The 72089-nt window shown below is 40.0% G+C and overlaps 1 protein-coding gene and 1 long non-coding RNA gene across 2 annotated transcripts; both read left to right on the top strand.

Moving 5' to 3' along the window:
- The first annotated feature begins 26769 nt into the window (after nt 1-26769).
- LOC131235448 (uncharacterized) lies at nt 26770-46337 on the top strand. Its single transcript, XR_009166138.1, has 5 exons — nt 26770-26796; nt 36514-36556; nt 37463-37572; nt 45942-46119; nt 46206-46337. It is a non-coding gene; the product is annotated as an uncharacterized LOC131235448 (long non-coding RNA).
- Nucleotides 46338-53125: 6788 nt separating this feature from the next.
- Nucleotides 53126-55989, top strand: LOC131235018 (pentatricopeptide repeat-containing protein At1g79540). Its single transcript, XM_058232092.1, has one exon. The coding sequence runs from the start codon at nt 53259-53261 to the stop codon at nt 55626-55628; it is 2370 nt and encodes a 789-aa protein (XP_058088075.1). The 5' UTR covers nt 53126-53258; the 3' UTR covers nt 55629-55989.
- The last annotated feature ends 16100 nt before the right edge of the window (nt 55990-72089 follow it).

Here is a 72089-nt window from a genome sequence, read left to right as displayed (position 1 = left end):
AGAAATTCATGAAAATTTTCTAAGTTCTACAGATCGACAATAGGTATTACCCAATGGCTTACTGGTAAGAACGTAATCTAAGCCCAACTGAAGAAGTAGCTCAGGTTGAAGGAACAACCTCCAAGACTTCTTTCCTCTGATAGCGCTCTAGCGCCTCTAATCTGAGCAAGCGACCCACTGTCGAGCAATGGAGCTTGCTTGGGGATAACTGCAACAGAAGACATGCACAAATGAGTTCAGTAAGATAAAAATTGACCTATGAAGGATGAACTACAAGATCACTATATCGGAAGAATACTTAATTGGGTCGGAAAACGCTGTGGGGACCCAATTTTGATTCGCAACCAAAGGTAGGTCATTTACCTCCCAACATCTGGACACCCATAACCATTTATCCCTCTAGTTCTTGTTGGACGACGAAGGGTCGGTTATAAGGCCCCCAATAGTCCCCCACAAAGTGGAGAGATAGTACCAGCCGGGCTGGAGTTTGTTCAGCTTCACTTGGTATAAGTGGAGGAATTCCTCAATAGTCAGCTCAGGATGTTTCAGCTTGGACCATAGCACCGTGCAGCCCATCAGAGCCCTCCATCCATTGGGGATCATCTGTCCCTAGGCCAAGTTCAGGTGGGAGAGCAAATGCCTCACCAGGCCTTATAGGGGAAGCCGCAAGCCGCACTAAAGCGTGACTTGGAAGATCGCGAAGGCTCCCTCTAGAGGTCGGTCCGGAAGCTTGTCTGGTGAAGGGAGCCGAAGAACTATAGACTTGGGGATTTGATACCCAAGCCTTATCCGGGCTAGATCCTCAAAATTGAGGGTAGAGGGCACCAAACCCCCCAGACCTTCATCACCTGACGCTTCTGGGTCACCTTTGCAGGAGGGTCGTGCTCTGCTTCTAGCGGTCTCTCTGTCGAGGACTGCTCTATTGCCCGAGATGCCGAAAAATTGACATCTGCCATCATCACCAATGGTGACGGTGGATTCAACATTACCCAAAGGCTACTAGACCCACCATCACCGCCAGAGGTCCCATCCCATGAACTGAAAGAATCCGACATTGCGATTCTTATAGATGCTGAGAGTCATCGATTAAAAGGAAAAATAGAAAAGGAGGAGGGGCCAAATTTTGAGGGTGACCGGAGAAGGAACGGACGCCTAAATGTTCACCACCCTAAGTATAGGGTTGCAATGTAGTAATAATCTCGGTAAGACCGAGGTCGAATCCACAGGGACTAAACCTTGTACGTATTCTAAAAGTAACCAAAACTAGAACTGGAAGAAGATGTAAACTAAATTAAGGAATTTTAAGAGAAATAATGGTGAAATATTATACTAAAACTTGTAAAATTCAAAGGTGGGAAACTAGGGTGCCAAGGATCCACTTGTAGAGATCAGGGAGATCTATGCTTGATTCATGAACACAATTGGATTTAGAGTCGCATCTTCATCCAGTTGAAAAATATATCATTAAAAACCAAATATGAACTTCCTTTAATCTAGTTTTCAATAGAAGATAGGTATGAGAATTAGAATTGATTCCATCACAAAACCATGCCCATAAGACAAAGCAAACAACTGAAGTTAACTAATTCACATCCAATCTAAGAGAGTTATGATTACTAGGAAAGTTTCCATCATCTAATCATGCCCATGAGACGATGGTGAACAACAGGGCTTCTTAAATTCATAATCACAATAATGAAAAGAATATACTCAAAGCTATCGCATATCCATTGTAATTTAAATCACAATAAACTATTAAAAACTAAAAGCATTCCTTATAATCAAACTACAATCAAAATCAGTTCAACTTAAACATGAATCAAAGGCATAAAGAAAAGTCTCCCATCACACTACAAGCTTCACCTCTTAGCCCTAGCTAAGAGGTTTAGCCCATCAACATGATTAAGCTAAAAACTCTTAGAAACATCAAAGGAAGAAAAATAAAGAAGAAGGAGAAGAAGAAAAGAACTCTTTGGCCGTCCATGTCTCTCTCTTCCTCTCTCTTGTTTCACGTCCACCCGTCTGATGGCCTTCTCATGTTAAATGATCTCTTTATATAAGCTGGGAGGTCAGTTCTAGAACGTGTAGTTGGTGGAGAATATAAGTTACGTAGCAAATCTTACGTGCGAACCAGACTGCACAACCGCGAAATGCAACAAGCTGCGTTTGAACGGGTTTTCGGGGAAAACCCCAACTATAATGTCTATTTCGACTTCATGGTGAAGGTTAGACACGTCTTGTGCTCCCTCTAGATGGTTTAGATGGTTGATCCGATCACGGACGGTGGCCCACAACTGCCCGTAAAAGCCAGACACGTCCGGACGTGTTTCTTGTGCACGTACTGCGCTGAGATGCTCAATGGGCCCCACAGTGATGTTTTCGGTGAAATCCACCCTATTCATTGGATTCTTAACAAAATTTCAATCAGAAGGAAGTGGTTTTGGTTTATTTTTGGTGTTGTCCACTGTATCAAATCACCTCACCATTCGTCCTCCGTTTTTCGGTGATTCACGTGTGTACGTGAGCTTGGGACCAAATGACCACCATGACTAGGGTCGTGGCCAACCCCGAGGCTAATGGACGATCCGGATCACTGAAATACTCCACAGTGGTGGCCCACTACCAATCACAGCATCCACAACTCGCGGACATTATGCGTGAAGAAGATACTGGTCGAGTCAGTGCTTGTTGACTAGGCCGGCTAGTCCGGTGCGATGCGGGAGTGCACCGGTTGTACACTCTCATGCCTCCATGTGGGGTCCACTATACTACTTATGAGAAATCCATTCTATTTATCCATTTTGCACTCCCATTTAAGGGGTTGAGACTAAAATTGAAGTATATCCAGATATCAAGTGGGCCCCAGATCAGTGTTTTATGAGATGATCTGTCCGTTGGGCTACTTTCACAAGGATCTAATAGCTGAAATTCGACATGTACGGTTAATTTAGGGTCCTCAGGCCAGATATAAAGTTTTGAGCTAAACGGATGGTGGGAACCCTGTGACCTTGCATTCAGGACGACTTTCAGGCCTCTTTATCGTTGATCACTTGATTTTCTCAGATCTTTGGCGTGTAAATTCTTCGATCTTGGTACTCTAAGATCCATCCCTTACCTTGGTGATTTCTGAGCATTAAATCTATGCTTTTAGGACCCTTTTTCAATCTCAGCTCTTAAATTCACCTTGCAATAAAAACATGATTAAAATATTATGTTAAACATTATCATGTATGTAAAATAATGTACTAACTGGGGTCTAATATGCATTATTTGACCCTCAACACTAAACACTGGTAGCTACATCGTCGAAAATTGCCTTACTGCAAAGGAAGACAACTGGGAGCAGAGCGTGAAATGCAGATGGGGACAAACGAGAGCTAGGGCTTCCCTTATATAAGGAAACCACGTGGTATTACTTGAGTACGGCCATCAATATTAGCCGTATAGTATCCCTTCCACTACCCCCTGCGGACACATGGCGCGACCCTACACGTTACTCGACCTTAATATCGAGTACTAAGCCACGTGTTGCATCCTTATTCGACTGTCTTTGAAACAGCGACCTGACGCCCCACGTGACCTCGAACAACGAAATGACACGTTGTGTACATTTATTGACACGCCTCGAGCACCATGCTGGCCACCATACCCAGCATTTATGCCTTCACAACCTGACTTAAATCCAACCCAAACTGAGTTGGGCTTACTCCTCAAGCCTCTTCATATCGGCTTGAAGAGTAAGGGGGGCTTACTATTGGGTGAAAAAATAATTAAGTCAGATAGGTCGACTTATTGAATGAACCAACTCTACTAAATAGCACGGGCCCTTTTTGGTATCCGAGCCCTAAGGGGCATCTACGTCTAGAAACAGGCCGACCTCTCAGAGGGATGATACAACTGTAAGGACACTCAAAGAGGAGGCAACAATAATCTACTCAAATGGCCAATTACCGACCTAATCCATAGCTCGGCCATAGCTCAGCCATAGTTTGGTTATAGGTCAGCTATAGGTCGGGAATTGGTCCGGTTGAAGTTCGACCAAAGCTCGATCATAACTCGACGAGAGCTCTATTATAGGTTAGGATATCCTCCGAGAGAAAGAGATTGCCTGTTCCATGGGAAAGGTCGGCAAACGACCAATCTTTGAGATTAATAGTCCGAAGATCTCTTTAACGGCCTGAAGATCTCTCCCAAGATCTTCGAAGGATCAGATCTAATCTTGAGAACTTTGGGATCTGATATGGATCCCGAATGGATTTCCAAACAAGATTCATCTCCAGCGAAGACTCCCTAACACATACATCTTCCCTCTCCTATAAATAGAGGTATCCCCAGCCAAAGTAAGGTACGCATGTTCATACCCTAGTACTCAACTAGTGACTCTTTTCCAAAGAGATCCTACCCTACTATAGACCCAAAAGCCCTAACTTTGGCATTAAAGGTTCCCCTATGCAAGCCAGGGTCTCCCTTGTCTCTTATTCTTTTTTCGTGCAGGACTAAACGGGTTCGCCAGGGAGGGTCTACCAGAAAACTACATCAACAGTCTTAATTAGTTATGGGGATGTTTCAATTTAGAAGAGTTGTGGCATGCTTCATCAAATTACTGAACCATGGGAAGTGCTTGTTATATTGCAAACCAACATACTAATGGTGTAATTTGGTTGGGCTCAATTCAAACCCAACTGGCCCAATTGGAATCATTAGGTTGGGCTTTGATTGAGGCTGAGGGCAAAGCAAACACAATAGATGATTCACATTTTGTATTGGGAGCTGCTATGTACACCCACAAAGATGATAAATACACACCATCTTTACTACTTTCGGTATTAAATTAGTACAAAACTGACCTAACTTGACTTACCTGACCATTCTGAGTTGTACTTGGTTCGAATATTCAATGCCTCAAGTTGGATAGGTCGAGTCGAACAAGATAGCTTGGGTCAAGTCTCAGGTTGGGTCTGGCCGAGGGTGACTAGCAACCTTTTTAGGTTGGGATTGGGTTGAGCCTCAACCTGAGCCATCCTGCCTGAGTTGCAAAAATAAAAATAAAATAAAATATATTTGCATATGGAATTCAACAATACATCTCAGACCATGTGATGCTTTTTTTAGAAGGCCGGGAAGGTCATTTGGATATGTTTTCTAAAACCAACCACGGGCATTAAGGAGGAAGCTCCCTAGCCGTCAAGCTCTTTTAAAGAGCTTGACATGCAAAAATCTAAAGCAAAACAAAAGAAATACAAGTTACACAACCAGGATAAACATCCGAATGACAAAACAGACTAGTGAAATGGAATAGAAAATGAAAGTGCCTCAAGAAAGCATGAAATAGGTGTTAGGGAACCGCGGAAGCACACAGAGATGAATCAAGCAAAGTATTTCAATCGCACGATCAAGTCTAAACATAAACACTCCGAATTTAATGTGGAAAAACCCTTGTGGGAAAAAACCACGTCACAAAGTGACATTAATGCATTATAAAAGCAAAAAATTATGAGAGATAGAGATTTCCTAATTTGAACAAGCCTCGAATCACCCCAAGTTATACCCTTGAATCCTTGGAACAAATTAAAAAGCTCTGAGATACCCCAAATCCCGATTACACCCATATATATAGATTATACAAGAATCATAATCGAAATCGAAAACAAATCCCGCACTTAGTCAATTCTGCGAGCGCGTTTGATGACACCTTCGATGGCACTTCGATGGCATCGACAGACTATCGATGGCATCGAACACCCTCGATGTCATCAAGTAAAAAGCCAAAACATTGCAGCGACTAAACATGGATTTTTTTTATGGCATCGAAGTCTGCTCGATGCCATCGACAGACATGTTAACTTTCATATTTAAGACATCAACAACAATAAGACTACATGTAACACCCCAAACTTTTCGATACCTGAGTATTAAAAGTTCTTGAGTGTTACCATGAGATTTTAACTTGGTATGTACATGTATACAATATCAATCTAACTATCCTAACCTTACATTTAATCCCTGACACATATCTAACCCTGGAGAACAATCCCCACCCATAAATCAAGTCATCTGACTGTTGATCACGTAGTCTAATACATGTACGTTCCATTAACTAAATCAATGAATAAGCCTTCATGCATGATGATATAGGCATAAGTTTTTTTATAAGAATTTCTTAGAAATGTGCCTAAACCATGTAGAACCATTAGATTTCACAAAACTCTCAGATCAACAATAATTATGAAAATGCCATCAACCTAGACAATTGAATTTAAGAACACATAATTCCCATGATCCGTTTTAGGTAAAATTTTACACCATGCCTATGTATTACAAATTAGTCGTACACGTTGAATTTTAACCCTTAGGTCATTGTAAAAGTGGTCCAATTGACAAATCAGCTCCTTAACCATTGATTTTGGGTGTTCATCAAGAGAAGGAAGGTCATGGGAGAATATTTCCCTTTCATCTATATATGTATGATCTTATGAACATGTTGGATGACAAACAAACCTCACTGTAGGGCCTAGAACGTTTCAACGGTGGAAATCACAACACCCACCATTTCATGGAGGATGGCCCACCATTTCATGGAGTATGACCCACCTGATCTTTGGATATGCTTCAAATTTGGGCTCAACCCCTTGAATTAAATGGGAAAAACAAATGGATGGTGTAGATTTCTTAGAAACAACACTGTGGACCCCACTTTGAGGATGAGGGTGCATGCACACCCACTATGCACCACATCAAAAAACTAGGTCAAACTAGGTTTGACCTGAGAATCCTTAAAAAAGAGGATTTCCCCCCATTCCCGCTACTCGTCTGTTTGAACGGACGACGTCTGTTGGAACATGATGTGGCCCACCACCTTTGATCGGACGGTCAATCCAAACCATCCATCTTGAAACTAGGGCAAGGAATACCATACCCTCGGTCGTTACGTACACCAAAAAGCTCCCATACGCACACGAATCTATCCATGATTGGACTGGTCCAGATTTCTCTATCGAAGAAACCATCTGTGCCTGTGATCAGTGAGCCACCGGTCATATCTATTCAAGAAATCCGAACCATCCATCTTGTTCGGAGGAGGAATCCGACCAGAACCTTGCCTTTTTCGCAACCTGTTTTAACAGATAGACGACTGTTACAAAGCTTGCGCAAGAACGCCGAGAGAGTCACTGATTAAGTCAATCCATGTTGAAAACCCAAGCCAGGCACCAGAACTTTAATCCGGACCGCTCATAACAAAGAGGAGGGGTATCCGATCCCCTCCACGTTGACCAAAGGCAAGGCTTCGGCGGAAGCCTGGACACTGATCCTCCGTTACGCAAAGAACTTTTACGTAAGGAGAAATTAGAGCGTTTACATTCGTCTTTCCCTCTTCGCACGGTGTTGCATAAAGAACTTCCATAAAAGATTCTAGAGGCTCTTAACATTATATAAAATCCCCTTATTAGACGGTGAAGGAAGAGAAACAAAAAAGGAGACGCAAAGAGAGGAGAAACTGAGAGAGAAAGAGAGAGAGGAACGTCCAGCTGGGTGCTGGACGTAGCAAAAAGAAAAGGAAGAAGAAGAAAAGAAAAGAAAGTAAAGGAAAGGAAAAGAAAAGAGAAGAATGGAAAAGAGAGAAAGAGAAAGAAGGAGGAGCATTCATCTGTCGCCTAGCCACCTGAGCACACAGTAGGTTTCTCTGACGTCCCAAGGTAAAGATCTTCTAATCTTTTCAATGTAAATCCCTGGTATTTCTTACAAACCTGTAAAGATTACCTTGATTGAGCCTAACCGAGTCAACTTGGTGAAAAGAATCGGTTGAAGGTTAGGATCTGATCTAGTTGATCCTTCTTTCCTTTTCTTTCAATCCAACCTCCTAAGACTTACTAAAACTAATCCTAAAATAATGTAAATAATCCAAACCAGGTGAATTAGAGTAAAATTCGGCCCTAAAGTATATCTTTGAGCAGCTAACTTAGTAAGAGATGATTTAATGTCCAAAGGTGAGGGTTTTATCCTTTAAGCTTATAATTTAAGTTGATATGTTATTATATTACCTTTTACATATTATGTTTCATGTTATTATGAATTCTCTCTACAATTATATGTTTTACCATCAATTATTTGCTGATGTAGAGCGGGTCGCAGACAGTTTCATGGCCAAGATGGATCAGAAAAGGCCCGGTCGACGACAGAAGTGATCCGGACCATCGGACCTTAGATCGGGCGTATCTCGCAATCCGGAATGAGTTATCTGACGTAAAATATATGATTTTGGGATAGAACGAGCCACTTTAGCCAACCAACCCCTCTATGCCGGGTTGCGCAGCCCAAAATTACGAAAAACCCCTGGATCGACGGTCGTTTCCCTGTTTTAATTCCATTTTTACTATAAATAGTAAGTTTTAGTTTGATTATAACTCTTCATCCGTCGGGCTTTAGGAGTTGCGCCCAACGTGAAAAGAGCTTAAAATAATTAGGGGAACGGTTTGGTGAAGCCAAATAGGACACTTACTATTTTTGGCCGAAAACCTTGCGCACTAGTAGACATCACGACCGTCTATAAATAGTAAGTTTACTATTTATAGTAAGTCGCGGATTCTAGGAGTTTGAGTTGTAGTTTGATTATGATTTCTTTCCCATTGCTTGATACCCTTATTTAAAGGGTTGTGAACTCGTTTTTAATTAATCATCAATCAATTTCGAATTTATTAGAATTTATTTCTATTTTCTGCTTTCTTTCCTCGTGGATTCGAGAAGTCTCTGTGAGGAGTCCAGAGAAGTTCCGTGGATTCGAAATAGTTATCTTCTTGAGGAAGACGGTACTCGACCTCACGTCCTCCCCTACATCAGTTTGGTATCAAAGCGAGGTTTCTCCTCGGATTGATGGCTTCTAACGACGGGTCGGGCAACAATCCCATGGGCGGTGCTCCAGGGAATTTACCTTCAATGGCGGTAGCTTTCGAAGTAGCGCAACGAGAGAATCAGCAAGCCATGCAAGGGCTGCAGGCTTCCATCGACTGCATAGCAGATCTCTTGGCGGAAAACCTAAGGCAACTCCGTGTTCCTGGTGGCAATCCTCCACGCCCAATTAATCGCCCTGATCGCAGGATAGTACCGACAGTGCATCCAAGGGTCATTCCTGAGGAAGGGGGCTCCAGTGAGGAGGAAATCGACGACATACTCTTCCAACACCCCAGACATGGCGGCGATCGAGTAGATCGAACGGATCAAGAATTCAAGATGAGGGTTGATATTCCTAGCTTCAATGGCCAACTACACATTGAGGATTTCCTCGATTGGCTTTCGAAAGTTGAGCGATTTTTTGACTATATAGACATCCCTAAAGCAAAGAAGGTCAAGCTTGTGGCCTACAAGTTGAAAGGAGGAGCTTCAGCTTGGTGGGAACAACTGCAACTCGCGCGAACCAGACAGACAAAAGCACCAATCCGCACCTGGCAGCGAATGAAGCAGCTACTACTGCCCGATTCCTCCCTAGCGATTACGATCAGGTATTATTCCAACAATACCAAAATTGTCGATAGGGTAGTCGGTCGGTGAGATAATACGCAGAAGAATTTTACCGCCTGGCGGCGCGTAACGATTTGGTCGAGACTGAATCGCAGCAAGTCGCCCGATTCAACGGTGGATTGCGTATGACTATCCAGGATCGAGTCCAGATGCAGTCCGTCTGGACGATGAATGATGCGATCAAGTTGGCTACTCGTGCAGAAGTGCAACTTGAACGTCCTAACACACGGACCTATCCTACTGCAAAGATTCCTATGGCAGGTCTGCCCCAGGGAACTGCACAGCCTAAGGGGAAGGATCCCGTAGGAGCACGCACTCAACATCCTACATTTGAGAATCGAGATCAGGGAAGTGGACAAGCTAGACCCCAAAGGGGTATATCGACTGCTGCTGGTCCAAGTAGAATCACGAACCCCTAAACTCGGCCAAGGCCCGATAACTGCTATCGTTGTGGCCAATCGGGCCACCTATCAAATACTTGTCCCCAGCGAAAAGTGGTAAACCTCGCCATCAATGATGGTAGTGCCGATAACGCTTATGAAGATCCAGATATTGAAGAATAGAAGCATACCACCGAGGACGAGGCAGATAATTCAGGTTAGGTTCAACAAGATCACGGTGAGTCGCTTGTCGTGAGGCGACTATTATATGCGCCAAGAAAAGAAGTGCATCCACAGCGGCATAACATCTTCCGCACTAGGTGTACGGTGAATCGAAAGGTTTGTGATGTGATCATTGATAGTGGAAGCAGCGAGAACATCGTCTCCAAGGTCATGGTGGAAAAATTATAATTGAAAACAGAACGTCATCCCTCTCCATATACAATCGGTTGGATCAAGAAGGTCAGTGAAACAAAGGTAACTGAACGGTGCACCATATCTTTTTTAATTGGCAAACATTATAAGAATGAAGTAGTATGCGATGTGGTCGACATGGAAGCATGTCACATACTACTCGGTCGGCCCTGACAATCTGACCATGATGCCACTCATAAAGGGCGAGATAATATATATCTTCATCAAGGACGGCCGGAAGACCATATTGGCCCCTATGGATCCAGAGGGACCACCTAAAACTTCTAAAGTGGAGGGTCATTTTCTCTTAACCATACGGGACTTCGTGGAAGAATCAAAGGAAACAGGACAGACTTATGCATTAATTGTAAAAGGGGAAGAACTCGAGCCTACCAACATCCCTGAAATACTAAGGCCCCTCCTACATGAATTCAAAGAAATTTGGCCCGATGACCTTCCCGATGGGTTACCCCCCATGCGGGATATCCAACACCATATCGACTTTGTCCCTGGGTCTAGTTTACCGAATCGTCCCCATTATCGAATGAGTCCGAATGAGTACGAGATTCTGCAGGGACAATTAGAGGAGTTGATCCGTAAGGGTCTTATTCGAGAGAGCATGAGTCCATGTGCTGTACCAGCTCTATTAACTCTAAAGAAAGATGGGAGTTGGCGCATGTGTGTCGACAGCCGAGCCATCAACAAAATCACCATAAAATACAGGTTTCCTATACCACGGTTGGACGATATGCTGGACATGCTAGAGGGTGCAAAAATATTCTCTAAATTGGACTTAAGGAGCGGTTACCATCAGATTCGAATACGGTCGGGTGATGAGTGGAAAACAGCCTTTAAGACCAAGGAAGGGTTATATGAATGGATGGTCATACCCTTCGGTCTTTCGAATGCGCCTAGCACATTTATGAGATTGATGAACCAAGTTCTGAAACCTTTCATTGGGCGGTTCATTGTGGTTTACTTCGATGATATTTTGATATACAGTTAAGACGAAACCACCCATATGGAACACCTCAAGAAGGTCCTTCAAGTGCTCACTAAAAATAAACTGTACCTCAATTTAAAAAAGTGCAGCTTCATGACTGATAGCCTATTGTTCCTGGGTTTTGTCGTCACATCCACGGGCATTCGGGTGGATGAGGAAAAGGTGAAGGCAATCAGAGAATGGCCGGTTCCTACAAATATTCACGAAGTGTGAAGTTTTCATGGACTGGCGACATTCTATCGTCGGTTCGTAAAAAATTTCAGTACCATTGTATCACCAATTACAGATTGCATGAAGAAAGGACAGTTTCAGTGGACTGACAAAGCCGACAGGAGCTTTGCCGAAATCAAGCGCAGATTATCCACGACCCCGGTTCTTGTACTTCCCAACTTCGACAAACTATTTGAAGTCGAATGTGATGCCTCGTATGTCGGAATTGGGGGAGTTTTGTCTCAAGAAGGTAGGCCGGTAGCCTTCTACAGCGAGAAACTTAGCGATACACGTAAGAAGTGGTCTACATATGAGATCGAGTTATACGCGGTGGTCCAGGTACTGCGGCACTGGCGATATTATTTGATTCAAAGGGAATTCATACTTTACACGGACCATCAAGCTCTCAAATTCATTAATAGTCAAGCTAACATTAACCGTGTGCATGCTAGATGGATCTCGTTTTTGCAGGAATTTACATTCGTACTAAAACATAAGTCAGGGCAACAGAACAAAGTAGCCGATGCATTGAGTCGCCGTGCAACTTTATTAGTCACTATGAGCAATGAGGTTGTCGGGTTCGAGCGCCTCAAAGACATATATGCCTATGACGACGACTTCAAGGACGCATGGGTTAGATGCCAAGAAGGTCACCCCGGCGACTTACATATGCAAGACGGATTCCTTTTCAAGGGAAATCGACTGTGCATCCCATACAGTTCGTTAAGGGAACAGATAATCCAAGAGCTACATGGAGGTGGCCTCAGTGGACACCTTGGGCGAGACAAGACGCGAGCTCTTGTGGAAGAACGGTATTACTGGCCGCAATTGGTACGTGATGTAGGAAAGACAGTCCAACGTTGTTATATTTGTCAGACCTCTAAGGGGCAATCTCATAATACAGGCCTTTACACTCCGTTACCCGTGCCTGACGGCCCTTGGGAGGATTTATCTATGGACTTCATGCTTGGTCTCCCACGAACACAACGTGGCATGGATTCGGTGTTCGTGGTAGTAGATCGTTTCTCCAAGATGGAGCACTTTATTCCATGCAAGAAGACTCTCGATGCAACACACGTGGCGAATCTATTCTTCAGAGAAGTTGTGCGGCTACACGGGGTTCCCAAGACTATTACTTCTGACCATGACACGAAGTTCATAAGCCACTTTTGGCGGACTTTATGGACTCGATTCGATACACGACTTCAGTTCAGTAGCGCCTACCACCCACAGACTGACGGTCAAACTGAGGTTGTGAATCGCACGTTGGGAAACCTCCTTCGATGTATTTCAGGAGAAAAACTGAAGCAGTGGGATTTGGCTTTGTCTCAAGCGGAGTTTGCATTCAACAACATGGTGAACTACTCGACAGGGAAATCCCCGTTCCAGGTTATTTATGGACGAGTCTCTCGCCACACACTAGACTTGGTCCCTCTGCCCAAGCTCCCAGGCATGAGCATTGCAGCGAAACATATGGCTGACAAGATCATGGGCATTCATGCGGAAGTATAAACCAAGCTACATGCCTCGAACGAAAAATACAAGGAGCAAGCCGACAAGCATCGGCGACAAAAAGTGTTCGAGGTGGGTGACCAAGTAATGGTCCATCTGCGCAAAGAACGATTTCCGACTGGAACGTACAACAAGTTAAAGAATAAAAAGATTGGACCGGTACCAATCATTCGAAAGATCAATGACAACGCTTATGTTGTTGATCTTCCAGATGACATGGCAATCTCACGGACTTTCAACGTCGCGGACCTGACCGAGTATCATGAACCAGCGCAAGATGAGAACTCGAGGACAAGTTCTTTTGAAGTGGAGGGGACTGATGTAGAGCGGGTCGCAGACAGTTTCATGGCCAAGATAGATCAGAAAAGGCCCGGTCGACGACAGAAGTGATCCAGACCATCGGACCTTAGATCGGGCGTATCTCGCAATCCGGAATGAGTTATCTGACGTAAAATATATGATTTTGGGGTAGAATGAGCTACTTTAGCCAACCAACCCAGCTACGTCGGGTTGCGCAGCCTAGAATTGCTAAAAACCCCTTGATCGATGGTCATTTCCCTGTTTTAATTCTGTTTTTACTATAAATAGTAAGTTTTAGTTTGATTATAACTCTTCATCCATCGGGCTTTAGGAGTTGCGCCCAACGTGAAAAGAGCTTAGAATAATTAGGGGAACGGTTTGGTGAAGCCAAATAGGACACTTACTATTTTTAGCCGAAAACCTTACGCACTAGTAGACATCACGACCGTCTATAAATAGTAAGTTTACTATTTATAGTAAGTCGCGGATTCTAGGAGTTTGAGTTGTAGTTTGATTATGATTTCTTTCCCATTGCTTGATACCCTTATTTAAAGGGTTGTGAACTCATTTTTAATTAATCATCAATCAATTTTGAATTTATTAGAATTTATTTTTATTTTCTGCTTTCTTTCCTCGTGGATTCGAGAAGTCTCTGTGAGGAGTCCAGAGAAGTTCCGTGGATTCGGAATAGTTATCCTCTTGAGGAAGACGGTGCTCGACCTCACGTCCTCCCCTGCGTCATTTGCCCTTTATGATTATAGTATAATGTTGATTTCATGAGATCTTTATGAATTTATGTGGGCGATGGATACAATCCTTGCCTTGCCTTTATCAATTTATTGAGTTGGCCCTTGCCACTCTCCTTTTTATTGAGTTGGTTATTACCACTCTCCTTATTATTGAGTTGGCCATTGCCAGTCGTCTATTTGTTGAGTTAGTCATTGCTATGCTCCTTTTATTGAGTTAACCATTGTCACTCTCCTCTTTATTATGTTAGCCATTACCACTTTTATCTTTGCCGAGTTGGCCATTACCACTATTCTCATTACATTATTGGCCTTATGTTGTCTATCTTTAAAGAGCTTGGGCATATGTCTTATTATTCCTTAAACCCCATGATTCACTTTATATTCTTTATAAGTACAAGTGATGTGTTAAGATGTATCACAACTAGTGATTCAAATAATCTATCATGAACGTAATGCGCTCTAGGTAGAGACCATCTTGGTCATAACGTAAATCCATTGGTTTTGGGTAGTGGTGCATAAATCGATGCATATAATTCATTAATGCAATGTCACATCACTTCTGGGATTAGATGCTGCAAATAGTCGCTCCATGAACAAATCATGTCACATAATTCATCTGATTCATGTGTTGTGCACCTTAAGGTGTTCACATAAATCCACGGTAGCATCGGACATGCCGATGAATCTTTATAGTGTAAGAATGCGGGGCGATCCGGATTTTTTATAAATCGTATTCCACATTATAATGATCACTATGTATGATGAGCCATACATGCTTTGATAGGCATGCATCTCATGTAGGTTATTTGCGCATGTTGATACCCTTGGATTAGTGGAGTACGGGATGTATCAGAACCCTTACATTACTTTTATAAATCTCTTGAATTATTATTAATCTTGAAGGATAACCATCACTATGAGTAGGGTATTAATCATCTCTCAACCGTACAGATGATGCAGGTGATGCACAAATCGAAGACTTAAAGGACCATCTCCCTATGAAAGATTATACTGAAAGAATAAGAAGACAACCGTAAGATTTAGCTTTATACTTCCGCTGCGAACTTTGACATTGTAAGACACTCCCATTAAGAGGACACTTGATGTTTTATTGAATTCTTTTAATAATAATGATGGTTGATTTTATTCTCATGAATGGTTCCCTTCATGAATGTATTTGGATGTGATCTAAATAATTAAAAAAAAAATGTGATTTTAAGGCATCCAATTTTATACATTATTAACACCTGATTTTCTCAGGCACGAGTACAACTTTGGCCGTGAAAATTTAGGGCATTACAGTTGGTATCAACTGGGCCTGAGGGAGTGGACCACCATATACTTTACATGATGAGGACATATGATGAATTAAATATATACACTCAATTGGATTCCCCAAACAAACTAGGGAGTTGTGAAATTATAAACCCATACTTAGGTTCACCATTAGAAATACTAAGTTAGACATGGAATCTAGAAACTATGAATATAGGTACCCCGGAATAAATCCCCAAAATTTTAAACGGACTTGTTCTAAACTAAAAGTCATCCTTAACCAATGTCACAATTAAGAATAAATGAGTTTCCCTTATGGGAATAGAGAATTCCTAATTTTTCCAGAATTTTTCTCTATTTCAGTAAAATTCTGACATATTGTGAAATATCCACCGATTACGGTAAGAAGACACATTGAAAAAATTTGAAAATTTTCCAATAGATCACTTAGGTCTCCATCAACCATCATCTAAAATTTCATCTCAATTGGATCTGCATAAATTCCATAAAAATCTGACAGTAGAAAAAATCAGTGGAAATTGTTGCTGGACAGCAAGATTTTATATACCTCACAAGGGTGAAACACCCCCCATTGAATCTTCCCTTGTGCAATTTTTTGGAGTCTTAGGAACAAGTCAAGGGCTTAGACTCCAAATTTCGAATAAATTGGATGTATGGATCGGAAGATAAAATTCTTGGAGTGATAGACAGTCAATATAAAATGATTTTGGGTATTCACAAGGATGACACTAAAGCTTAGGTTTAAATGAGGAATGGAAGATTTAGCCTATCCTTATGAAACCTAGCCTATCCATTGTTGTCTAGTCCGACTAGAATCTCTAGCTTTCAGGGTGAAACGAAGAATTTTTTTTTCAAGAATGTAGAGTGAACAAGACCATGAATATGAACCATATTCAAGCAAGACACAAGTTGTTAATCCAAATATCAAATCTCGGGGTTAAGATCTTTTCTTTAAAGGGGGGTAGGAAGTAGTGTCCCAATTTCATGTAACCAATTATACGCACACTTAGACATATATATATACACCTGTGTAATACATTGAAAATCTAAGCAAATTGAATTAGCGGGGATGATAGAAGAAATCTTAGGTAATGTATCAGATAATCAAAGTACGCAATGAGAGCGTAATGGGCCATGTTAGATTTCTCCTTTATATGAATATAAGAGTACGTGAGACTTCCCATGAGTTTAAAGCAATTGGGATTATGAACTGATGGAACTATGTTTAAGCGAAAGTTATGCGGCTTAACTCGAATTCTAAAGTCCTCGCAAATCTTAAAGACCCAATGCCCTGATCAAGCAAAGGATCGAGATTTAAGAGTATTACGAATTGATGCCTATAAATCCTCTGTACTACGCAGGCAAAGGATCTAGGTATCGAGCACAAACCCACTACAACCATCTGTTCATATTTCTCAAACACAGGAAGTAAGGAATCCTTAGAGGCATGGAGAATGGCTTGGATAATAGAAGTACTAAATTTCGGGGGTGAAATTATGTTTAAGGGGGTTAGATTGTAACACCCAGAACTTTTCGATACCCGAGTATTAAAAGTTCTCGAGTATTACCATGAGATTTTAACTTGGTATGTACATGTATACAATATGAATCTAACTATCTTAACCTTACATTTAATCCTTGACATGTATCTAACCCTTGAGAACAATCCCCACCCATAAATCAAGTCATCTGACTATTGATCACGTAGTCTAATACATGTACGTTTTACTAACTAAATCAACGAATAACCCTTCATCCATAATGATTTAGGCATAAGTTCTTTTATAAGAATTTCTTAGAAATGTGCCTAGAACCATGTAGAACCATTAGATTTCACAAAACTCTTATATCAACAATAATTATGAAAATGCCATCAACTTAGACCCTTGAATTCAAGAACACATAATTCCCATGATCTGTTTCAGGTAAACTTTTACACCATGCCTATGTATAATAAATTAGCTGTACACATCAAATTTCAACCCTTAGATTATTGTAAAAGCAACCCAATTGACAAATCAACTCCTTAACCATTGATTTTGGGTGTCCATCAAGTGAAGGAAGGTCATGGGAGAATATTACCCTTTCATCTATGTCTGTATGATCTTATGAACAGGTTGGATGACAAACGCACCTCACGGTAGGGCCTATAAAGGTTTCAATGGTGGAAATCACAACACCCACCATTTCATGGAGTATAACCCACCCGATCTTTGGATATGCTTCAAATTTGGGCTCAACCACTTAAATTAAATGGAAAAAAATGAATGGACGGTGTAGATTTCTCAGAAACAACACTGTAAACCCGACTTTGAGGACAAGGGTGCACGCAGTGCATGCACACCCATCGTGCACCACATCAAAAAATCGGGTCACACTAGGTTTTACCCGAGAATCCTGGAAAAAGAGGATTTCTCCTCGTTCTTGTTACTCATCCATTTGAATGAACAGCGTTCGCTAGGACGTGCTATGGCCCACCACCTTTGATTAGACGGTCAATCCAAACTGTCCATCTTGAAGCTAGGGTAATGAATACCATACCCTAGGTCGTTACGCACACCAAAAAGCTCCCATACGCACACAAATCTATCCATGATTGGACTGCTCCCGATTTCTCAGCTAAAGAAACCGTCTGTGCTTATGATCAGTGGGCCACTGGTCATATCTATTTGAGAAATCCGAATTGTCCATCTTGTCTGGAGGAGGAATTTGACCAGAACCTTGCCTTTTTCGCAACCTATTTTAACAGATAGACGACTGTTATAAAGCTTGTGTAAGAATGCTGAGAGAGTCACTGATCAAGTTGTTCCACATTGGAAACCCATGCGAGGCACCAAAACTTTAATCTGGACCACCCATAACAGAGAGGAGGGGTTTCCGATCCCCTCTATGTCGACTAAAGGCAAGGCTTGGGCGGAAGCCCGAACACTGATCCTCTGTTATGCAAAGAACTTTGCGTAAGGAGAAACTGGAGCGATCGCATCTGTCTTTCCCTCTTTGCATGTTGTTGCGTAAAGAACTTTCACAAAAGATTCTAGAGGCTCTTAACATTATATAAAATCCTCTCATACGATGGAGAAGGAAGAGGAAAAAAAGGAGACACAGAGAGGAGAAACGTGAGAGAGAGAGAGAGAGCAACGTCCATCTCCCTGCTGGACGTAGCAGAAAGAAAAGGAAGAAGAAGAAAAGAAAAAAAGGAAAGGAAAGGAAAAGAAAAGAGAAGAAAGGAAAAGAGAAAGAAAGAGAGAGAAAGAAAAAGGAGTGTTCATTTGTCAACTAGCCACTTGAGCACACAGCAGGTTTCTCTGACGTCCCATGGTAAAGATCTTCTAATCTTTTCAATGTAAATCCCTGGTATTTCTTACAAACTTTTAAAGATCATCTCGATTAAGCCTAATCGTGTCAACTCGATGAGAAGAATTGGCTGAAGGTTAGGATCTGATCTAATTGATCCTTCTTTCCTTTTCTTTCAATCCAACCTCCTAAGACTTACCAAACCTAAACCTAAACTAATGTAAATAATCCAAACTAGGTGAATTAGAGTAAAATTTGGCCCTAAAGTACATCTTTGAGTAGCTAACTTAGTAAGAGACGATCTAATGTCCAAAGTTAAGGGTTTTATCCTTTAAGCTTATAATTTAAGTTGATATGTTATTATCTTGCTTTTTACATACTATGTTTCATGTTATTATGAATTCTCTCTGCAATTATATCTTTTACCATTAATTATTTGCCCTTTGAGATTATAGTATAATGTTGATTTCATGAGATCTTTATAAATTTATGTGGGGCGATAGATACAAGCTTTGCCCTTACCTTTATCAACTTATTGAGCCAGCCCTTGCCACTCTCTTCTTTATTGAGTTGGTCATTATCACTCTCCTTATTATTGAGTTGACCATTACCACTTATCTATTTTTTGAGTTAGCCATTACTACTCTCCTTTTTTTGAGTTGACCAATGTCACTCTTCTCTTTATTATGTTGGCCATTGCCACTCTTCTCTTTACATTATTAGCCTTGTGTTGTCTATCTTTAAAGGGCTTAGGCATGTGTCTTGTTATTCCTTAACCCCCATGATTCACTTTATATTCTCTTATATCACTTTATTGAATTCTTTTAATAATAATGACGATTGATTTTATTCTCGTGAATGGTTACCTTCATGAATGTATTTGGATGTGACCTATATATATATATATATATATATATATATATATATATTTTAAAGAGTGTGATTTTTAAAGCATTCAAGTTTATACATTATTAACACCCGATTTTCTCAGGCATGAGTACAAACTCTGGCCATGAAAATTCGGGGCGTTACACTACAACCACCCTATTAAAGCTCTCGAAAGCCGCAGCAGGCATTTCCATTGCTTACTAGACATGGCGAAAAACACTAAATCAGTGTCATTCCACAAATTGACATGCTTGGCATGAAATGACAGGCCAAGTACATATATGCATGAATTGTACCATTATCATGAATGGATTTTACACCAGTTAAGCAAACGTATAAGTAGAGGAATGCACTATGTAATGAGGTACTAGATGAGAATATAGAACATCGTTAGAAGGGATATAATGGAAATTCCTTCATTTGTCTCTTCCAAGAGAAACAGTTTATTATATAATAATGAATTAAAAAAGAGTGTTCTTATTTGAACCTATATGCTATTATCTTTTTTAGTTGTAATAAATTCAATTACTTTTCATGAAAAAAGTAGATAATTGCCCATTAAAGTTTCTAGATTGTGTTATCCATTTCAATTGATGTTTGATAACGTTCAAGTCCAATACTTGTAAGAACTCTATAAGGTGGGCCTTATTGATCAACGGTCTAGATTGTCCTGATAGTTGGATTGTGTAATTGGGTAAACTAGTAGACCCCACTTCAGCATAATTCACACAGAGTATTTGCGTATGGATGCGTAAAGGGTTGGAGAGCTATAGCTTGATACGTAGAGCTATTTGAGTTTAACTAGGATAAGACAATGTGGAGCCGTAGGAGAGAGTTGTGATGGGTTTCAAACTCTCATCCCCACATAATCTATATAAGGTGGCTAGGTCCTCGATCCTACACCATCACAGAAAATGCAAGTCCCATCTACTGTTCTACAAACGGGTGTGAAGGAGAGGAAGATCCTAGCATTATTTTTTCTAGTATTTTTCTTCTTCATCTATGGCATCTCAGTTAGGTAAGCCATCTAAACCCTAGACCTCTATGTCCTATACGGCAAGATCTTTGGGAGTTCCACATTAAGCTAAATTAACAGTTGGTCTCAGAGCCACTGTGCATAGGTATGGATGATCAAATTCATCTATTACAGATTCAGATTTATATTAGGGTTTTCCAATTTGAAACCCATATCAGTAATTAGGTTTTTTTGAATTCAAAACCCATATTGGAAATTAGGGTTTGTTAATTTGAAGCTTATATTGTCAATTAGGGATTTTCAAATCCCTGAATCTAGCTATAATAAATTAGGGATTTTAGATTTTGAATCCCAAATCTAGATTTGGAGATTTCAAATCTGTAACCTCATATCTAACATAAATTAGGGATTTCGAATCCCAAATCCAGATTTGGAGATTTTAGATCTGTAACCTCATATCCAACATAAATTAAGGATTTTGAATCCCAAATCCAAATTTGGGGATTTTAGATCTGTAACCTCATATCCAGCATAAATTAGGGATTTCTAACCCCAAATCTAGATGATAGTTAGGGTTTTCGATATCCTAAATTAGAAATTGGGGATTTTTTGAATCCCTAAATAAATCATATCAAATATTTAGGGGATTCCAGTTCGAAATCCCTGCATCAGTCATTAGGGATTTTTAATTTCGAATCCCAAATCTAGGATAGGAGATTTCGGATCTCAGTTTGGGATTGAGATTTTATGCCCTTACCTTGTCTTCCATGGGGACATACTTGGATTGCTAGTCCATTGCCGAAATCCTTCCGCTACCAAAAAAATGATCAAAGGCTACGGACTATGCTTGTTTTTAGATACGGACATAGACCGTAACTACATTACTACGGCTTAAAACTGTAGCTAAAAAATATCTAAACCGTAGCTAAAAACTAACACCTCCACACATTCATACAACCTGGGATAGCCCCATAAGGGACTCTATGAGGCCCATTAAAATTTGTGTGCTCCATCTAATACGTCTATCCATTTTGAAAGAGAATGTTAGGGCAAGAGTCCAAAAAGGGAAGTAGATTGAACGCTCAAGTGGACCACACGTTAGGAAATAGTGGAGATTAATACCTACCATTGATTGATGGTGTGGTTCAATTGGACCTTTGATTTGCCTAGATGTTGGGGTCATTCCCTATAAAAAAAATTATAAAATTAATGGACGGAGTGGATATATCAAATGTATCAAGATGGACCCCACAAAGCCCTTGAAAAAACCGTTCATCCAGAACCCGCCAGAAGTGTGAACGTAGAGGGGCTGTGACGGATGGTATAATGGCTACGGTTGAGAGGGCTTTTAGCTACGGTTTTAGAATGAAGAATGACCGTAGTAGGTACAAAATGCGGAAACTGTGCTCCGTTTTCTTTTCCCCCTCTCACGAAACATTTCATTCTTTCCCTCCACTCCTTAGGGAAAAACCCCATTCCCTCTCACGTCCGTCCCTCCCTCTCTCTCTCTCTCTCTCTCTCTCTCTCTCTCTCTCTAGATCTCCCACACCATTGTTCCCGTCCCTCTCTCTCTCTCTCTCAATCTCCCGCGCCCCTTCTCTCTCTCTCTCTCTCTCTCTCTCTCTCTCTCTCTCTCTCCCACACCATTGTTCCAAACATAAAAATCATCATCAGCGCATTCGTTAGATTGCATTGTCGGAGAGGATTTTGGTATGCTGCAACCTGTTTAATTTCTTCTATTTATTTGTTTTGCCCTCTTTTTTATTTATTTTTATTTTTTAATACCCGTTTGGCTGCACCAATATTGTATGTGTTTGGGAGTCTTGAAATCGAGAATGTGTTTGGGAGTCTTGAAATCGTAGTTTGGTGAAATTGATTTCATCCAGAAATTTCTATCGCATTCACGTCAACAAGTGGAATTGCAATTTTGATTCCCTTGGACGGAAAAGGAATAGTCTTCTTTATTGCCAAATCTACTTTCCTTGCATTTCCAAACATGATGCCTTTTTAATGCAAGGTATCCCCTTCCATCCAATTTCCCATGGATAAATTTTATGAAAAATTCCCAGAAGACAACCATTTCTATATCATTTTGTCCTATCTTGAGAGATCCAACCCCAACAGAGTAATGAGCTCCTTCTCATAACCCATCAGGTTTCTTTTGAAATAGGAGTCCAAACAATTTGGTTACTGACTGTCTCATAGCGGTCAATCTTTCTGAACTGATATTTTGTAAAGGCTGCTGAACAATCTACCTACCCTCCCAAAACTTGTTCAAATGCAACCTTAATGTAGACTTCAAGTTGGCTTACATGTGCTTTTTTAATTTCTACTAAATGATTTTCTGGTAATGAGAAGATGAAACTGTTGGGAGGTTGTCTGTGGTAAATAACACACCTAATGCAATTTAATAGAATGGAAAGCATAGGAGTCCCTGATGTTATGAACATTTTATTCACAATGAGCATGGCTACATCCATGTTGGTGAGTTTAAAATGATTTTTTTCTTAGAGATGGGTTTGGTGGTAATTTTAAATTTTGTAGCATTTGATATGTTGTTTTCACATTTTTATTCATTTTCTAGATGGGATAATTTTGGTTTTATATGCATTTGGTCTAAAAATGTTGGATTTTTAGTTTTTTGTTTAGGTCACCATATTAATTCAATGCAAATGTGTTGCCTTATATATATATATATTGGTTTAAATAAACAAATAACATAAAGTGGTGCTTCTTAACTTTTCTCATCATTTTCTTCTTTATTCAACTTTGTTTATTACTCTCTTATTTGAATTTGATGTGGATATTTTTTTAGTAACTTTTTCTATTCTTTATTGTTGGTTGATTAGAGTAGTTTGTAATTGTACTTATTAGATCTTGGGGCCACCAAAGTTTTGGATCAAGCTGATATTTGTGTTTTCCCTTCATCCTGGTTTGTGTGACCTTATGAACAGATTGGATGGTTAAAAAAACATCATGGTGGTAGTCATTGTCCCCACAACTTTCTGTGGTGTGGTCCATTTGAGCTTTGGGTTTGCCTATTTTTTGGCTTAGGCCCTAAAATAATGAGGCAAAATGGATGGATGTAGTAGATATGATACATACATCTTGATGGATATAACTTTTATATGTGTCGGGAATATTTACGTATATTACAAAATCTCAAAAATAGGGTTTCCCAATATGAACTATTTATTGGGTTGCCATAATTTCTAACTTCTTGGGATGAAAAGAATATATGAATTGATTTTTATCTGTGGTTTTTTTGTTAACAGAAGGTTTCAATCCAACCGCTTGGACCATATTTATGGTAAACCCAGCAAATAACTTCCAACCTTTCATGTATGTGCAAGATCCAACCCGTTGAATAGGTTGGCCCAATCAATGGAATTACCTTGCGGAAAATCAGCCACATCCACCAAGTGGACCACAATTATATTTTGTTATTTATCAACTGCTAAGCATTGTTTTCTATGGTGTGGCCCACCTAATGAGTGGATGGGGCTGAATTTTGCCTAAAAGGTGGGATGTCGCACGAACATGATTGGTTGGAAGTTATTCGCTGGGTGGACCATAAACTATGGTCCAACTGGTTGGACTTGAAACCTTCTCTTTTGTTAATTAATAAATTACAAAACTATGCATCATCTCACGGAAGACATTGCCTACCTATCATGGTATTAAAAATTGGTTACTTAACAGTAACGGTGTGACCTGTTAAGCCATATGGGGTTGTAATGCGCGTTCTAAAAAATGGCCCGTAACAGCTGCCTGTTATGGCCCATAATGGGTTGCTACGAGGCAGTAACAGGCCAATACAGGCCTGTAAGAGTGGGGTCAACACATTTTCTTCCTATAAATTAATGTTGACTGTTACATGGCCATAATGGACGTTATGGGGGCCATAACGGCTGTTACAGTCTGTATCGTAATAGCCATAAGGCTGGCTGTTGCGGCAACTATTACTGCTTGAATACCTTAATATCTATCTTCCCACAACATGTCATAATTGTTTTATCTATTTTTGCAAGTTTTCTTGTTTTATTGTTCACATAAGTACTTATGGCTGTTACAGTCTGTATCGTAATAGCCATAAGGCTGGCTGTTGCGGCAACTATTACTGCTTGAATACCTTAATATCTATCTTCCCACAACATGTCATAATTGTTTTATCTATTTTTGCAAGTTTTCTTGTTTTATTGTTCACATAAGTACTTGGAAAGAACAAAGAATATTTTCATATGAAACATGAATTGATTTTATCTAATTAAATAATGGGGAAACTACTTTCTGATACCAGTATCTTGTTTAATTACTGACTCGCTTAAAGGTGGCCTCTTTTCAGGAAGGTTACCACACATTTGGTGGGGGATTCTGGAACTACTTTAGCCTGGGTATGAACTTTCCTTTGCACAATTATTTATAGTACCTCTTATCCTTTTGAGAGTTTATAGGACCACTGGTCAAGGGGGGCCCCATTCAAGATGCTTTTGGCATGCTCAGATCTGTTTGTCACTGTCAGTTCTGTAGTGGCTCTGTCACTTCTTTTTTTCATTTTATTTATTTATTTATTCCATTGGTCTGTAATAGCCTTTAAAGCACGAAGCATCTTTCTTATGTAGCTTCAGATGTGTAGAAATTTCATTGTTATGTTTTCTTCATTTTATTTAGCATGAGAAAGATAAAGTTTTCTAGTCCTAGAATAAATGTATCTTTGAAAGTTGTTCTTATAAATGGGTATCAGATGTTATATCAAAATACTCTCATGACATAGAAAACAATTCTGTCTTGTTTCATACAAGAATGGACGCTCAAGTATCTTATGCATTTCACTCGGAGTGGAGGTTGCATCCTGAAAATTTCAAAAATCAATAGTTAATCAGGTAAATTTTGACTCCTAAATTTTATTTCTTGTTTAGTCGGAATGCATGGTTGCTATTTTGTAATGTTCTCAGTTATTGTGTTTCTTATTCTGATTCATTTACATCGCGAATTAGTTGAACTGGTAAGAATCAAACTGACACGCATGCAATCACTGAGATCATTTTGGAATTATTTGAGGTTTGAATCAGTGGTCTTGATTGTATTGTTAGCAGGGATAGTGTGCTTTGGCTGAAGTAAGGCAGTTCACTAGCCGACCTCATTGATTTATCAGTCTAAAGAGGCAGTTATGGGTGGAAGATAGATAATTATCATTTCTTTTTTCTTAATGGAAACTATGAAAGAATAATATCATGCGCGTTGTTTTTTTTTTTGTAATCTTATCATAGATGGAACTGGAAGACGGTTGTATTAAGTAATTCTTGGTAGTTATTTGCTTTGCTCTGTTTGTAAATCTTGTAACGTTTATTCCATCAAAAGATTCAAAACAAAAGGAGAGAATTTATGGCTTATCTTGTAGATTTGATGAAGCACGTCAGGACATGTGAAAACACCTACGCCAAACAGATGTAGGTGATCATGTTGCTGGTCATGAAACAAGGACACTCCATCTTTCGTTTCTTTTCCTAAAATTTTCCATGCAGACGGGTGTCTCTGTTTGTGTGTCATATGAAATACTTTTTTGTATATCATTATCTTTTGTTTTTGGATCATTTTCTAACATTTATTTCTAGGTTTATTGTTATTTTTTATTTATTTTTGGGTCTTTTACGTAGAAATAATTGCAATATACTACAAAATAACATATTTTAGTTATATAAAATAATTATACCAACTTTTCTCCAAAACTGATTTTTAAAAGACAAACATGTCTAATACCTCATTTGCATGTCACACTCGAAATGTGGGAACCATGTTAAATAAGATCACATGGTTGATTGATGAGACCAGTATACATGGAAAGTAAATCAATTAGAGCAGGGAAAAAAAAAGTAAATCAATTATCACAGCTATCAACTAGAGCAGGAAAGAAATTGTAGATCGCTGGAAAAGGGTCCCTTTGCATCCCTAGATCATCACAACCATTAAAACAGCTTATGCTCTTGGGTATATTTCCTAATTCTCATCTTCTTCTTTTTTCTATTTTTCTCCACAATCAGGAAAATTAGAATACCTCGTAAAATCATTTTCATTTGAAGGTATTCAACTCGGATCTATTCACAAGCGCAAATTGGGTTAACTTTGTACATGAGTATGTCCCTCATTCTGGGATCTTTTGTTGCAAACTTCTTTGGAAAGTTGAAATCAGCTATTATTTCAAGCTTTTGATGCATTGATGATGCACAAAATTAGGTTGCCAATGTTCTCACCCTTTTCCAGGTATAACTCGTTTGATTTTATCATTATTATTATTTGTTCAACTGCCTGTTCTTTGTCTTTGTCTGTCTTCAATGATTTAGCAGTTTCTATGTGCACTACAAGAAAGTGGGCCATTACCGACTCTTTTTTTCGCCGATGACCAATACGAACTGCGGGCAAAGGTAAGAATCGTTGGGCTTCGTGTGGCTGTTGACGATAGGAGGAAATGAGCGCCACCGAAAGCGTGGTGTTAGGGAACTCTTTGCGCTGATTAAAAGCAACCGCTAGAAAAACGCTAAAAGAAACTAGCGTTTTTCTTATGTCATCTCTCTTCCAGCGCCCTCCATCCCCATTCCCTCTCTCTCTCTCTCTCACTCCTAGCGCCCTCCGCCCCCATTCTCTCTCTCTCTCTCTCTCTCTCTCTCTCTCTCTCTCTCTCAGCACCCTCTTCCCCTAGTACCTCTCTCTCTCTCTCTCTCTACAACTTGGAGCAGATCTAGTTTGGATTTCCTTTAGCCTTTCCCCCTCACTCGTTTTTAGGGTTTTGAATATGGCTTGGAGCAAATCTAGTTGAGGTCGAAGCATTTGGTGGAGGGTTTCTTGTAGAAATTGCATTTTGTGAGAAGTCCCATTTTTATTTTTATTTTTTAGGCATTTGGAGTTATAGATCTGATTGGCATTAAAGTGCAAATTCCAGACATGCTGAAGAAAGCGGAAGAGGAGTCCGATTTCCAGACGTGCAGGGGCCTAATTTTATCATGTGAGGTGGGTTTTTTCAAAGGGGTTTTGAAGATTCTCGAGAAGGACGAGCAAAATTCTATGGGGTGGGACTGGAAGAGATTTTTAAGATATTTTTTGAAGTGAGTTTTGATCCTTGCAAGGAAGCTACTTCGTTCTTCTGATGATGTGTAATCCTCATAATAACTCTGTGATAGGCACTCGATTCTCATTTTCAGTTTTTAATTTTTAATTATTTTTTTTCCATTTCCTTATCCTAGAACTAAAATGCAGATGAACTGTTTGATCCTTGGCCCCAAGATATACAGCATACTGATTTTCAGTTTGTGTAATGTTCTGTTATCTAGACCGTTTGTCAGCTGGGCCCCACTTTGGAAGGACCATTGCTTGAAAAATTCTCTTGGATAGGACCATCCTAAGTTCAATAATTTGGCCTGCAAAGTGACAGTTTAGAAGTGAAATGCGGCAATGGTCCACATTTGGCTTTCAATCTGGGAGGGTTGGGAAGTGTGGTCCATCCACAGCAGGTCACATACCCAAGAATATATAAAGCATGCTTGAGTCTTCAAGTTAAGCTTCCTTTATTTCAGGTATCGTCAGATTTCAAGGAGTGGGGCCTAGGACTTGATATGAGCTCAAGTCTTTTGCTGATTTATTTGGGCTTATCAGGCCAAAATCTCTTTGAAATTCGTGTGTGTGTGTGTGTGTGTGTGTCACCATCAATGTAGAGATTTAATTTAAGTGTGTGGTCTCTTTACCTTTATTTCCTGAAACCTTGGCTGAGGAGAAGTCCTGTGCTCAACTATGGCAATTATGATTGGATCTGCTCATTTCTGGTTTTTCCTATGCAACAGGGGACTTCACTTCTTTATATTTTACTGCGTCGATGCTTGTCCATTTCTATGCACCCAACAATCCTGTATGCGGCTCATATAAAGATGATTTTTTTTTCTTTCTAATTGTTTAGCACATTTCATTTTGGTTAACTTGTCATTTGAAGCTTACAGTTCAAGTTCTGTGATATTCTTACATTTGCAACTTCTTTTACTTTGACTTCTTTATTACTTACATATGCAATTTCTTGTTTTCATTTTTTTGATAAGTATTATTGTTTAACACATTTTTTTGAATCATCTTCTCCACTAAACTTTCCTTTAATTGAGTACTAATCCCCACCAAACTTTCCTTTATGTTCCTATCTCAGGCTAAAAGAAAAGAATGGCCAATTGAGAAGCTGAGGAAGTTTGAGGTCCCCAAAGCTCCAAAATATATTTTCCTATCATTTGTCTACTGGGACATGCACCAATACACTGCCAACACTCTTATGTAACCTGTCTTACTGCAGCAGAAAAAAAATGTAATTTCTATCGCAAAATCCTTAAGCAAATTTCATTTATTTTTTGTGTTAGTTTCATTTGATAGCATACGAAAGACACGTCTCTTCAATTTATACATTTTCTTGTGGAAGGTCTTTTCTTGTTTGACAGGGAACTTTATTAACACAAAGATCTCTAAAAACATGTTTTCCCAATCTGAGCTACAATCAAATTGTAAGACACTTTTTTTTGCCCTTATGTTTGTCATCCCCTGCTCAATTAAGTGTTTTTTTTGGATTAGAAGACTCACCAAATTCTAGTTGTAAATGCAGTTGGAAAGAGACTATGAGTGTGTGTATTCACCTTTAAATAATTTTAAAAAAAAATTCTGAGATGGTTTTCATTCATTTTCTCACAAATCCTCTCAAGAGTAGGCAAAATAGAGAAAAGACCCATTTCAGATTTATTTATTTTTTTTCTTTCTTTTTGAAACGAATGGTCTTTTTTTTTTGGGTGAGAAGGAAACTTGTTGGTCTTTTCTGTTATGCATCAGCTCAAACAAAATTGCATTTACTTGATACATTAGTCTGGGTATCAACCTTGCCTCTGCAGATGTTATCATTTTATATGAAAGTGATTGGTGTACATTTTCCATTCTGCTTTGCTAGTAGCATTTTAAATTGGTATTTTTTACTGTCTGGCTTCATTTCTCTTATGTATATGCCAGTTTTTCCAGGTTGAGAGAAAAATCAATTTGGTTTATGATGGTGGAAGGAAGTGTAGGCGAATGGGTCTAATTTCTCATACTATTTTTAATGGTGGATGCCATGCTCTTGGGTATATATGGCTTTCATTGATCTAATTTTTTGTAGAAAAATAATGCTGCCTAGATGCCTAGCGGTGTTGATAGCAATCAGGTTGTAGACCTTTATCCTATATATGCATTGACAGATGCAGGTGAAAAGTTTGGAGCTCTATTATGAGCATCATTTCTTTGATTTCTATTTTCTTTCTAGACTTTTCATGGTGCTTGTGTTATTATTGTCAGGGCTCAAAGGAGAATATATATTCCTTACAACAACAAAACAAGGAAACTTGCAAAAGCTATGCCAAGAAAATATGGTAACATCCATAGATTTGTTGTAGAAAAACTCAACTTCGCCCAATCAAGTCGACCTGATCATATACCATCAGCCATAGCTAACCGATGGGGCTAACCTTTGCCCGTAGCCAGTTTTAAGGGCTGCTAGAAAAGGCCATTTTACAAGGTTGGGCATGAGGCCCACCATTTGTGTGGCATCTAATTAACCTATCCAATAGGATTGCTCTATCATGAAATTAAACATTTGTGTAACATCTATGTAGTCTCTGCTTTCTATATAAACTGTAACAGAATCTGAACCAAAGCAAGAAAACAACCTTCTCTCTCTCTCACATCTTTTACATACTTTACATACTTGTACAATGAGAGTATCAAACAGTTTACATGTTTGAGGGAGGTCGTTTAAATCCTTAGGAGTTTTTTGGCTATGGTCCCTTCCTATGAACACTGCTAATATTCAAATAAAGCTAAAGAGATTGGAGCAGTTCTATAGTGGCAACAAAATGAGGTGTGTTTGCTGGCATAGTTAAAATTGGCTCTCAAAATCCGCATTGTGTGTTTTAAGGGCCTGTTTGGTTTATCCATGGCTTTATACATTTTCTTAGACTTTGTATTCCAATTTCTGAGGGCCTGTTTGGTTGCCACTTAAAGATGTGTTTATCTCATTTTATTCAATCGTGATTATGTATTAGAGATCTTATTCAATTGTAATTATGTATTAGAGATCAATTCTTTTGGTAGGGATTAAAAATAAAACCAACAACTTATAACTGTGGTCTCTAATACATAATTAAAAATAAAACCACAATCATGTAAATGGTCTTCGGACTTGCTCCAATGGCTAATGTTGTAGCTTCTTTCGGTTGTTTCCAATTTGTGTTCTTCTATGAAAAATTGGCAATTCTATGCCCTATAGCCTATGGACCTTCAAATCCTTTGGTTAAGGAATTCCACTCCCACCATGGAATATTACACGGAACTTTGTTGATAATTTTTACATCTGGTATCAGTTTTAGGTGTCAACCTTGTTAACCTTAAATCAGAGGCCTAGATCTTCCATTCGTTTAGTCATGGGCCTGGCAGAGATCCTGCCTACTTTGATCTCATTGGAAGTAAGTCATAGTTCAAGGCCTTCGTCAAGATCCTAAACATTGGTTCGACCTTTGATGATCTAGGACTGACCCACATCCTTAGATAGCCTGGTGCAGTTGCTCCATGGAAAAGATAGACGGCAAAGGACTTGTTCCTGGGCAGAACTATGGTCCCCTGCCTTGGCTTGGCAATGGGTCTGGTTCATGTTCATGCTAACTGGCAATGGCTCGGCTTGGCTTTGGTGTAGAAAGTTCCGTGAGCTAACAAGGAAGCCTATGTCTTGGTTGCAGTCTGTCCTCTATTTATTTTTATCTTTATTATTTATGAAATGTTTATTTTCTGACCTGATTGCAATTTAAAAATATATATTTTTTTGAATGGTGAAAATTTCAAATATACTGCCTAATCCACAAAACAACTAGTTGTTTTCCAAGTCCAACATCCATATGAATTTTCTTTAGCATTTCCTTGACTAATATGACTCCAAAAATATTCCTTACTGCAATATGTACCAGATTGTTATTTGGACTCCTGGCTGAGCACTGAATGTTTAATTCATGCAGTGTCTTGTCGAGTACAATGCAGCATTAGCATCAATCTACTTCATAAAGAATGGAAATGCTTCCTTAACTCTTGTTAATATGAAAATGTCATGTTTTCCTTTGTTTCTAATGTTATGGGATGAAATAGTCTAGTATGTTTCACCAATAAATTCAATTTATATTGTTTTCAATTGGCATCTGTCTACCTAGTATCATTGGTAGTCAGGTGGTCTGGGATCTGGCATTTAAAAGAGATCTTGCAGATGATGAATTTGATGAAATGCACTAACAGTCTACAAAATGCTCCTCTGATTAAGGTAGCCACTTTCACCCACCATACACATTTCTAGGTGGTATTACCTAATCTCTTTTTGAAATAACTTGTGTCTTTTGGTCACTTTGCTTCAATTGTTGGTGTGAAGTAGCTCAGATCCTTCTTTCCAAATGGTGAATTACTTTTTTGCTGGGCCTTCAGACTATAGTTATTCTAAATGCCTTTTGCATATTTGCATCTGCGGCAACTTTTCTGTTCCTTTTGTTTCAATGAATTTTACTTGGTTTGTTCTTTGCCTTCAGGTATTGTGGACGGAGTCAGCCACACAGTCCCAATCTATAAAGGTTATGCTCATAGCTCTCAGAGAAACATAATGAATCACCATCATCAACATCATCTAAAGCTATCTATCTATCTATCTATCTATCTTATTCTAAAAAATATCCCTGCTAATGCGGATTGTAAACTGAATATTTGTGATTTTGGGCTTGCATGTGTATCATTCAATGATGCTCCATCAGCCATTTTCTGGATTGTATGTTGCTCTTCCGTGTTGTGTTTGATGCCTGTTATTTGCAGCTTCTGACCATGATTAATATCTGGCCTTTTGGATTTTATTGTGATCAGCGTTTATTTCTCTTATTATGTTATGTACTTGATTGTCTGTTTGATTATGATGCCATGTTTGTTATGCACTTGTGCTCATGATCCCATGTCTTATACATGTATTTATTTGCAGGATTATGTAGCAACCAGATGGTATCATGCTCTTTACAGGAGCATTGCAAGTGTTTGATGGTGGTTTTCCTTTCCTTGACATTGTCTGATATATGATTTTGTCACTGGTTTCCTCTTCAATCTAAATGCAGTGATTTAAACATGTCCATCTAATAAATGTAGGATATCAACTGAACTTGTTGCCTTGTCTAGTCAGCAACATGGTGCCTCGTTTCAAAACCAAAGCAGCAACAATAATTTGTTCCAGCAAAATCTAGGCATATCCAATGATCTCTCAAGTGATCCCAACCAACATTCACACAGGTGGTTACTACTTGGTTTAAGTAAATAAATCTTCAAGTATAGGACTAGCCCACCTTTTGATGGCTATCTATTAGTTCTTTCGAGTAGTATATCATGATACACGTAGATGCTAAGATTCTTTCATTCCTTCAGTTTTATCCATGTTTTAATCAAATCTATAATGTGATGGTTCTTCTATTGGTACGTGTGGCCCATCTGTCATTTCTTTATAAATTTTAGCATATTATCCTTCATGGGAAGTGAGAAATTGGAGGATAGTCCCAATGCATTAGAATTTAAAATGGTAGTTAGTATCTTGATGTACCCATTTCGTACATGGGGGGCTCATTATCGTTGATCCACAATATTGATCTTGTGGGAACCATTGCAGATTGAGGATGAGCCATGCTCTTCTAGATTGAGAGACTGTAACCATTTTTGGGCATGGTCCATTGACAGTGAGTAATAGTGTATTACATTGTGTTTTTGGATTTTCGGTAATAGGCATTTTTTTATACGAGGTTTGCCATCTCATGCACAATATGAAAGGTGGATGTTGATGCAGCAGCAGTTAAAATAGTCATGGCTGGAGCTGGGTATGAAAATGGTAGTAAAGTGGAACAGGTAAGAAATGGCCTTCATATTGTTATATTTAACATTGTTGCTTTGTGGAATAAAACTACAAATCCCATATAAAAGAGAGGATATGTGGCTATTAGAGTCTTTTTTCTTCACTTTGAAACTGGACTTTATGGACGATGCGTTTTCTTAGGTTTGAGACATGTCCTACCATTTCTTTACTTTGTTATTATTGAAATTAATGCCCCTAAAATTGATTTATAAGATTTTATTATGCCTTTCTTTTAATAAAAGATGTTTGAGATCCTATCTTGATCTCTGTAAGTTTATTTGTTGATTTGTTGTTTATTGAGATTCTATCTTCCTTTCTTTCTTTCTTTCTTCTTCTTACTTGGTTTCTTTCTTCTTCTTTTTATTTATTTATTTATTTTTATTAGCTGAGTGCAGATGATGTCCATTGTTAATGGTCAATCTATGCATTAGTGGCTAGCTGAATCCACAACTCTCATAACTGGTCTTTTTGTTGGTACGCAAGTAATCACAAAGTGTGAAGGTAAGCAGGAACTGATTTGAGCATGGGAATGGAGAAGCTTCAGCTTCAAAATGTTAGCAAGTATGAACAGCTAGGAGGCAGGAGCAGGAGCACAAATCAAAAACACAATTCAAAGTGACAGTAGCACCTAGGTAAAAAATTTTGCAGCCGAGGTTGTGCAGTTCTTATGATGTTGTGTTTTTTTTTTTTTGTCCAACATGAGCATGCATATCTGACATCTTTTATTATTGTTTTTTTTTCTTTTAACCTTCATCATCATCATCATCTAAGCCTTTATAGTAGGCAGTCGTCTAAGTCCAGAATGGTTCTTGTAAATTCTATTCCTAAACCACTCGAAGCTCGGCTCACATTCAGCTGGTTCCAAGGATTCCAATCTATGTGCGGGCACTGTAAAGGAATAACAATTCTTCCACTGTCTCTCTCTGTCTTTGTTACCATTGCCAATTTAATACCCGACTCAGGCAAGTCACGACTCAACTCAAGACCGAAGGAATTGATCCAAGTTGCTGAGTCTAAAAAACATGGATGGGGCTGATTTTTGCACAAGGTGATCCTCATGGTGGCAGGGCATGGGCAAGCCAGGCCCACTCTCACCCCATCTTTAACCAGTCAGTATCTGCAAATAGCTCGTGTGGGTGTAACAAATTCCTCTAGAATACCGTTTACTGGAATTGATATTTCCAAAGAAGGGGATTTTTCGGAGTTATTGTTGTACATGCTTATGTCAAAGGCTCGATTTTGAGCCACAAAACCATTTACTGGAATTGATATTTCCAAAGGAGGGGATTTCTCCTGCCCCTTCTGCTATGTCCATTTACAACTTAGGTACAGATGATTCATTCTTTTTGCAATATAGCATTTCTTGCAAACTTGATTCACTTTACATTCCCTTTATGAAACTACTGATTCACTTCACATTCCGTTCTTGTATTCGAAAGTAGAAAATGCATGACAGAACTTTTTCTCTGCATATCATTGTAAAAATCTGTAATAATTTAAAATTGTTCTCATTTAGCACTTATTATGTGGATATATTGTAGAGAGACATCTAACAGATGTTTAACTTCATGGAGTGATGAAGTCTCATGGTTATGTTTTCCTTCTGTGTCCACTTACATAGACATACACAACTGATTGTTTGTCAAAATAACTCGAAGTATACTCCAGGTTTGTATGTGGTCTCTTACATTTATAGTTTGCTGAATTCCTAGTTAAACACATAATTTCAGTGGAATGCAGGGTTTTATCTTGTAGGGAGAGCAGGTTTTTAGATCTGATCCCTTATCCTAGACGGAATACTCAGCTGAGCCAACATGCGCATGAAGGGATCCATTGATACACTTTCTACTTTCCATCTTCCAAATTTGAAGTCTCTAGATATAATAGTAAATTTCTGACAGTGAGTAAGATTGTCTTGTGATCTTTATTTTGTGGCCTATGAAATATATGTTGAACCTAGTAGATCTTCAACAACATAGGGAAGACAAAAACCTTTAAACTAATGGAGTTTCAATGGTCCCATATTCTCTCTAAATCAACAGTCTTATATGTAGAGATAAAGGCAGGCAGTTAGTTTTAAAATTATGATTTAAATATCTGGATACTACAATCAAGAATTAAATGAGTTTGTGACAAAGAATTTAAGCATGGATGGCGTTGACTTGAATATATTGGATTTATTTTTTGTGCAGTTAGGAAAATCTTTTTCCTTGGGGGACCCAAATGCCAAGATTAGTGTCCTCCATGCAACCCTGTCTTTTGAAGAACCCAAATTATTTAAATCTTGTTATGTGCAAAACAACATAAACACATTGTAATCTCCCTTTGTGCAGGTTCTGGACTGTGGTGAGAAGATTGAGCTTCTGGTAGACAAAACAGAGAACCTCCGCTCACAGGTGGTGAACCTCAATATCATTGAGGGCTTGAACCTATTGAAGGACTCCGAAATACTGGTGCTGATGCCTTTTACTGTTACACAGCTCACCAAAGATCGACAGAAGAAACGAGTCCCTTGGAAACAATGGCAATCATTAGCAACAAGGAGATCATTGACACTAACCAAGGTATGTTAGCTGCTTAGAATGGTGTTTAAAAAAAAAAAAAAAAAAACTAGGATGCATGTGGGTCACCTTTTCTTCTTTTTTTTTTTGACAGGAAAGATTTTCTCAATTGCTACGGATTGTTGGTGGCCATGATCACAATAGCTACGGGTTTAATCCGCAGCAAGGTTTTAACAAGATACGATACCAATGGCTACGGTCGCACTGTGGGCTAGTCACATTTAGCTACGGATTTTATTCATAGCTTTTGACCCAATTTCTGGTAGTGTAGCAAAAAACTGGCGATTTAGCGGCGTCCAGCACAATTGTCAGTAAAGGTGCTGACCGCCGGTAAAGCCTTTACCGACTGAGGCTTTACCGGCTGTTTGCTGACTGCGGGCAAAGGATTTAGCGGCGGTTTTTTAGGCCTTTGCCGACGGTTTTGACCGGCGGTAAAGGCCAGTTTTCTTGTACTGGTGGTAGAGTATTGCAGCTAATGGTGAAACCAGGCAAAAATTCGTCAACTGTAAGATCTCATGCTCCCTTTTCTTTCTTGAAGTAAATCACATCATTCAGTTTTTTTTTTTTTTTTTTTTGTTGAGAAACAAAGTGTAAGTTAGGAAGGAGTTCATAGAAGAGCCAAAATCAAGATTAACTAGGAAAATAAGTCAAATTAGAGGTATCATAACTCCAATTTGGACCCTCAACATGAATGCTAAGGAAGGTAACTACACTTTGGTTATTTCCACTTCATGGGACTTTGTAATTGTAGTTCAATTTGATAGTGCATCCAAACATACACGAAAAAGTTAATATTGTCATGGTATAGGGGTTTTTTTAAAAAATATATATATATATTTCTGATAGTTACTTATATCTCTTAATTTATATGACTTGTGCAAAGAAATCTGGCTTTTATAACTTTATTGGCTGGGAATTTTGGATAGTATGTGTTCACTCATTTTTTTCTGGAGGAATTCCTTGGATAACTATAATCCGAGCTGCATTATAGCTGTCCAAGTGGCATTGATTTGGTGCTTTGTGCAAGGGGTGCTTTCTTTGGCTAAACCATATGCAGCCTCTTCGGGTAGGTCATGAGGTTTTGCAACACGATTCGTGGAGTAGTTCCATTGTTCAACTCCTGAGTTGCTTTCCAGCTGCTCCTCTAAAACTCTCCAAAATTGTATTTCTTCCCAAAACACTCCCATTATTCGGACTTTCATATCCCCCCAAAACCATGTTTTTGATGGACACTTAAAAGTTTTAGCTAGGGCTGCCAATTTTTATATCAATATGAGTAAAATAGAATAATTTTTACATCCATATGAATAAAATCATTTTACTGCAATGTATTTTGTCAAAACCTGCATTCCAAATTCTCAAATGCAGCTTTTGTGGCAACCTAATTTTGTGCTTTTTCCCCGTATTTCAGCTTGTGTTCCAAACTTCTTAATACAAATGATACTGTTCCAAAGCCTAGAAGAGATATATGAGAATGTCCGAGCAATATCCCTCTCAGTCATTGGAATCTTATGCCAGGTAGTTCATCCTTTTCAAGCATTTGATCACTCATAGAATATAGTTGTCTCTTAAAACCAAAGCTAATAATCTGCCATTAAAGGCTAGCCCAAATCCAGACAAGTAAACAAAACCATTAAAGATTCAGAGAGAGAGAGAGAGAGAGAGAGAGAGAGCACTAGGAAGCACATTGGAAGCACCATCCGTAAAGCACTACACCAGAACAACTGCATGATATATTAAGCAGCTGCAAAATGCATGTTCTGTTTGCCCCTCCCAACATATGCAAATTACCAAAATCATCCGCAAAGAAAGCTTCAAGGTCTTTAGAAGAGCTCCTCTGAATTTAACTTGTTCCAAGCTTCCTATTATCATGTTTCAAGGATTAAATAATAATATACATGCCCATTAATTGAACTAATGATATTTATCCAACAATAACAAAAAGCACAACCACTATGAATCTTGCATTTCTTAATGTTTATAACGCTGAAACATGTAGAATACTTCATGGACATCTTGTTTGAAGAAAGCTTTGTTTAACAAGATTTTATTGTTTTGTTGCTTTCATGGGTTAAAATACAAAAGAGGATAAAGTACAATAAAGATGACGAAGAATCATTAGATTACTACAAAGAAGAATTATCCCCAACTACTCTGGAAGGCCTCAACATGATAGCCAGCAATGGCATGTGAGGCCCTGGCCCACACTACTACCAACCACTTCACATTTAGAATGATATGCTCCAGAGCATATAATCTATCACTAAAAATGTAAGACCCGTGTCCTAGCTCGTACTGTTCCATAGGCTTTCGCGGTCCTCTCGGTCGAATTTCGACGACCCACGACGCATAAATAGCAGTGGGGTGCGATCCTAAGTTGTACCCTGTATTTTAGAGTCGATTCGACCCGAGACTTGTACCCTAGCGACCGCGCCGTCGTCGCGGTTCCGATGTCGCGTCTCGCACATTGAGGTGATACCCAGGCCAGAAGATGTGGGCCCGCGTTCAGTTCGAGGAAAACATCGCGCTGTTGCAAAACCCAAGAGAACATCACATCAAATCCCATCAATCTCATCAATCAATCACACATCACCTCACATGTCAAAGTACAACCCCATCCCCAAGCAACCCCCAAAGTCAAACTCTCTCTTACACAAAGTACACCCACCACATCACTCACCCATCTCTCTCTTCCAACCTCTCTCTCTCTCCCTCATTCTCTCCAAGCAAACGTCCATGACTTCCATGGGAGAGAAACTAGCGTGGCCCATCTTCCTACCTTCCATCTCCACCATCCAAGTCCGATCTCAACCGTTGAAGTCCACCCATTTGAGCTCTAGCCTGCATTGGCGGAAGAATGAAGAAGAGATCTAACGGTGGGTGCTCTCTCTCTCTCTCTCTCTCTCTCTCTCTCTCTCTCTCTCTTTTTCCTTGATTGCATGGCCCACCTTGAGGTATTAATCCATGCTGTCCTGCTGTGAGAACCACCATGATGTATGCTTCAGATCCGAACCGTCCAGATTTTTGGACGGTGGGCTGATCACGAGGTGTGCGTTATATCCTAACCATCCATCCATTTTGGCCAGACTCTTGGGCCCACTTTGAGGATGGTCGTCCAACAGTCCAGCCTCAGGACGTCCAGCAGCAGCAGCAGCTGCTGGACCGTGTGAAGTGGAAAAACAAATATCTGCATGATACAAGCTGGTGGGCTGCACGTGTGGACCCACCAGATGTATGCATTCAATCCAACTATACATGGTGGAGCCCACCTCGTTTTGTAATGTAAACCGCACCGTCCATCCATTGTTGGACGGTGGGACCCAGGCCCATGTGTAGGGTGGCAGGTGGGACCCACCTGGTGATGCATTTCATACCCACGTCCTCAAAAGACGACCAGAGTCTGGACGATTTTAAGATTTATCAAATAAATCATATAATAATATAATAATATATATATATACATATATTAATATATGAGGTGGGCCCTGATGTATGTGGGACCCACTGTGATGTTTTTGTTTCATCCACACCGTCCAGGCCTCTGGACGGTGCTGGATTAACTGGGTGGTGTCAGGCTACCATGATGCGTGTGTTTGTGCACCACACCGTTCATATATTTTGCTGGTGGGACCCGCAGGTTTGTGTAGCATCTGCACGTGGGCCAACTTAGCTACTGCAATGTCAGCACGCTGTGGGTCCCTTGAATCCAAGCCATTCATCTACTGGGACCAGCAGCTGCAGCTGCTGTTGCAGCGAATCCGTAAGCCCCGTGAGTTCCACTGCTGGGGTATTGACGTCACCAGGATATGTGGGATCCACCTCCCTATACATCTAAACCACCCATCCATTGGTGTGCTCATTTTAAGTGGGCCACGCTCGTGGACCCCACCTTGATCTGCGTGTTTCAACTGCGGCGTTCGTTGGGACGGTGCTATGTACGGCCACCTTGCTGCATGTGGTCTCCATGCAGTTCAGATCATTTCAAGGCAGGGCCCACCTGGTCTTTCGGTGGACAGGGTTCACCTGGTTGTCGTTGAGTACAGGCCTGGATAAAGGAAAGTACAAATATCACTTTGATCCAAAATGGTGGGCCACGCTGACGTGGACCCCATCCATTGATGAATGAGTTGTATACCCTCACCGTCCAGCGGCATGGTACGGTGGGGCCCTGTGTTTTGGAAGGGTGGCCCACCACGTGGCACCACCCTGATGTATTTATTATATCCATACCATCTAGTCCACGTACACGTGGACCCCAGCATGATGTATATTTGTACATCCACACCGTAACGTTCTGGACAACGGAAATCTCTCACGTACGGACCACCTTGGTGATGTGTTCTATCCTCACCCTCTATCTGGATGGCGGGAACCCACCATGATATAGCTATTTGTATCCACACCGTCCCAGGTGAGGGACGTGGATACCCTCCATGATGTATTTGTTTCATCCATACTGTCCAGAAAGGGTTGGACGGTGCTGGACAATGTTTGGGTGGCGTTGTAGCTACACCGTGATGTATTTGTCTCATCCACACCGTCCAAATAGTGCTGAACAATGTTGGATGGTGCTGTCTAATGTTTGGACGGTACTGATCATTGTTAGTGGGTCATGTGCCCCATGGAATGATAGTGTACAGTGATACACATGTTACACCTACAACTATTGAAATGATTTTTAGTATGGTCCGAGCTCACTTGAGGCCCATTAGTGCAGCCCATTGATGCAGCCCACTTGATGTGTCTGAGGCCCATTGGTGTGGCCCATTGATGCAGCCCACTTGATGTGTTTGAGGCCCATTATTGTGGCCCACTTGGCGTACATGAGGTCTATATGATGAGGCCCGACTTGATGTACACGAGACTGATTATGATGTGTATTAGGCCCTTATCGTGCAGCCCATTGTGACGTGTATTAGGCCCATGACACGTGGCCCATTTGATGTATTCGAGACCCAGATACATGACCCATTTGATGCGTATGAGACCCATGTGTAGGGCCCACCTATTGTGTATTCGAGGCCCATGGGTTGTGGCCCATTGTGATGTATTTAAGGCCCATGGGCGAGGCCCAATATGATGTATGTGTGGCCGTTACGTCACGTATGAATCCCTTATGTGGGCCACTCCTTGCGAGCCATGTTGGTTAGATGTCCACATTGATGGCAATGATGGTTAGACGTCCTCATTGTGACCTTCCCTTAGGCCTTGTTAAGCTCATTCTTGTCGATTCTGATTATCGATCGATTCCGATTGTCATGACTGATTGTCGATTCCGATTGACGTAACCGATTTACCGATTCTGATTATCGATCGGTTCCGATTGTCATGACCGATTGCCGATTCTGATTGACTTGACTGATTTGCCGATTCTGATTACCGATTATCGATTCCAATTGTGATGATCGATTGCCGATTCCGATTGAGTTGACCGATTTGCCTATTCTGATTATCGATCGATTCCGATTGTCATGACCGATCACCAATTTTGATTGACGTGACCGATTTGCCGATTCTGATTATTGATTGGTTCCGATTGTCATGACCGATTGCCGATTCTGATTGACTTGACTGATTTGCTGATTCTGATTACCGATTGTCGATTCCAATTGTCATGACTGATTGCCGATTCCGATTGACGTGACCGATTTGCCTATTCTGATTATCGATCGATTCCGATTGTCATGACCGATCACCGATTTCAATTGACGTGACCGATTTGCCGATTCTGATTATTGATTGGTTCCGATTGTCATGACCGATTGCCGATTCTGATTGACTTGACTGATTTGCCGATTCTGATTACCGATTGTCGATTCCAATTGTCATAACTGATTGCTGATTCCGATTGACGTGACCGATTTGCCGATTCTGATTATCGATCGATTCCGATTGTCATGACCGATTGTCGATTCCGATTGACTTGACCGATTTATCGATTCTGATTATCGATCGATTCCAATTGTCATGATCGATTGCCGATTCCGATTGACTTGACCGATTTGCCTATTCTGATTATCGATCGATTCCGATTGTCATGACCGATCACTGATTTCGATTGACGTGACCGATTTGCCGATTTTGATTATCGATCGATTCCGATTGTCATGACCGATTGTCGATTCCGATTGACTTGACCGATTTACCGATTCTAATTATCGATCGATTCCAATTGTCATGATCGATTGCCGATTCCGATTGACTTGACCGATTTGCCTATTCTGATTATCGATTGATTCCGATTGTCATGACCGATCACTGATTTCGATTGACGTGACCGATTTGCCGATTCTGATTATTGATTGGTTCCGATTGTCATGACCGATTGCCGATTCAGATTGACTTGACCGATTTGTCGATTCTGATTTTCGATCGATTTCGATTGTCATGACCGATTGCCGATTCCGATTGTCGTGACCGATTTGCCGACTTTAATTATCGATCGATCCCGGTTATCGTGACCGATTTACAGATTCTGATTATCGATCTATCCGATTGTTGTGACCGATTTGCCGATTCTGAGTAGCGATCGAGGCTAATTATCGTGACCGATTTACCGATTCTGATTTTCGATCGATCCCGATTGTTGAGGCCGAGTATCAAAGCCGATTCCGATTGTCGAGGTCGATTGTATAGGCCGACCCCGATTGTTGAGGCCGATTCTGAGTGTCGATTCCGATTGTCAAGACCTTTATGATGTATATGCGAACCGTAGTTGAGGCCTAATGTGATGTATTCATGGTCATAGGCAAGGCCCATTGTGGTGTATTCGTGGCCTATGGGCAAGGCCATTGTGATATGTATTAGGCCCAGGATGTATGACGCATTTGATGTATTCGTGACCTATGTGTAGGGCTTACATGTCATGTATTTGAAGCCCATGAGCAGGGCCCACCTGTTGTGTATATGTGGCTCTTGAGTGAGGCCCATGGTGTTGTATATTTAACCCTTGTGAGAGGCCATGGGTCCACTATATGTTAGGCTCTATGTGGGCCATTCCTTGGGGGCAATGTCGGTTAAATGTCCACATTGAAGAGGTCGATTGTCGATGCCGGTTATTGATACTGATTAGGAGTATGTGACAGCATAGCATCATGATACATGCCCATACGCATCATCTGTATGTTTGTTATGAGATGTGGTTGACCATTGCATATGTCATTGTGTAGGTTGTTATGAGACTCCTTGATAGGCAGAGATTGTCTCACCTGAGTGCATGGTATGCGTAGGAGTGGTGCATGATTGGATTGTATGACTCATGCATCTTGCATTGTGATCACTGTACACCCTAGCGACATCAGGGTCGTAGCCTCCACAGGTATTTCGTGGATGGCCAGATGGGACACCGGAAATCTGTTCTACATGGGGTGCTATAGATATCCCTGGGTGAAAGTCCCTAAACCCTCTTGGTTCCAGAGGTTGCTCCAACGTCTAGACCGAGTGGATGCATGAGCGCATGAGGGCCGTATACCATTAGGCCGCGTCTCCCACTGTGTCGTGGTCGGTTGGAAGGGGGTGCGGCCTTACCTGCCCGAGAGGAGGGGGCAATGCTAGGCTGAGTCTGACCAGCTCGAGGAATGGGTCCGCCATCGACGAGCCGGGCCCGATATTGGCAGGCGGATAGTGAGGTCTCTTCCACTCACCTTATTGCGCACGATGGGGTGGCAATCTGGTTTGGAGTGTAATAGACCCCGGTGATGATCCCAGAGATGAACCGTACTGATATGTGGACTTAGTGAGTGGGAGTTGCATACTCATTCATTCATTCATCATTCACTATCCACTCGAGCTGGTGGTGTGCAACTATTTGTTACGTGTACCTTCGCAATGGCCAGGATTTCGGTTGGGGCGCGCGACTAACCTGAGATCAGGAGTTTACCACATTGGGTCTAACTATCCAAATTAGGTATGAGACTAGTTTGGATAGAAGTCCATTGTGATGGACCCCATAGCCTGTGATACTACGTACTACCATCCCGACTTCACACTCCAGCATGGTCATTCCATTTGCACTACATGTTACATTACATCCGCGGCATATGGTAGACTGTAGACTGACGCTGTTTATTTTACTCATCAGGATTTGTATATTGTATTGCATCAGCGACATCTGATATTTGGTTTGTTGTCTCCGCATTGCATAGTTGATATACATTGCTTCATCAGTATATGATATTGTTTTTATTATATTTCTGCGTCGCATAGCCTGGATAAGACTGATGGTATTTATGGGCCTATCAGTATGTTTTCGTATTACTCTGATTTCGTATGATTTATGATCTTGCTAGTGTTTCTGATATTGTATGATTATGGGTTTATCAGTATTTCCGCCTACTCTGATTACTCTGATATTGCTTACTTGACACTTACCTTATGCACACACTTTCACCACCCACTAAGCTTTCTATAAGCTTATGCACGATAGATGCGTGCAGGTGATGTTAGGTTGCAGCAGCATTGAGCCTGGAGCTTGCAGCGATCGTCTGGAGCTTTGATTTATTTTATATATGTATTTCCCTTTCAGTGTTGTAGTCAAACGATTATTAGTGGATATGTGATGATGATGTTGCCTTTGTGATTTGGGTAATCTTGTGGTTTTGCTCATTATGAGACAAATGTACGCTGAAAAAAAAAATCCTCCTTATAGGATCCCAGGATCGGAATTTGGCGTATATACGCTGGGAGCTGAGAATGGGGTACTACGGAGGCTGTCAGTACCGGATTCAGCGATCGGGAATTTTGTGAGCCCGGTTTCCGAATTTGGGGCGTGACAAAAAATCCATAAAGATTCGATCCATAAGAATATCAGCATACATGTTAAAAAATAGCAATGATATCAGGAAAATGTCCTGATATTTTCAAAATCTCTTTTTTTAGAGATTCTCAAAACATCTTTGATACTCCAATAAGTGGGGCGCATGGTTTGGTGATCCAGGCCATTGATCTTTCGACACCAATGTAGATGGGACATGCCTGAAAAATCTCTTGTATTAGAAGATACTAACTCTTTGATTAGTGGCAAATATGGCCATATACAAAAGAACGAAAAAAAAAAAAAAAAACACATCAACAGTCTAAGAAAAAAATGACAGAAATCAGATGCTTCAGATCCTCAGATCTTAAAGACGTTCAGGAATTCCTCATTCACATTGGGCCCCATCAGGTCTACAGTCCCAATCACCAGAACTGATAATTGCTACTGCGTTATATCCTCTTGTCACTTCCATTTGTTAGTTACTCAAAAGATGGCAGATTCAAGCCCCAGATCTTTATCAAACAGTCTTATCAATGCAATTTCTGATAATACGAGTAAGAAATAGCTGAAATTACCTTATGACTAGATGTGGTCGTAGATAATCTGCTAATTGTTCCAGAGAAAACCCCAGATCTATATCAAAAATCTATTGTAGCTTGAGAGAAAAATCCAAATCCGTTTTGGAAAGATTGAGAGAGAGAAACCTAAATCTGGTCTATAAAAGACACACACACACACACACAGAGAGAGAGAGAGAGAGAGAGAGAGAGAGAGAGAGAGAAACCCTAGAGGAGTAGATGTGGATTGAGAAAGGGGAAACAAAGAGAGATGGTCGATTAAGAGAGGGAAAAGGGAAAATAGAGAGGGAGGGTCGCTTGAGAAAGGGATGGTAGAGGTGCAGATGGCGATGGCTGTCGCTGCATCTAAAGGGAGAGGGAGAGAGAGAGAGAGAGAGAGAGAGAGAGAGAGAGAGAGAGAGCATCGGGGGCAGTGAGAGGGAGAGAGTCGGGAGAGGGGAAAAACAGGGTTAGGGCTTTAGGTACGGTATTTATACCCGATCCTTAATCGACGCCCATTTTAATTAGTGCCGATAAATTAGCCACATAAATCGTCGGCTAACCCGTTTTTATTGTAGTGGCTAGAGAACCCGAAGTCATTCAGTGGGCCATTGAGAGTGATATGGTGGAAGTCTGTTGAACTAGTATCGCGATAGGTCCCCGTGTTGGATTAACATTTCAAGAAAGTGTACGAATTGGACTACTACTATCATAAGGAGGCGAGTTTGGTTTTGTAGTATTTTCACTAGCAAACAGGTCAGTCACTATATATCTCCATGATAGTGCACCTAATTATTGATCATTTCCAAATATGATGTGTCACGATTCTCTTTTGTGAGTAGGCTTGGAGTACTGCCACTTGAGCTGAACAAGTTGCTTATAATCATTGTTGTGTTGCCAATGGTATTGACCCCATTCCTCAAAGAAGTTGGAAGGAAGGCTCCTAAGATCATTGATGAGAAGTTTGAGGGGAAGGATGTATGTATCTAAACTCTACAGCTATTTTTATTTTTGCAAATTTAGTTGGTATTGTTATACTTATATTAGTTGGTATTTTAAATAGCTAAATGTTTATTTTGTCTTTGGCTGTTGCAGATTTTACTTGTTCAGAAATGAGAAGATCAGTGTATGCTCTAGAGTGTCTTTCTTTTTTATGTCATCTCGTTGTTGTCTTTCTCTGTAATTTAGTTCTTCAGTTTCGGGCATAACTTTTTCATATGACTACATTGTTTGTATGATGAAATTTATTTTCAACCATGTGCAGTAAGCTTTCGGATCAAAGCGAAGCTGGGAATAGGGTGTTAGTTGATGGCAAATTGATAAGCAGTAGACGCACATCCATGAAGTTCTCGCTTGTAATTGTTGAGAAGCTATTTATCTGCGAGAAGGCATTGGATCTTGCTGTTAATGAGAACTTTAAATAGACATATAATTATTATATTGGCATTGTGCTTTTGTGAATGGATTAAAATGAATGATTGTGTTTGATTAAATGAATGAATGATTTAGCCGTGAAATTTGATTAAAATGAATGATTGTATTTGAATGAATGAATGATCTATCAGGGCATGTACTACAATGGTAAGAGATGCCATTATTATATTTTATTTAATTTTTTTAAAAAAATAGGCATTAGCTACAGTTATTAACCGTAGCCCTTTATATGCAAACCGTAGCTGTATCTAATTTAGCCTATTACTACAGTTCTTGCTCTACTTTTAGCTACAAATATAATCCGTAGCTATATATACTTTAGAGCTAAGGAAAGTATTGGTACGGATTTAATCCATACCTATTGTTTTTATGGCTATGGATTAAATCCGTGGCCATAGCTGTAAGACCTATGGCTATGGTATCAATGGCTACGGTCGTGCTACGAACTTTAACTGTAGCTATAAGCCTTTAGCCACTGCTTTTATCCGTAGCCTTTGCCTAGTTTTTTGATAGTGTTCGTTTACAGTCGAATGCGATCAGCTGCGAATCCTTCATCAGGGATGGCTACACCTTCTTAATCGGCATTGTGGAAGATGTTGGAAGCCCGTCCTTCAACTAACTGAGAGTGCCTCTACGGTGGCTGGGGATTTCATCTCCTTGTCTTCAGCCACTGCGAGAATGGTTGCCTTCTCTCTCTCTCTCTCTCTCTCTCTCTCTCTCTCTCTCGGGGTGTATTAGGTTGAATACTTAATCTTATATAGTCAGGTCTGTAGGACCCAATTCCTGTTCATTCGGGTCTGCACTCTGGACCCATGAACAAAATCCTCCTGTATCCCTGTTGTTGGGCCCAGTACTTGTACTGGGCCCATTAAGTGATCCTGATCCACTTGAATCCCATTAATGGGCCTGACGTTCGCACTGGGCCCATCACTAATTAGATCCAATTTCTCCTATCACTAATGGACCTCATAAGTAGATCATATGCATGGATGTTAGTTGTGTTCATCTTTTGGACCACGTATAGCTCGCATTCAATTCAGAACATATGTAGGCCCACATTTGATCCATATGTTTAGTTCACAATGAGCACTTCATCTGGTTCATATACTAGATAGACTATAAAGAGAATTAATCTTCAATCATGTGGATCATTTGCGTTGAGTCTAAACTTTCAATCTTAAAGACTCTAATGCAAGGATCTATCCAACCACCTGTATTATCCCATACTGACCGTCTATCTTAAGAGCAATAATTATAATGCTCATTAATGGTGAACATATCATACAGAGTCTTGTTTCGGTTTTATTGCAGGCTCATTACCCATCTTTGAGAAGTTGAAATAGACCTTTTAAAATGAGAGAAAGTGGAACATAACCGCCTGTTACCCCTTAAAGTTCCTTACTTTCAAAGGTCAATACCAACCAACTTATGGACCATATAAGACTAATCTAGATATAATCCATTGAAGGCAGGATTATAATTGCAATCCTAAGTCTATATTCATATGATTGGATTTGGTTGTGTTAGCCACCATAGTAACCTTAATCAATGAAAATTTTACTAGTACAGACTTGTGTTTTTTTTTTTTTTGGATTTAAAGGATTGCATATATTGCGTTCGAGTTCCATGCAGATGGTGACGAAAACACAAACGATCACCATTTGGTAGGGACATGAACGGGTGGAGTAAATGGTGCCAGTAATGTAAAGATGAAAGACTGATTTTACTCACAGGTATTGAGTATCTCAGATTTACATAATTGGTATTGCTTAGCTTCATTTTCAGGAGGATTGCTAGTATATTATTATTTCTTCCCACATGAAGAATGATAATGATGTAACGGATCCTCACTAGGATGGATGGTTGGGCCCATGGGCCGAGACCATCCTCAGGCCCAGCCCGTTGACTGCTCTACCAATGATATTTTATTAACTCCAATGAACATAAAGGAATGGTGTCATGAAGGAGCACCAAGGCATATACAGACAGTCTTATGAATGAGAATTCATATACATATAAAATCCCAAACACTCGTATGCAAATACATACGCAAGCACCCTACCCTCCTCCTACTTCAATAAATGGAGAACATGGATAATATTTTCATTAGTGTGGTGAAAGTTCCTTTGCATAATAATTTCCAAATGTGTGGTGCAAGTTCCTTTGCATGTTTCAAACAGTCAATTTTCAAGCCCCTACAACAACATTTGTTTGATATGGTCATGGGTTGGAATTTTTATTTATTTATTTATTATTATTATTATTATTATTATTATTTAACTGCATAATTGCAAGCATCAAAAGGTAGAATTCTCAAAAGTATACCTTTTCTCAATACATTTATTGAAACATGTCCCAGTTTGCCTGTATCAAGTAACAACTAACATATGAAATTTGTCAAACTTGCATGATTAAAAACTTAATATAAAAAAACAACATGTACATCTAGTAATTAGTTTAAACAGGAGAAATACGAGAAGAGAGCTTCCAAAGAGGGAGAGATGTCAACAGAAATCACTTCACCTTAAATAAAATTCGACATAGCATGAAATCACAAATTTTAAACACCATAATATAAACAACAGCCCAGCTTCCACATATAACCACCTATCATCATTGGATCACCATGATACCAAATTAGAGATACCATCACCAATAAAAATAAAAATAAATAACATAACATAACATAACAAGAGAACCATTTAAGGTGTGTTTGGATACAGAGACAAGTTACCTTTTTTCTTTTTTCTTTTTTCTTTTTTTTTTTCTGTTTTTTTTTTTTTTTTTTTTTTTAAACAGCAGTAGATAAGCTAATTGTCTCAAAAGTTAACTTGGTAAACTGTAAAAAATAAGTTGCTGAACAACCTTAAGATTGCTGATCATGGCCTTGAAAAAAAAAAGGGACCTTTTGGCTTTTGCTAAACACCTTCCCATTGTCATGGTTTCTCTATATTCTTTTTTCAGCTTAGGGTTTCGATTTGAGAGAGGGAGGGAGTTGGGATTTTCCAATGTAGGAATTTTTGGATAAGCCCCATCTACCAACAACTTAGATCATTAAATGTGGGTGTCAATTGCATGGACCATCACATCAAGCCCCGTAATTTCTCTGCCATGAAACCATTTCTGTGCCACATATACAGTAATAATAAACAAAACAAAATTAACCTTGAACATCTTTGAAACATTGCTAGGGTGAGAGAGGGCTAAGCCTTCTTACTTTATATCCTTCAGCATGCAAAACAGTCTATTTAATGTGAAAATGGTGTGGTAGTTGATGCGCGCAAACTCTATAAACTATATTCCAAAGTAACCCATGTCTCTAAGAGTGGGACATCTACTCATTTGAGTCGACTTGGACTCGGTCAGACCTAGTCTAGTTCAATAATGTTGGGAAAGCCTCATAAGCAAATCTTGAATTCAAATTAAATAGTCGAAAGATAATCGCAAAAAAGCAATTGCAAACACAAAGAACACACAAGAATTATACATGAAAAAATTATTGTGAAAAAAATGACGGCACAAAGCGACAACGAATTACTATGAATAACGAAATTACAAGATAATAGAAGAATTTACAATATTAAAAACCCTCATTTTCTCATCTTCAAACTCTAGAAACATTTAAGCCCCGATTCGAATCACTTCGAATTCCATAATCCCGCATTACACCCTTATATATATATATAGTGTTGCACACAGAATAAGAAACAAACAGTGCAATTCTACAAAATCGCACATGGTGTTGTTCAAAGTATCAATCGATCGACACCGATCGAGCTAGCATGTTCAAGCAATCAGACACACTCAAAAGTGTCTAAAGAGTTTAGAGGTATTTTTCGAAAACTGTCAATCAATTGAACCAAAAGTTTGATTAATCGAGACTATTCAAAAATTATCCAGAAACCAATCTGCATAATTCAGAGTTCACTCAATTGATTGACTGGGATGATCGATCGATCAAACCCCTATTGCGTGTACAAAATTTAAACATCTCATAACAAACAATACCAATCATCCCTAAGTTGGGTGAGTCAGGTCGGTTCACCCTACCTTAGGCCAGTTATGACTCGATTCAAGATCATATGAGTTAGAATCCCCAAGTCTTAAATGCTTGGGTCCTTACTCATGCCTCACTTGTAGACTCACTTGAGTTTTAACAAGAGGTCATAGGTTGAGTGCACATTGCGGTGAAAATCCACCATGGTGTGAGTGTGTGTGATTGTGCAAATAAAAAAAAAAAAATGAAAAAAAAAAATCTAAAAAAATCTTAAATCCCTGGTACAATTTTGCATGGTCTTATAGTTTGTACAAGTGAACCAAACCTTGATACGATTGCACCAAAAATCACTCGGATTGAATGATCCCAGCCATTGAATATTTGGTCATTTTTCAGTTGAACATAAGTTTTTTCTTTTGTAGCCATCTATTTGTTGGTCGCCAATTGAAGGGTTGTGATCTTCCCAACTGGGGTACTTTGGGTTACTTTGGATTGTCAATTAAGGATCATCTTGACCACATGACCTCAACAACAGATGGTCCGAATCGATTACAATGAAAAATGTCCATTCAATCTCAATGACTTCTTCTCTTGTGGACCCACCTCCTGATGAATCCACTTGATGAGATAATTCTAACCACCCAATCAATGGTGAACAAAATGGATGATCCAGATCAATTTAAATGAAAATGTCAAATCATCAAGCTAGGCCATTTATCAGACCTCCCCACCTTGGATCTATTAATCACCTTGAACAGAAGATCCTAACAATCTCATGTAGGGAGAACAATATTGAATGTCCAAATTGATTACAACGGGGAAGGTCCAATCGTTGGTTTGGACCATCAATCATGATGTACTTACCTGGGACTATCCAGGCCACAGAAAAATCTATTTGATCATACGGCTGCAACCATCTAATCAAAGGTAGGTAAAATGAACCAATCTAATTGAACAACAACAACAACAACCAAAAAAAAAAAAAAACCTCCAATGATGGAAGTAGTCATCAATCAATCCAGTGGCCCTGATTGCATATATCTATCAAGAATCACCTTTGCCCGCCCCAACAAGAAATTAGGTGGACCACCGTGATGTTTATGAGAAATCCACCCCAACCGTACGTTTTATCATATCATTAGCCCCAAAATGAGCTAGATTCAAATAAGCTACATGACATAAAACAGCTAGGAATGAAGCATGTGTGGGGCCACATAAGTTTTGAGTCAGGGTATCATTTTTTGTATTTTCATTCATCCCCCATGGAATGCCTTTATGAATAGTATGAATGACATATAAATATCATATGAGAGGAGGTTTCAATGGTGACCATTTTTCTACTCACTTTAATTATCCCATCGCGCGTGCAGCCCACTTGAGTTTTGTGTCCGGTCCGGTGACATGGATTTCACAGTGAAACTCTGTGTTCCTTGGACCCATCATCATGTCTGTATTTTATACATTTCTATCTATTTTGCCCGCTTATTTCTAAATCTCATGTGGATGACGACCCCAAAGGAAGCAGTAGTGATTAACTATTAAACATATCTTGTGGGCTATACGAGTTTTGGATTAAGCTGATATTTATGTGGTCCTTGTATCCACATCTTTGTGAACTTATCTACATGTTTGGTGGCAAATAAACATTCTCATGGCTCTAAAGAAGTTTTCAATGGTGGGCGTTCAATCACCACTATTTCCTATGATGTGGTCCACCTAATATTTTTGTGATTATGCATTAAAATGAGCTCAAGAAATAAATAAATGTGGCACCATGGTAGTCAGGGATACAGGGAGCAGGAACTGCATTAGCTGGTGACGGGCGGGAGGTCACTGTGAACCCAACACGATGTCATAATGTATGTGTTATATAAACACCTTTCATCCATTTGGAGAGATCATTTTAGAGTATCATTCAAAGAGTGAGGCAGATCTACAGCTCAAGTGGACCCCACCATAGAAAACAGAGGGGATTGAACGCCCACCTTTAAAAACTTACCGCGGACATAGAAGTTTTCAATCAAGCTGATATTTGTGTTTCCCTTTGTCCATGTCCGTGTGAACTTATGACGAGGTTGGATCTCAAATAAACATCATGGTGGGCCATAGAAAGGTTTCAACGGTGGCCGTTGCTGTCCCACTATTTTCCGTGGTGGGGTTCAGTTGAACTTTGGATCTTTCTCATTCTTTGGCTCATGCCTTAAAATGATCTCTCGAAAGGGATAGACGGTGTGGATACAAAACATAGATCATGGTGGGGCTCACAAAACTTGGTGACGTCACTTCAGTACGACTATTGCACTATCTCAAGTAAACTCGCCTCCGTGAAATTCTCTCCTCCTACTCTTTAATTTCCCTTGAAGAATCCCTTCCCTTTCTCAGCCCCCTTCATGACTGGTTGAAATGGGCATCCTCCCAATCCAAAAAATCCCCAAAATACCCCTCGGAAACCCTGCATTGCCCCATGAGACCAAAACTCAGTCCCTCCTCTTTCTTCCAACATGTCTCCAAAACCAGACCTTTCTCCTCCATCGTTGCCCTTCCCTCCGCCCCGAATTACGAAACTGCCATCGCAAACGAAATACAGACCATCCTCACCACCTCCCCCGCCATCGAATCCTCCCTCGAGATCCTCTCCTCCCTCATCTCACCGTCCATCGTCGCCTCCGTCATCAAAGAGCTCCGGGACCCGTTTTCCGGCTTCCGGTTCTTCATCTGGGCCATGCGTCGGAAGCGGCTCCGCAGCTGGGATTCGTACAATTCGATGATCGGGATCCTCCGCAGCGAGAACGGGTTCGATGCGGCATGGGAATTGCTCGATGAACTAAAGGCGAACGGGATCCCGATCATATCCCCAGCGTTCGCAGCTCTGATTTCTGCTTACGCTGTCTCCGGCATGGCTGAGAAGGCCGTGGAATCGTTCGGCAGGATGGCAGAGTACGCCTGCCGTCCGAACACGTTCACATACAATACAATCCTGCACGTTCTGATCGAAGAGGAGGTTTTCCAGGTTGCGATGGCGGTTTATAATCTGATGCTCAAGTCTGATTGCCGTCCAAACCGGTCGACCTTCAACATATTAATCAATGGATTGTGCAAGGCGGGGAAGACTCAGGACGCGCTCCACCTGTTTGTCGAAATGTCTGAAAGAGGTATCTCTCCGAATACAATGATTTATACTGTTGTTTTATCGGGTCTTTGTCAAGCTAAGCAGACTGACGATGCGTTTAGGCTGTTGTATACGATGGGAGATAATAATTGTAGGCCTGATTCGATTACATACAATGCTTTGCTAAGTGGGTTTTGTAAACTGGGTCGGATCAATGAGGCTTTTGAGCTTTTGAGATTGTTTAGGAAAGAGGGTTTCGTACTTGGATTGAATGGTTACAGTTGTTTGATCGATGGGTTGTTTAGGGTGGGCCGGTTTGAGGAGGCATGCCAGTGTTATAGGAACATGTTAGAGGAGGAGATTTCACCTGATTGTGTTTTGTATACGATCATGATCAAGGGGTACTCTGAGGCGGGTAGGGTTGAAGATGCATTCGGATTCCTGAGCGAGATGACTGAGAAGGGGCTCATTCCTGATACATTCTGTTACAATACTTTGATCAAGGGCCTTTGTGACGTTGGGCTTCTAGATAAGGCCCGCTCACTTCGGATGGATATTTCGAAGTATGATTTTTTCCCGGACTCCGCTACATACACAATCATGATATGTGGTCTGTGCAAGGAAGGGCTGGTTGGCGAGGCCCAGCAGATATTTGATGAAATGGGGAAGGTTGGATGCTTCCCCACTGTCATGACATTCAATGCTCTTATCAACGGTCTTTGTAAGGCTGGAGAGCTGGAGGAAGCTCAAATTCTTTTCTACAAGATGGAGATGGGGAGGAACCTGTCACTGTTTCTCCGTCTTTCTCAAGGTGCTGATAGGGTCCATGATAGTGGGAGTCTTCAAATGCTTGTAGAGCGTTTGTGTCAGTCCGGTCTCATACTTCGGTCATATAAGCTTCTCAAAGATCTTGCTGATAGCGGGGTTGTACCGGACATCATTACATACAATATACTCATTAATGGGCTCTGCAAAGAGCGGAACATCAACGGGGCGTTCAAGCTCTTCAAAGAGCTGCAGCTAAAGGGATACTCACCTGATGCTGTCACCTATAGTACACTCATAGATGGGCTTCAGAAAGTTGACAGAGAAGAGGATGCATTTGGGGTCTTTGAGCTGATGGTGAGGAATGGATGTACTCCGAGTTTGGCGGTCTACAAGACGCTTATGACAGCATTGTGTCGCAAGGGTAAAGTCTCACAGGCTTTTGCTCTTTGGTTGAAATTTGTCTCACAGAAGAGTGGTCTTACCGATCAAGGAGCCATCAACATGGTGCAGGAACATTTTGAGAAAGGGTTTATAGAAGATGCAATCAGAGGCTTGGTTGAGATGGATCTCAAGCTCAATGATGCTGATTCATCACCCTATACAATTTGGCTAATTGGGTTTTGCCGGGCAGGAAAAGTAGATGAAGCTTTAAAGATCTTTTCAGTCCTCACAGAACATAACATCGATGTTACTCCACCTAGCTGTGTATTCCTTATAAATAGCCTCTGCCTAGAAGGAAAACTTGACTTGGCAATAGATGTTTTTCTTTATACATTGAAGAAACGTTTTGTGTTGATGCCACCCGTATGCAATAGGCTAATTAGGAGTCTTTGTTCACAAAATAAGAAGGAAGATGCAGCTGAGCTTGTGCATAGAATGAGTCTTGCAAGATATGATTTGGGAGTCTATCTTCATCAAAGTACAAAAGCTCTTATATATGGCTATGAGAACAGATGACAGATGTGTTACCCATGTACAGTATTGTGACTGTGGCACAGGTGTTTCATGGTTAGATGTGTCAAATACTGGTAGTGCATCAACTGTTTTTTGAATAACTGGGTGATGACTGCAAATTTGCGTCTACTTTCTTATTAAACCGAGTGTCCACCACCACCATCATTGTAGCCTTGTCCTAACTATTTGGGTTTGGCTGAACTTATTGTCCATCTATGACTATATATGAGGTCATGTTTGGAAACCATAGATTCCATGCCATACAGTGGAAAAGGAAAAGGGTTCTCCTTTGATGTAATGATTTATGTTGTTTGGATAGCAAATAAAAGGGTGGATTCCACCAAGCAATCATTACACTTGTCCATATTTTTTTGAAACGACATACTTTTCCATATTTTTGGATTCTTGGCACAAGAAACTAGGTGAGAATTGTGAGAGGAACTTTAGATTTCCACTTGCCACCGAAGCAAGAACTCAAATTGGACTCAATATTTCAATTGTTCTCTTGGAAATCATTATTTGAATTATTGTTTTTTCCTTTATTTTGCATCGGATTCCACATATCCAAACATGCCTTTTGTGTTTTGAGTTCTCTTGCTATTGCTGCTGTTTCCTGTGCATTTATCTTGTCTACTGTTGAACATCAACACTGTTGTGTGTAGGGCTGGTACATAATGTTGAAATGGTATCTCCTCTTTGCTACTGAGTTTCTACAACCACCATCCTAGTTCTATGGTTTTTGTGATATTTTGCACTGCATTCTCTTCCCTCACCTCCTCAATCACGTCATCAATCAGCGGTTCAACTTAAATAATACAATGCACCATTGTAACTATTACACATCTCTTTTGGCAAAGAATATTGTTATGGAAGTATGCATTAGACGCAAGCAAACCTTTATTCTTGACACTTTAACCATTCATGATCTTTCATTTTGTTTTCATCTGTTGAACAAATTCTGGGTACTTGTTCAAGTAAATCCTCTCAGAGGTGGCCCATGGTTTATGCAAAAGTTGGGCCAGAATGAAAGTCACCTTTTGTAATTTGTTTATTGAGACTTGAGAGCACACACAACCTGTGGAGAATAGGATTTATATATATATATATATATATATATATATATATATAATTGATGACAAAATAACTTTAATGTAAGGCTCAATGGGCTCAAAAATACAAGGATCGGCAATGGATACAATGACAAACAGAGGACCCCTTTCTTAGTGAGAGAGTCCGCAATACAAGTAGCCCACCTGATTTGGAGGAGTAAAATTCACATGGTCCAAGAAGTTGCAGGATCCTTGTAACTGGGTGCTGCATCTGCTTTGAATCATGCTTCAGACTAGCGCTCCAGCTCCTGTTTGAATCATGCTACGGACTAGCTCTCTAGCTCCGGCTTTCTGGCCATTTATGCTTGATGATATTTTGAAGTAACACTTCCTTGCTCCTGCACCTGAATCTGTTGCCACTTTGCTTCACACTTCATGCTGCTACAGGTCTAACAACCAAATCAATCCAGTCTTATCTAAGTCTAGACTTGTAACTGTTTGGCAACAACTGATTGGGATGAGCTAGCTCCAGGAATCTGTTCATTGCAGATTGGCACACTTGGTATCAGATATGGTACCATCATGCTTGAATCCAATGTTGATCATGGGAGGCAATTCTTTTCAGCTTTGAATTAATGTGGCTTGAAGAGGAAGAATTTGTCAGACAAAAAGTCAGAGAGTGGAGGGGTTTGTTCAGAGTACAATGGTCATCATCTTATGATGCAACTCATCATAAGGAGTGAAAATGAAACAATGGAAAAAGAGTCTTTTATTAGTGTAGAGGAAGCAAAAGCTCCAATTATGGTGAAGAATTAAGGGATCGACAGGGGCAGGAAGCATTTGAAAAGGAGTTGTTGGCATGAATAACTTAAAATTTGATTTCAAGAAGAAAGTAAATGAAGAAATCAAATGGTGGCAGCAATCAATGGCGTTGTGGCTAAAAGAAGGGGATAAGATTAAGAACAGAAAGTGCTTTTATGGAGCAGCAAATGCGGGGAGATCATACAATCTTAGCTTGGATGGGGAAAGGCTTAGAAGAACAAGAATATAAGCAATTGCAAAATTTTACTCAGTTTTGTTAAATGCAGGAAAATGGAACAGGCCAGGGTTATGTAATCTTTATTTTGACCAGGTAGAAGGAAACTGATTGATTGAAGAGTTTGATAGGGTAGGAAGAGGTCTAAGAGGTGGTGTCAAGTTTAGGGAGTGACAAAGCTCCTGGCATAGATGGTTATCGTGTTCTTTCTTTCGTTCCTTTGTTTTTATTTTTGGAGGACAATTGAAAAAGGATGATATCATGTGCTTCATATTGGAATTTTATGAGTGGGGAAACCTATCGAAAAATTAGGGGCATTCTTCATTGCATTAGTTCCTTTTCTACAACCCTTTTCATTGCATTAGTTTCTTTTCTACAACCCTTTTCATTGCATTAGTTCCAAAGAGAAATGGTGTTGAAAGCTTGAAGGATTTTTGTCCCATTAATCTCATTGGAAGTCCTTACAAGAAAACTTGGCCAGTCTCGTGACAAAGTTAGGCAAGGTCTAGGTGTCGGTGATCTCTTTATCTTAGGAGCTTTCAGTCATGGGAGATGGATTTTTTATGGGCAGTTATTGGTCATGAAGTATATGTTGGCTCCAGGTATAGAGAAAGCCGTATGTTGGTCTTTTCAAGATTGATGTAGAAAAGGCATGTGATGTGGATTGGAACTTCTTAAATTATGTGCTTAGGAGGCTCGAGTTCAGGGTGAGGTTGAGGGCTTGGATGCAAGAGTGTATTGGATTGGCTCTCTTTTCAGTGATCTTAAATGAGTCTCCTGTAGGGTTGGCACTGGGTCGAGTTTAGGCCAGGCCAGCTAGGCTTGGGTCTGAACAAACACTTAAGGCTCAAGGCACAAGCCGAGCCTGCCAACCCGAACAAAAAAATAGGCCAGGACTGGGCCCTACTTGATCCGACCTGAAAACTAAGAAAATCCTTATTTCCTTGAATTTTCCTAATCTATCTGTTTATCAAGTGGGCCACACATGCAAAAAAAAGGAAGAAGAAGAAGAAGAAGAAGAAGAAGAAGAAGAAGAAAGAAGGAATGAAAACCAATGGTTCACATTCAAGATGGTTGGCTAACTAATGATTAGAATGACTTATTTGTAGGATATAACACATATGGTTGGCTAACTAATGATTAGAATGACTTATTCGTAGGATATAACACATGTATATAAAAAGTTGGGTTGGGTTGGGCTAAAATGACTTGAGTGCTAGCCTGACCCAGAAATTGATCGGGCCATGCATCCGGGGCTTGGCCTGGCCCACGGCCCAAGCTAGTAGGTTCAAGCTTGACCCAAAGCTGGGTTGGGCTTGTCAGGTCAAGCGGCTGCCTGGCCCATTGCTTCCCTTAGTCTTCAAGGGCCTTTTGAGGGGCTTTAGGGGTTTGTGGTAGTAGCAGCGGCTGTTAGTAGAATGATGGCCAAAGCAAATGAGGAAGGACCAATTCACTGCTTTAAGATGCAGAATTCAACTTTCTGTCATCTTAGTTTGCCAATCATTATTGTTTTTTGATGGGAACAGGCTGGAGGCTGATAATCTTCACAAGGTGATAAGGTGCTTTGAAGCAGTATTAGGCCTCTAGATTTATATTGAAAAAAGGGAAATTTTGAGAATTTGGGTTATAAGGGAATAACTTCCTTGTTTTTTTTAGCTGCAAAATAGGGATACTTCCATCTTCATACCGTGGTTTGCCTCTTGCGCTGGCCATCACGAAGCCTTCACTCAATTTTCAGGGATTTAGTTGTCGGAAGAGTGGACAAAAAGCTTTTTGGGTTGGGAAAATAAATATTTTGTCGTTCATGGGCTGACTTTCATCAACTCTAAATTAGCTAATATTCCTATATATTATATCTTTATTTTCAGTGCCCATTCAGTGTTATCCAAAACCTTGGAAAGAACCCAGTGGGAGTTCTTACGATCAGGATTAGAAAAATAGCACAACGAGTTTGGGAGGGGCAAATCTAAAATTGTTAAAACATACAAACATTGTGTTACTAGAAAAGTGGCTCTGGAGTTTTTGGGATGGAAGAAAATAGTTTGTGGAGGAGAAACTGTGGCATGTTAATGTGGTAGTAGACTAGGAGGATGGTGCACAAAGATTTGTCTCAATATAGGGCTCTGGGGTTTCAAAGGCAGTGTTCAAAATAAAGAAGGAAGTCTCTAAGGCGATTTTGGGAAGTTAAGAGACAGAAACTGCCTTCATGTTTGGGTAAGATCCATGGTGGAATGCTTGTCCTCTCTATCAAGCATTTTCATGATTGTTTCAGGCGGCATCAAAGGAAGATTCAACATCAGGTTTGCTCCATGGAGATTGGCCAGGTGGTGTGGTCTTTCGACGTTTTAGGATGGCTCTCAATGATGAAGAGATCGAGGACGTTATCAGTCTCATGGAAGTGTTAAACAAATATTTTGTCCGAATCTGGGAGAAGTATACGAGCGGGAATGGCACTTGGAGAGAATTGGGCCTTTCTCTGTTAAATCCTTTTATTTGAAGGTTTAACCATTAATCATTTAGGAAGCAGAAATATTGTTATTACCAATGTGCCTTCGCAGCGAGGAAATGGTTTATATCTCCATTATTAGTTCGCTGCATATGTGCATATAGCTCGCAAAACTATGTTTTGAACTGTGTTATTGAAAAAAACCGTGCAGAATTGCTTAATCGATTAAAAATAGGCTAAAAAACTTGTTTTTCTTGGGCAACTCAATCAAATGCCTTTTTTTTTTAATGCTTTTTATTTAAAAAAAACTTTCGAGGATGATTTGAAATTTATAGTTGCCATCCATTTATAGAATTGAGTAGAAGGTGAAAATTTTAGTGGAGAAAGATTGTTTATAGAATGATTGCTTGAAAATGAAGGATTTGAGAGAGGCAAAAGAACGATTTTCAACCTCATTGGATTACCTAGGTACATAATTACTCATGCATGTATAGATAGGGATCCATTTTACTTGAAGTTGTATTTTCATTTTATTTATAAAAAATAAGTCCACACCTGTCGGTGCATATATAGCCATTTTTCTCTCTATTTTTTCAAGTCAGAACCATATTAAATCCAATTTCCATTCTTCCCATGCTTTCCTTTTGCCATATGGCGTTTTGCTAACCATGATTCAACGGTCATTGGTGATGCCGGCCTGGATTTGGGATTCCATCCAGATGTGGGATGGATTCACTAAGGGGAAGAAAAATGGATCTGCAGTATCTTGCTATGATTGCGACCTTTTGGACAACATGGAAGGAAAGAATATGAAATCTTTTGTAACGAAGCTACTTGAAAAGAGGTACTTTTATTAGGGTTTGGGGAAGAATTGTAAGTTGGGTGATGAGGCTTAAAACCTTTTGGTGGGTTATCCAGGGAGCAAAGTGAGGATCATTGTATTTTATTTATATTTTGGGGGGAGGTCCTTCCTTTAATGATTTAATTAAGCTGCCCATACAAAGGGGGGGCGGGAGTCTTCCTAGGTATATGGACATGTCTGCTAGTTGCAATGGAAGCCTTTGGAATTGGACATGAAGACTAGTTCACATGGAGGATCACATATTCATGTGTTGCCCATCTGATTGTATTGGAAGAATCATGCTCTACTATCACCGATCACAATCTTGACGAATTAAGGGTAATTCTTGTGACTGTATTGGAATATAGGTGGTCCAAGAGCTTTGGCAAAAGCTTTTGCTAGCTGTTCTCAGTGGTTTGACTGTATGGCTCCTGTATTTACTACCCTTTCATTGAAATAGAAAAGGATACAGAATGTTCCTTGTTCATTTGATCTTTTTTTGCAGTGAGAACCAATATCTATTCATCAATGTCTTCTTATTTTGTTCTTTCTTAAAATACTCAATTAGGGGGCGTTTGGATGGTAAGTTGCTTAAGTCACTAATGCCACAAGTAGCTTATCTTAGTTTCTACTTATTAAGAGGATAAGTATGTTCGGTAAACAACCTACTTTTCAACTTTTCCTCTCTTTAGTCTCTCCCATGCTTCTTCAGCAACTTATAAAAGGTAGAAAAGCTTTTTAAAAAATTAACTGAAGTGTTGAGTACACATTCAAGTAAAAAAGATAACTATAACTAATCATAAACCAAACTTATTTGAAATAAGTCACTTATCTACTGCTGTAAGTAGAAAAAGTAACTTCTTTGGTGGTATCCAAACGGGCCCTAATGGCATCGTTGCTGGCACTCGGACTTCCATAACTAACGACACAAGTTCATGCAAGCATATTGTTTAATATCGTCTTTTCATCAATGACGTCATCCATGGAAGATGTAGGAAGAAAATTTTCTGTGAAATCAGTGGTTGATGTAGCAAGGGATGAAGAAACACTTATCAAAGTTGGTGCCTAGGTTTCTTAAAGGAAACCCAAAAAAAAAAAACTCTTATCAGTGGAGGAAACAATCGTCGGTGAGAGGATCGTAAAACACAAGCTTGTGTTTTTCTTTTCACATATTTTTATTAGCAAAGCTAAAATGAAAAACCCCACTTCTAAGCTCAGCCATTAATCCTATCAAGCCTAATAACTTTTAATCTCTACCACCTGCTATTTGATGGGAATTCATGGTCAGGTTTTCAAGTTGGGCTTCTATTCGGACATTTCGTTTTAAATTAGTTAATTCATGGTTATTTTGTTTGCTGGTCGGTTCAATTGCTACATTTGGAGCAACCGTGTGAGCGAAAGCTTTAGGGCATTTAAGTTTAATAACCAAACTAAATTAAGAGAAGTAACTTTTTAACTTACATAAGTTAAAATGTCTACTTATCTGGCATTGTCCAAACTGGCCCTTTGGGTGCTTTTGGGCGTTTGGATTGTAAGTTACTTTGTATAAGCTACTTATACTTAAAGTAGCTTATTTTGGTTTCTACTTGTTCAATAGATTAGTATGTTTGATAAATAACAAACTCATCGGTAAAAAGAAAAGTATATTGGTTTCCAACATCACGTGTGTACTTATCCCTCAAGTTCATTTGGATCACCCTCAATATCCATTATCCATCATGTGGGGCCAACCTTTAACATGGACCATTCATTATGTTAGGCCCACCTTGGCCTTGTCTTCAATGTGAAGCATCCATTGTGTGGAGCCTACCTTCAATGTGGACCGTCCACCTTGTGAGGCCCACTTTTGATGTGGACCACCGATCATGCAAGGCTTAACTTCGAAGTGGGTTGTCCATTGTGCGTGGCCTCACTTAGATGTGGGTCATTCATCATTAGAGGCTAACCTTTGATGTGAACTATCTTCATGTGGGGGCCACCTTGATCTGGGTCATCTATCATGTGGGGCTCACCTTCAATATCCACCGCCCATCATGTGGACCACACCTTTGATATTGACCATCTATCATGTGGGCCCCACCTTCAATGTGGATCATCTACCATGCAAGGACCGCCTTGGATGTGGGCCATTCATAATTTATGTCAATGGATTTGTCAACTGTAGATATGCAATGTCACAAAGTGCCAACATGCACAGGTAGAGATCCCATCCATTCATCCATCTAGACTTCTGGTGAGACTTAATCTGGATGTGCAAGATTCTCACCATTAATCAAGCAGGCCCCATCATATGCCCTGGTCCATAAGATCAGGCTGGTCTATTGCCCACATCAATGCACACATGTAGGCCACTCAATGAAAGTACCGATTTTGTTTTGGGTCATTAATCTAGTTGGCTATATATGGATAGCTGGTGGTGCTCGTTGGTGTGTGTTTTAGTTAGAGGTGAGAACCGGACAACTTGATCCGGCTAACTCGACTCGTCGGACTCGACCCAAACTGAATAGGTGAGTTAGTCCGAACCAAGTAGGCTTCGCCCAATCTAAACTCAAACCAAGTCGAGTTCGAGTGACCCGACAATACCCGAAACTTGATCTGGTTAGACCCAACTCGATCTGAAACCTAACTCTCTAACCCTACCCGCCGCACCCTACTCTGACTCGATCCCAAAATCTCTCTCCCTCCCTCATCTTCCAAGCTTGGCAACCACCCACCACCATCACTCTCCTCCTCCTCTCTCCTCTCCACTCACTCAGCCTTTTCCTCCTTCATCTCTCAATCCGACTCAATGCCAACTCGACCCGACTTGGTACTTCTGACCGGATTGGACTCGGTTCAGATCAGTCAAGGCTAGACCGGACTCAGATTGAGTCAAGCATGCTGGACTTGGTATCAAGTCGGATCGAGTTCGGGTCAAGTGTATTTCAAAACCAAATCGAGTCGAGTCAACCCTAACTCGGTCCGACTCGACTCGATGCCCGGCTCTAGTTTTAGTTGTTGGTTCTTGATTGTTGCTCTGTTTTTTGCTCATGTGTCAACTGTCCAATTAATGTCCCCACCGGTTGGATAGCTATCGTAGTTCGATTGCCTTTATTTTGGGGCTGTAGCACGTCCACATTATAGTCCTCCAGATAAATGATCCTAGTTTGCTATTAGCTATTGCACGTGCCACATGTATATTAAAGATTTTTTGGTTGTCACTTTTGTGGAACTCATGATGCTCATGAAAATTTTTTAAATACAAACTCACCAGAACTGTTCATCTGACTGGCCCTTGCAATTCAAAGGCCATAGTTTTCATAGATGGGTTGATCTTGTGTGCCTCATTAGAGAGTTGAAATTTGTATTGATCAAATGATCTGGTGGCCCTTTTCACCCCTACAAGGGAATGGTCAGTCCCACCGGATCATCTACCCATGATATCATCTACTAATACATTAATGGTTCCAATCTCATGAATATATAAGGAGGTCATGGCCACAGAGAGCATATTTCATTTAAAAAAAATTTACAAGTTGGAATATGTAACTTTTGAAAGTTGAAAAAAAAAATAAAAAAAATAATAATAAAATGTAAATTACTTTTTCAACTTGCATGATACATTTAATAGGATACTTCAATGTTGCTCATCTCTAACAAGTTTAATTTAAAAAAATTTTTTTTTGGTCCAAATATTCCTAAGGATTGATTGATGGTCAACAAAATGGATGCACTGATTTATTTTTTTGATGAAAGAAAGAGCCAAATACTGACTCTTGACCGTCCATGATGTGCGTCCTAACTTTTCCTCCTCCATCCCTAGAATTGCTTTGATTTTTAATGGCTCCATCCAATCAATGGCTAATAAAATGGATGACTCAAACCATCCATTGCAGAGATCTTATAATAAATTCGTACCACAAGGTTTCCCCAGCTTTGACTCCACTGAAGTCATGAGTTGGATTGCCCATGTGGGATGTGTGTACAATAAATAAATAAATCATCCAACAAAATGACGGTGTAACCCTCTCATGACAAAAGGCCTGGACACGTATCTGGACTGTCCATGTTGTGGGCCCCACCTGTGGTTCCCATTACACTCAAGAATCTCTCTGATCTAATGGTTCTAGCCATATGATTAATAGCAAATAAAATGGACAATCCAGATCATTTATGATGACATACGTCGTACCCCTAAAAAAATCGATTTAGTCTATTGATCCTAGCCATTCGGTTATTAAATGCACCATAGGGTATGGATTAGCTACTGACAGGTTAAGTAGTGGGACTTGCTACTCAAGTGACATCACCGAGTTCCGTGGGCCCCACCGTGATGTATGTTTTGTATCCACACCGTCCATTTATTTGGAGAGATCATTTTAGGGCAAGAGCCAACGAATGAGTCAGATCCAAAGCTCTAGTGGACCCCCACCACAGAAAACAATAAGGACACCCACCATTAAAAACTTCTAAGAGCCACAAAAGTTTTCGATCAAGCTGATATTTGTGTTTTCCCTTCTTTCATGTCTGTGTTAGACATGATAACTTATGACCAGGTTGGATCTCAAATAAACATCATGGTGGACCTTAGGAAGGTTTCGACAGTCAGGCATCACTCTCGCCAGTGTTTTCTGTGGTGGGTCTACTCCACCTTTGAATCTTCCTCATTCTTTGTCTTATGCCATAAGATGATATCTCCAATTAAATTACATTGAGGGTGAGGATACAACACATACATCATGGTGGGCCCAGAGAACTTGGTGACGTCGCTTCAGCAGCAAGTATCACTACTTAACCTGTCAGTAGCTAATTCCCGTCCATTTGTCAAGGAAAGTTATTTTCAAAACTTGTTAAATGACAATCACTGTAACAACAAGGAGATAGAAGGCATTGAGAAGTGAAACTACGTTAAAGTCTACAAATGAAATGGTCAGATGAAGCGGCTATCCGTACGGTGGGCCCACCATTAATGGGTGACTGAACAGTGGTCAACCTTTAGCCGCCCGATTCTCCCTGTTGAACATGGAATTTTCAATCTTTGACCACTTGTGTTCTTTACCGTCTGTTCCAAGGATGGGGCCCATGTGATATTCGTTTTTTGTACCATCACTTTATGATGCAGAACCCACCAGATCGACGGTTTGGATCACTCATACAGGCAGTTCAATGGCCATTTACTGACAACTTCCAAGTTCCTTACAATTTGCATGAAATGAGAGTAAGGATAGCAAATGTACTCGCAGGAGAAGCCACCTGAATCCTAGCCGCTCACACGTGCCAATGTTGCATGCTTGTGATCGATCCGGGTTGTTCATTCCGTAGGATAACCGCATGTGTTTTTGTGGTCTGAAATTTAGGTTGATTTGGTCATCAGGTAGGCCACACATGTAAGTTAAAATGTGTACCGTTGGTCAATGTTATTATTATTATTATTATTATTATACCGTCTAAGCTTTTTTATACAGTTGTGGCCCACCTTATGGCCAGACCAACCTGATTTTTTGGCCATGGCATGTACAGATCCGATTAGACTGAAATCTCCGATGGACCTTGGCACATGTGGGGAGAGTAGGATTCTCGTGTGGCTTTTCCACCAAGAAACAATAGCTCCTGATGCATCTAGAGGGTTTTGATTGGTTGCCACTCCAATGCAAACGTAGTGGAATGGTCTGTAAATCCAGACGGTTCGTATGCACTTTGGATATCCTAGAACATAGAACGCACTGATCAACGGTCAATCTGTATGGTTTGTGGACCTTCAAATGGTGGCGAAAATACAAAGGGTCAAGGGTCCATATTCAAGGGAAAAGTCTGTTATCCAGATGGCTTTGGGTCAATGCTCGACGGTCAAAGGAGAAAAAACTATTACTTGTACCTGCCCATCCACTGCACACGTGCTAATGTGGTGCACATGTGTGAGGTCTGAGTTTTCCATCAGGGAGCCCAAATAGAGTAGTTTGACGAAAGATAGGGGTGTTTACTGACTTAAGTGGTCCGCAATGTACTAAACAAACGCATTGCTGAGTCATATTTTTTTTCAGCCGTCCATTTGTTTTGTGCATTGCAGCCCAACTGCGTTGTGAAGGGATTAGATTTTTGCCAAAGAAAATCTAAACATTGTGGCCCACCTGAAGGAAAGATTGGATCACTCACATGTATGGAGTACTTGCATGTGTGACTCATAGGGTACTAATATGATTTAAAAAATAAAAAATAAAAAATAAAAAATTCACAACACAGTGTAGGGCCCATCACATGAATGCTCCGTTTTCACCAACCTACGGACGGTTGTGTTTTTATAATAAATAATTAAAATTTGAAAATAAAAAATTCATTGTTAAAAATGAAAGTATACTTATTATATATAAAAACTTTAAAGGAAAAAAAAACACACACACACACATTGAATTAATGGAAAAACTACGGGTTTTTGCTTGTCTAGAGTGAACATACTCCATCTCTAATAACAAGCCATATATAGTCGATGTTGCATTTGATGTCTTAAATCTATAGTCCATGTTGTATTTGATGTCGTAAATCTAATAAGATTCGGCGCAGATTTTTCGCATAACTGTGTAAGTATAGGATTTATTTCCGATTTCGTTTATGATTCTTTCCGATTTTGTTTGGGATTCTTCTTAAAACTATATATATAGGTGTAAATGGGATTGAGAGGTATTATTTTAAGGGATTCTAAGGCTTTCTAAAAGGGTTTTAGGGTTTGCAAAGGGTGTAGTAAGGGTGAGATTCAAGCTTTTTGAATCGAGTAAGTCTTTTCTCTTTGTAATTTCTACTTTCATAGTGAAGATTTGTCGCTTTGTGTCATGGTTTTTTCCTGAAAGGGTTTTTCACGTTAAATCTTAGTATTCTCTTGTGTTTGCTTGGTGCTCTTGGATTGCTATCCTAGATCCATCTCTGTGTGATTTCGCAGTCCAAAATTCAACAAGTGGTATCACAGCCATCATTGGGGCATAGATCTGAATCTGAAGGATTAACAATAATAGGAAACACCAAGTTTGATATTGAGAAGTACTTAAGCAAAAATAATTTTGAGTTATAAAGGATTAAGATGATTAGTCTATTAACTGAGTAAGGCGAAATTAAGGCTCTTGAGGAGCAGAAATCAACTATGAAAAATGAAGAATGTGAGATTTTTTTTTTTTTTTTTTACACCCCCCCCCCGCCCACCATAGTGGGATTTCACCACCTATGGGTTTCGAACCCAAGACCTTGTGTTGAAACTCCTTGTCTACCACTCGGGTAAGAATGTGAGACTCTTAATAGAAATGTTTTAGCCTTCATTCGTTTATGTCTCAAGGATGAGGTTCTCTATAATGTTTTGAGGGAGAAAACTGCGGTTAAGTTATGGGCAAAATTAGAGGATATTTATGCGAAAAAATCCTTTGAAAATCACCTACACTTGAATCTATAATGGTAAAACTTCAAGATGGCAGAGGCTGGAGATCTGGAGGCCCACATCAGTAACTTTAATAAATTAGTTTACAAATTATTGGATATGGAGGAAGTGATCAAAGATAAGGAGCAAGCATGTATGTTACTACATTCTCTTCCGACATTGTATGAGTCATTTAAGGATGCGATAGGCACCGCAAATAAAACCCCGAATGTCGACACCGTTATCTCAGCCCTTTAAGGGAATGTCATGAGAAAGCTAAAAAGCGACATGGGAACATCTTTTGATAAACTATTTATGAGAGGCAGGAATTCTGAGCGAGGTATAGGATCTTCAAGACCTAGATCTAAATCTAAGGGAAAGGGCAAAGGAAAACTAAAGTGCTGGAACTGTGGGATGACTAGACACATGAAGAAGGATTGTACCATTCCTAAAGCGAAGAAAGAAAATTTAGTGGCTTCTTCCAAGGAGGCCAATGTTGTCACATTTGATGAAGAGACAAGTGGTGGTGAAGTACTATATGTATACATGATCGGACACTTACACGACAATCATGAAGATGAGTAGATCCTCGACACAGGAGCGTCATATCACATGACTCCTTATTGGAGTTGGTTCACCAGTTACAAGGAATGCGATGATGGATAGGTCTTTATGGGCAATGACAATGCTTGTAATGTTGTAGTTATTGGTATTGTGAGCATTAAGATATTTGATGGGATGGAGCGTACCTTGACTGATGTCAGGCACGTTCCTGATATGAAGAAAAGTCTGATTTCTCTCGGTGCACTCGAGGCTATAGGGTGTAAGTTCACTGGTATTGATGGTTTCCTTAAAGTTTAAAAAGAGGCACTCGTGGTTATGAGAGCGTAAAAGTATGGAAACCTTTACAGATTGATCATGAGCACTTAAGCAAGTGGAGTAGCAGCAGCTATTGCAGATTCCACGTCTCTACATATGTGGCATGCTCTTCTGGGTCACATGAGCAAGCGAGGCATGAAGGTACTATCTGATCATTGTTTGATTCCACATTTTAAGAATTTTGATTTAGATATATGTAAGCATTGTATATATGGTAAACAATATAAATTATCTTTTAAAACTGAAAAACATGTATGTAAGGGAGTGCTTGATTATGTGCACTCTAACGTATGGGGGCTATCGCCAGATGTTTCCATTGGGGGTCGTCATAGTTTGTTTCATTCATTGACGACTACTCCAGGAAAGCTTGGGTTTACTTTATGAAACATAAATCCAAAGTTTTCACCATATTCAAACAATGGAAGGCAATGGTAGAAAAACAGTCAAGGCAAAAAATAAAGGTTTTAGGGACTGAAAATGGTAGAGAATTCACTTTCATTGAGTTTAATGAATATTGTAAAGATGAATGGATTATTAGGCACAACACAGTGTGTCACACGCTTGAACAAAACAGTGTGGCTGAATGAATGAATCGGACTCTCTTAGAGAGGGCGCAATGCATGTTAAGTAATGCTGCGTTGGGCAAGGACCTATGGACAGAGGCCGTCAACATGGCCTACTATTTGGTGAACCGGTCTCCTTCTATGGCATGAATGTAAGATCCCAGAGGAAGTATAGAGATGTCATAAGTTTGACTACTCAGATTTACACATATTTGGTTGTGAAGCTTACTCTCATGTACCATCAGTTGAGATAGATAAGTTAGACCATAGAGCCAAAAAGTATATTTTTATTGGATATGGTATTGGTGTGAAAGGTTACAGGTTATTTGACAAGGTCACACGCAAAGTCATCACTAGCCGTAATGTTAAATTTGATGAAACTTCTCTATTCCACAAGAATGATCAGGAGGAGTAAAAGGAACCTGAAAGGTTAATCGTAGACATCCAGACTAACACAGATGATACTTAGGCATAGACAGATGCGCAGACAAATGTACAGGAGCAGGTGAAGCAATCACCTGTGAGAAGAAACCCACCGCGTGATCGCAGGTTACCGATAAAATACAGGGACGACTCTAATATTACATATGCTCTAATTACAGATGAGGGGGACCTGTTTACTATTCAGGAGGCTTTTAATGAGCCTGATGCAGAAAAGTGGAAGGTGGCTATGGACGATGAGATGGACTCATTACACAAAAATCACACATAGGAGCTGGCGGAGCTTTCAGTGGGCCGAAAAGCGATCGGATGCAAGTGATTATTCAAAAAAAAAGATATATACAACGCTAGATTGGTAGCAAAGGCTTATGCTTAGAGAGAAGGAATCGACTTCACAGAGATATTTGCGTCGGTAGTTAAGCATATGTCTATCAGATTCGTGTTGGCTCTGGTTTCCCAATACAATCTCGAGTTGGAATAGGTGGATGTTAAGACTGCATTCCAACACGGGGAGTTGGAAGAGTAGATCTACATGAAGCAACCAGAAGGCTACGAAATTAAAGGGGTAGAGAAAAAGGTTTGCAGGTTAATGAGTTCATTATACGACCTGAAATAGTCGCCTAGGCAGCTATATAAAAAATTTAATTCTTTCATGTTAAGTAAGAAATTTACTTGGAGTGAATACGATCACTGTGTCTATTATAAGACATTGAGTGATGGAAAATTCATCATCCTAGTATTGTATGTTGATGATATGTTGATCGTTTGTCATGATATGTCTAAAATCAATGTACTAAAGACTCAGTTATCAGGGACATTCAAGATAAAAGATCTGGGGGCTGTAAAAAGGGTCCTCAGCATAGATATTCATGGAGACAGGAAGAAGAACAAGCTTTAGTTATTACAGGTAGAATACCTTGAAAAGGTACTGATCAGGTATGAGATGGACCAAGCAAAGCCGGTGAGCCTTCCTCACGCAACTCACTTCAAGCTTTCCTCAGAATAATGTCTTAAATCAAATGAGAAAAAATAGGTTATATCTCATGTGCCTTATTCGAATGCAGTTGACAGTTTAATGTATGTCATGGTCTGTACGAGACCAAATATTTCACAGCCAATCGTTGTTGTGAGCAGATACATGTCTAACCCCGACAAGCAACATTGGGAAGCAGTGAAATGGCTACTTCGATACATTCGACGTATGAAAGATTACATCTTAACTTTTGAGAAGACAGGAGCAAAGTTGGTAGGGTATGTGGATTCAAACTACGCAGGCAGTGTGGATTTTGTAAAGTCAACTTTAGGTTACTTGTTTGTACTAGTGGGTGGAGTAATTAGTTGGATGTTGAAGCTTCAGTCCGTGGTGACTCTTTCCACGACCGAAGTAGAATATATGGCAGTGACAAAACCGTTTAAGGAAGGTGTCTAGTTAAAAGGCATGATAAATCAGTTGGGGCTTCAAGAGGAGGCCATGTCGGTTAATTGTGATAGCGAGAGCGCTATTAATTTGGCTAAAAAATCTATTTATCACTCTCGTACTAAACACATTGATGTTTATCACCACTTTATCCGACAGGTGCTTGAAGAAGGAGGCGTGACTCTGGAGAAGATTCACACCAGTGTGAATCCAACGGACATGCTCAAGGTTGTTCCTACAGAGAAGTTCAAGTTTTGTGCAACTTCTCTGGGCTTAGTGATGACGTAAAAGGAAGACAGAGTGTGCACAAGAAGCATTGATGAAGCTTGATGAGAGACAGAGATAAGAAAAGAGGACATGGAGCTACACATTTGAAGATTGAAGATATGGTGGAGATTGTTGTATTTAATGTCTTAA

This window comes from Magnolia sinica, chromosome 19, assembly GCF_029962835.1.
Source record: "Magnolia sinica isolate HGM2019 chromosome 19, MsV1, whole genome shotgun sequence".
Classification (NCBI taxonomy): Eukaryota; Viridiplantae; Streptophyta; class Magnoliopsida; order Magnoliales; family Magnoliaceae; genus Magnolia; species Magnolia sinica.
This window is presented reverse-complemented; position numbering and strand designations above follow the sequence as displayed.

Bases quoted from the DNA above. Each gene is read 5' to 3' on its own strand.
- LOC131235018 (XM_058232092.1), top strand. From the start codon at position 53,259: ATGAGACCAAAACTCAGTCCCTCCTCTTTCTTCCAACATGTCTCCAAA.